Source organism: Oenanthe melanoleuca, chromosome 1 (assembly GCF_029582105.1).
Source record: "Oenanthe melanoleuca isolate GR-GAL-2019-014 chromosome 1, OMel1.0, whole genome shotgun sequence".
Lineage (NCBI taxonomy): Eukaryota > Metazoa > Chordata > Aves > Passeriformes > Muscicapidae > Oenanthe > Oenanthe melanoleuca.
The window spans coordinates 69,121,350-69,193,438 of record NC_079333.1 but is presented as its reverse complement, the minus strand read 5'-3'; the positions used below and the strand labels follow the sequence as shown (position 1 = coordinate 69,193,438).

At 34.8% G+C, this 72,089-nt stretch overlaps 1 protein-coding gene across 1 annotated transcript; it reads left to right on the top strand.

Annotated features, from left to right (window-relative positions):
• Positions 1–48,355: 48,355 nt before the first annotated feature.
• SLITRK6 (SLIT and NTRK like family member 6) lies at positions 48,356–57,042 on the top strand. Its single transcript, XM_056488708.1, has 2 exons — positions 48,356–48,844; positions 52,249–57,042. The coding sequence occupies exon 2, from the start codon at positions 52,264–52,266 to the stop codon at positions 54,781–54,783; it is 2,520 nt and encodes an 839-aa protein (XP_056344683.1). The 5' UTR covers positions 48,356–48,844; positions 52,249–52,263; the 3' UTR covers positions 54,784–57,042.
• The last annotated feature ends 15,047 nt before the right edge of the window (positions 57,043–72,089 follow it).

Sequence of the window (72,089 nt, the reverse complement as noted above, 5' to 3'; positions counted from 1 at the left end):
ATAAATTCAAAGGTAGATCTAATTAGAAAGGGAAGAAAAAATCAAACAGTTGACAACACTCACAAGTAAAATGTTGACAGCATCAATTGTAACAAAACCATTTTGCATATAGATTATGAATTCCACAGAAAAAGGAAATAAGCCATAAACAAAGAGTAAATCTCATTCACTTTTGAAATGTGGTCAGGATAGTAGCTGTACAGAAACATTTTTTCATTTACTGCAGAATCAGATTTCAGCTGAAAACTGCATTGCTGTTTTTGCTGTAGAAAAACCTTCCACAGAGCAGTAATCCACAAATATACATCAGAGCTGGGACTTAAAGCCTAATGTGACTAATCAGTTTAAGATTTGAATATAGAACTTGGGAGGCAATATCTGACTGCAAATACAACTCACTACATCATAAAGGCTATAGCAGAGGGCTATATTAATCTTAGGGATGGATGAACCTTGAGAATTCTGCCTGCAAAGCAAACTCACCAGCCTATCTGATGTGCTCTCAAAGGCTGCAAGCACAGCAGGGTGATGTATTTGATTTGTGAACGTTTTTCTTTCAGCGAGAGAGAGCATGAGAAATAGTCTTTATTTCCAACCAGCTCATGGCTTCATGTTTTGTTTACAAAAGTACATCTCCAGTTCCATTTTTTGTAATACAATTTAGAAGACTGCTATTCCATTTTAAATACCAAAACAATGGAATCCTGATCTCAGTCACCTGAAGGTTTGAGTCTTCTTCATTACACCATTATTTTCCTGGCTTTTATCTTTCTACCTTAGCTTTGGGGTAGAAATTATTGATCTTTCCTAAAACTGTAATTGTTTAAGGAGAGCAGCCCATGGAGATTTTAATTCTTGACTTTGTGAAAACAAGAAAGTTAACACTATGAACAAAATAAACATCTTTCCTGATGTATTCCTGTGATCCTAGTACTGATACTGCACTGTAGAGCATTAAACTTCCCTCTGACATTTCTGTTGCCACAAAAAATAATTGTATTAATAAGGATATAACATATTTCTTGTTTATAAGCCAGATTATGCTTTCAGTAAATATACTTAGAATTCCATAATTGTCTTCTGCTGACAATTTTTTCATAGTAGAGACAACAACAAGCCTTCCTATAATCTTGTCAGCTAATAAAATGGTATTTTTTCCATTTTCTTCTTTCCAAGTCCTCTGGAAGAACTTGTGCTTTTTGGATGGAGAAAAAAAATCCAGTCTAGATGTTGAATCCCAGGGAAGCTACACCTCGGAATAGATAAGAATTTTTATTCCTATGAAAAAAAAAAAAAAGGTGGAATATGGACATAAAAGAAATTTTATAATCACTCAAAGGTCTCTTAATTTTCTCTTGCTAAAAAAGTTCAAATTACTGTTCAAATTACACAGAATTAACGAAACTAGCATATATTTTAATGTAAGAACACGTTTATTTATTTCTTTATGTTATTTTTGAGGGCGAGAAAAGTCATAGTACATTTCAAAGGAAATTTGCTATCTAGTTTCATTTTTCAAGAGATAATACCTGTCATGAGTGATAAATATTATAAAGCTGAGTGTAAATGCCCTTTATTGGCTCCTGTTAAGTTCAAATATTTCTCATGCATTTTCATCCAAATTTTTCTTTTCAATATTATAGTATTATTAGTTCTTCCTGGGTTTTTCCTCACTTTCAGTCCTCCCATTCTCTTCCCTTTACAGTTATCTTAATTTTTAGCAGATGCCTTCACTGTATTACCCCGATCCTTGGCAGAGAAAAAATTTGGAAAGATTAAATAGAGATGCTGCTCTTGCTTATTTTCATCATTCTTATTTCATTGCAAATTTACTAAAATCAGCCTGTTCTAGTTCTCATGGTTTGTTTTTCTTCCCCTCCTCTCTTATTACCATGCAATGCAGTGTCAATATACTTAGATTAGTCAGAAATGCAGTTTACTCTTTAATTCTGTGGAGATCTATTCTTGTAATCACTAACAGAAAAAATTATATTCGTACAAATTAGTCATGTAACATTCTTATATGGATCTTGACATAAATTCAGATTCTGTTGGCAAAAGATTTGAGAGACTCAAAAACTTGAGAAATCATTTTAATATCCTTGCTAGCAAAAATATGCAGCCTTTGCTTGTGTTATCAGGCATAAGACTGATCCAGTTTGTCAATGATGAGTAGAAATCTATTTTCTTACAATTTTTTTTTTTTTTTCTGCTCAATTTGTTTTCTGCTGATTTTGTGATGTGAATTAGTCAAATTAATGTCCAGGAAATACTGTAAAGACCTCAACAGGATTGGTAAAATTAAGAAAGAGTGCCTTTCAGTGAGCTGTCAGCTCAACAGTGTAACACTACCTGCCATATCTTCAGATGAAGGGCTTCTAAAGTGCATTACTTACTATTCAATATACTAGAAATAAAGAAAGTTCAATATAGTGGGAAACGTTTTAGATCAATGTTACCAGAATGGGGCAACTCTGATTTCTGTTTTAGAAAAACAGCAGTTCCACTGATCTGATGTTTAAAGTTGTATGAACTGAATTATTTCCCTAATAACAATTATGATTTATAATAATTATGATTATGATTTATAATAATTATGAATTATTATATGTCCCTTCTGCATTTGGCTAGATAAATAAATCAGTTTGAAGCATGTGATCAGTATGCCAGTGAATAAACCTGCAACCTACCATAACCGTAGAGTTTGGGAAAAGATAATCAACTCAATTATTCATTTCATAATATTAGAGACAAAAAATAAACTATTATATATATAAAATCTGCACCTTAATTAAGCTCTCATCTGATTGATGAGAACTCTGATCTAGAACTTGTTTTGACTTAAAGAATATATTAAAAATTGGCTAGTAATAAATTAATTTGGTTTTCTTTTGTCATTATGACAAGTTACTTTACAAAAATTTTCCTTGTTATTATTCTATCACAGTTACTTGTGATATTATAAAATCTGCCTCCTTGTGTTTTAAACGAAGAGACAAGTAATATTTTTAATTTTGTGATTTCCAAGTGTTTATTTATAGTAGTGTTGCATTACCATATCGTTAGGTTTTTTTGGGGGGAGGTGGATTTTGTTTTGGTTGGGGTTTTTTTAGTTTTTTGTTTGTTTGTTTGTTTGTTTTCTTTTAATAATACAACACTTCAGATTAATATTAATTTAATGGAGCTTTCTTTTATGTCTCCGACACACTTCTCATTTCTATTTAACTGTTTTGCATTACTTCAAAGTGCTGTTGATTTATGAGTTGTAAATATGCAAAAGACTAATTTGCCTTGTCTCCAGCATGCATCAACTGTCTGGTTTTGTGTTTATTGTTGTGCTTGTATTTGTTTGAACATAATTTCATTGCAAGAAAATATTCTGCAGCTAAAAGTACTTTAAACTCTTTTGACTCTAAGAACACTCTGTCTTCATCTTAGAATCATTGCTGACTTGGTCTTGTTCATTAATAAGGTTTCTGTTATTTTTCCAGCTTTTTTGCACTCATTCCCATGGTGGCAAAGCCATAATAATATTACTCATATTAACATTTAAATAACATGTATTATTTAATTTTCTTTGGGTTTGCTTTATGTTCAAAGAATAATTTCTTAATTAGTAATATGCTATGGTTATTAAAAAGAAAAAAATTTCTGCATATTCTAAGCATCATTATGCTTGTGGTGGCTGTAGTGAAAACTCTTAAAAGCACAGTAACTACAGTTCTCAGCCAGTCCTTACAATATAAAAGAAATTAGGGCAACATAATTAAGACACCAAAATTCATTTAGAAGTGTGGAGTAAGAATTAAGAGGCCAGCTTGTGATGAAAACTTCAAAAGCTTTTACCTTTTACCTACCACATAGGGATCACTTAGATACAGGAAGCAGTGTAGCACTTTAGATATTGTAGGTTAATGCAGAAATGTAAGCATATGTCTGTGTGCCATTCAGTACTGCCTGCACAATTTGCAGGGGTGAAGTGGATTTACTGGTTCTGCCCTCCCAGCTAGGCCACTGCTGGATGTAAGAAAAGTGTGTGGTAAACAGATATTTGCATGACATTGCTTTGGATGTAAAGCCTAAATGCCTTCAGCAGGGTGTTGGAGGTAAAGTCCCTCATCTTTTGCAGTTTCAGCTTCAATGAAAATTTCTTCAGTAATTCTTGGAGAGGGATATTTAAATATGTGTCTTCTTAAGCATTTTCATTGAAGGAACTTTGTTCCAATTTGGTTAATATGTTCAATATAAAAGATTAAAAACACAGCAAATGTCTCTCTAGCTGTCTCTTTCAAAAGTGAGTTGAATGTGATGGCAGAAAGTAAACTTGATAACTTTGAAAGTCTAAAACTGAAATTCTGTCATTTTTTTGTCAAGTCATAGAGGCAAGGATGCTCCTTTACTACACAGGCACCATGGTTTCATTCTGGCAGCATGCAGGAATAATAGTCTTGTGTATTTCTGTGTTGGATACGGGACTGTGACTACAATTAAATTGTGAAGTTCATAGAAGAATAGAACATCTGAATTTTCATTCAGTAATAGAACCCATCCCTCTCCAATATAGAGAGAAGGATGTTGTTGAGGACTGTATCAAAGGCACTCCAGAAGTCTAGCTAGGATGGATGAACTGTTTGATGGATAAGGAATTGAATGGGTAGTGGTCAGTGACTCCATGTCCAGATGGACACTGGTGACTAGTGATGTCCCTCAAGGGTCTGTATTTAATATCTTCATTAATGACACAGACAGTAGGATCAAGTGCATCCTCCATTGTTTATATAGGATTAGATAGATATCTTGAAGCACTAATTCCTTTTTCTTGCCATTCAGGAATTCAGCAAACTCAATTTGGAAGATCATCAGACAGGTTTATGGTATTTTTTTCCCCCAGTACTCCATTGACATCACAGTTAATAATGATTATTTTAATATCCAGTGGCCTTTCTTCAATTAAACATTAACTTTATCAGCAGGTTGCATGCTGTACAATCCATCTGTCCTTAGGCAACAGATAAAGAAATCATGAAAGTCTAGACAGTTCCTGACTTCAATCTCTAACTTTTATCTGAGAAAGTTTTTCTATATCCAAGACTGTAAAATGAAAGATAAAATACAGGGATTAAAGTTCAGAGGTGGCAGTGATGGTTTAAGATGAAACAGGATAAGAGACAGTAAAATAATAATAAAAAAATCCTCTTTAAAAAATTCTAAAAATTCCTAAGTAGAGTATCTTGCTGCATTAACTATTATTGCTGATTAAGAATTGGAAATGCAGATTCTGCTCCACGAGGTGAGAACATTAATGACTTAAATACCATTGATTCTGGTTGCAATGTTCAGCACAGTTTTGAGGAAAACACCATGAAATAAAAAACACAACTTGAAAGAGTGTTTTTTAGCTGGATGGCACAGAGAAAATTTTTATATATATATGTCTCTTTTTATTGGTCCAGGTAACCTCATAATGAGCCACATATATAATTGAATACAATGATTAGTTTCATACAAGCACTTGAAGAGAAGCACAGCCATGCTTGCATCCTCCATACTTGTGACAAACTTCTGTGATAAACTGGGTTTGTTTCAGTTTTATAGACATAGCAATGCAAATGCAAGGAGATTGTAATATTTAGACACCTATTTTTAACAGATATTGGAATCCACTGATTTATGAAGAAAATTGAGTCTATCTATAGGTTCTATCTTTCTCTCTCTTCTCTCCTCTTCATACACTGATCTTTGATTTTTAGCTTTTCCCTTCTCCCTCCCTGATTAATAGAAGGCTATGACACTGTGAACCTCTATCTTAAGAGTACATTCTTTTTTAGCACTTGTCTTATATTTAACCTTCCTTAAATCTCTTTTGATATTATTTGTGGGCTCATTGTTCATCTGAATGGTAGTAAAATTGCAATAAAACAACTCTCTTATACACTCTCCAAAAAATGGAAACTTTCTGCACGTGTTAAACCATGCTAAAATCCTGTCAAAATCCCTTGGTCAAGAGTTCAAATGTTTGATATGGTACCAAATCCCTGGTTAATTTTCAGGTCACAGAAATTAATGAAGTGACCCTAATTAATGTCAACCTCCATTCAGTTACCAACACTTCCTCCACCAAATAATGGCTGTGTTTACGTGGCTTTTTTTTCTATAAATATAATTCAACATGAGAATACAGACTGCTGCTTACATTGTTGTTAGATTCTTCTATGTGTTGACCCAGAATCCCAAGGCCAAAATGGAACTGACCTTATTGAGCTGTAGATCCAAGGCTTTATCATTGCCTAAGTATAATCTTAAAATTTTAACAAACACACACAATTGCTTAGTAGAGCTGCAATATTATTAATATATTCCAAATGACTACAGAAAACTTTGTTTGGAATAATTCTGAAATGTTTCAACAAACAAATGTTAATATTCATGTTTAACAAGCACAATAAGAATAAGAAGTTCAATTATTTGTCTTTTCCACTATCTCAAATTTTTGTGATGTTAGATGTTGCTGCCTAATTAGAACAACTACAGAGATAAGACTTTCCACTTGCTACTCATTTACACATTTTAGTAAAGTTAATTCATGTCAATGGATAAATTCTTTTTATCCAAACTCAATACCATGTGTTTGTGAAGATTCATTATCAGTGGTTTAATATGCTTAATCAATTCCAAAAAAACTCAAATGTCAAAGAAATTTTTAAGAAACCACAAATATGCAGATAAACTGCAAAGGGTCTTTTATCCTTATTTATCATTACAAACAGCTGTCTGATTATTATCTGAAGATAGTTCATTCACTGTGGGATAAATAGGGTTTATGTGATGATGAAGTATGACTTTCAAACTGGGAAATTTCCATAAATCATAAGTTTTCTTCATGGATTGTGTTTTTACTCACAGTACAAATGAACTTTAAATCTACTTTTTTTTTTTGTATTAAGGAATGCTTAAAATCATCTAAGGGAGTGGCAAAATCCTCAAAAAACTATGAAAGATTTTGTCTAAAATTTTTAGAGTCTTTCTTTCTGTTTACTAGATTAAAAACTGTGGTTGTATAAAGTTTAATTGTCTTGACCAAAAGTTTCAGGTTTCCCCCAATTCAAGGACTGGACATACCACCAGGCACCATTTACACACAGACAGACAGACAGACAGACACACACACACACACACATACACACACACATTAAAATAAAAAAAGAAAAAAACAACCAGAACATAGACTGATGAGATCAAGGGGATAGGCACATTCAGTTGCTGACTATGCTCAATTATTGAATAATAGTATTCTGTTTAATTTTGTCCTCACAAACATAATGGCCTCCTAATACTGTTTAAAAATAACATTGCAATATTTCTGAGAGGCTTTGAGATAAAGTGGTTTTCAGAATTTATTCCTTTCTAAGCTGAAGTCCTGTGTGTTTTTGAAAGAACTGTGAATGTCACTAACTGGCATTTTTCTACATATTTTTGTTCTAGTTATGACACTGTCATCTTTAATTCAGGATTTGGAAATATCAGTGATCTCAGAATATATGTGTATATTTTTCCACTGCAGACTAAAGAGATCTATGATTTTGATAAATCTAAACAGATCTACCATCTGTTCTTTTTGGCAGTACAGTGGAGAATACATTAAACAGAAAAGTGCCATCAGGTAGTTATAGGACACTATTTCATAAAATCTCTAAAAATCCTCATCCTATTTTATAAAGCTGGTGGTAAAACCAAGTAAAATAATATATTAAAGAATATGTTTGGTTGTAGGAGTCTTTGAAATATTGTAAGGTAAACTTATCATTTATTTATGTATTGTAGGAAAAGTTTATAATTTATTTGTGTAATGTAAATGTAATGTGTAAATGTAAATTACCAGATAGTGACATATTCCCTCCAGTTTTGTATATCACAACAGGGAAAAATAAAATATTCTGGAAATTAAAGACTGAACAGGAAGATATACTTGATTCTTCCTCCTGCATTTTTCCAAAGTTCAGGGTTTTCAAAACTGTGCAGATGTCTGCCTTTCACTGGAGATGTCAGTTATTTTTATTACTGTTATTTCTATCCACTCTTTCTGTGTGTATCCTCCACCCACACAAACACTTATGTTTGTAAACACACACACACACACAGATAATTAAACATTGGGAGGCACACTCATTGTAACTAAATTATTATAGTTCCAATTACCATAGTTCCAAAGAAGTGAACTGGGCTGATGCTGATTACACCAATTAGTTTGGATAGTGACAACTAAATATAAAGTTGCACAAGAACTTCTAATCTAAATATGCTGTAATTTAGGACAAATAAAATGATGTTTAGAATTTTAGCATCCTCTGGACCATTGTGCAGATTAACCTGTGAGTTCATGATACTTTTCCCAAAGTTGAAGCTGTAATGAAAGTTGTTTATTTTTCCTGTCAAACAGGCAGTGGTGAATCACCTTAAATATATTTTTCTGTTGGTAAGGAATTCTCTTAAATCATTCTGTATTTTTTAAACCCTGTCAAAATAGAGCATTTTTATCTGTTCACAGAAAGAAATTTAATACGAATGTTGACAGTATCTGTCATTTTAGGAGAAAAACTGGACAAAATGCTAAGTGATTAAACTCAGTGAATAAAATATTTTTTTTTTAACTAAAATAGATTTTAGGACATATTTCTATGTTGCAGCCTTACTATACATACCTTTATTTTTAATACCTCTGAATTAAGTGGAAACCATAATTATATTTTTCATGCATTATAGTCCAATCATTGGCAGAATATAACCATTGAATGGCAATAGAGTAATCAGTAAAACAATTATTTTTTTTCAGGTACAGCTTAGGAAGAACTCAGAGATATTTCCTTGTTTTTATTTTTCAGTAAGACAAAATTCATTTTTAACCTCATTGAAATCCCCAACCATAAGAAATTTTATTAGAAAAAGTAAGGAATAAGGTCATTCTGTCCTCTCCATAAAGAAGATTAAATAGCTACTATATAAAAGCATTAGAAATGAGATTACCTTGAGATTCACTAAGGAACTTCAGACATCCCATAACAAATTGGTTCCAAAACTATGTAGATAATAAACAAACAAACAGGACTGATCAGCTCTTCTGAATAAAAGAACAGCAAGATGTATCACTGAATCCAAACTTAATTCACAAGGACATTTTCTTTTACAAATACTGTTGAAGTTGAGCATGCAATTTAAAAAGCCTCATACTAGTAATGAAAAGTGAGCTGCTTATTCACAATAACTATGACAACTAAAAGATAATTTTGGTAATACTGAAATAATTCTGTACACAAATATATTTTCAAACTGGTTAATATGTAAAACACATTAAAGCAATAAAAAAAAAAAGGGATATTTTTATTTTAACTGCTGGGGATAAATGAAGAAAGCTTCAAGTACCTATATAGCATTCTGCTGCTGGGAATCTAATACAATGTTCATGATTAATGCTCACCATCTCTTAGATTTCATCCTGTTTTTGCAGGTAAACTGCCAATTTATTGGATCATCACTGACAAAACCATAAATTCAGAGCATTATTTATATGTTTGGTAGCTACACTGAGTTCCAGTTAATATGTGGATGAACAGCAGAGTGGTTTTTTGAAAACTTTAATTGCTCCATAAATATATTATGAATAACTACAGTAGTTTGATTTTGCAGGTGAGGAAAGTAAAATGCAAATATATTTTTGCACACACTTGGCTGTTTGGGCCAAAATGCCTGTGTTAGGAGAGAGGTTTCTCTGTTTCACTGAGGCAGTGCAATGCACTGCCCTGAGAAGCAGCAATGTGTAGTGCCTCAGTATATCCAGAAAATCAGGGTCCCAGTTGCCTTTCCTAGTCCTTAAGCAAGTGCCCTGCCATCACAGAGGGAAGTACAAATTACATCTCCTCTCTATGTGAAGGCAGCACAGGTGAAACCAGAGCCCGCATTTTAAACACAGACACATAGGCATGATTTGGATCTGTTTGAAACTATCCCTCCTCTCCTGGCTGTTCTTTCTCTTTGCATTCACTTCAAGAGACAGAGGAGTTAAAGTCAGCTCTAATTTAGACACAGCACTTAGGTGCCTGGGCTACATGAGAACAGTCCTGTCAGAAGTGACTTGTGAAGGATACACACTGAATTACGTTTGTGCTGCTGGCTTCAGGAGAGATCTTGGGCTCTCACAGATGCTGAAACTGCTTATGACTCAGCTCTGGGTCAGAGCCAAGCACTCATCCACAATGCTCCAGTTTCCAGGGAAATGAAAGATGAACTCAGAGGCTAACTCTCTGAATTTATGAAGACACATCATCTAAAATAAAACCAAAGACAGCTCTAGTGAATCACTGTAGAGCTATATATCCTGACTTCTGTCTGTTTTCTTTTCCCTTGAAAAAACTGTAGCTATTAAAATAGTATTAAAAAAGGAAAAATGTAAACAGTTCTTAAAGAGAAAGAAGGCTACCAGTTCTTGAAAATATTTTTAATAGAGGCTATATAAATTAACATATTTAATGTGTATTTTTAAGTAGTTCAATATTTGAAGCCCCTTTTAAAAAAAAAAAATATATTCTTAGGTCATAGGTCATGTTCCTGATGAATACATAGAATTTTTTGTTTCATGAGATACTTTTTCCATATTTCAGCCTCTGAGTTTATGCAAAATAATTATTAATTATTAAAAAAGGAATTCAGGAAAATAATGTAGCTTAAACCTGACATATCATTATCCAAATCAAAATCCAGACAGTGCTGAGGCTGTGCTTGTAGGCAAAATGCAGGGATAATATAAAGCTGGGTAAGACCTCCCTTATAAGAACAGCCTCAGGAAAGAATTGCAACTGCAGGGTTCTCAGTCCTATACCTACTATTTTTCAAAAGTTACAGTCAAAGGTAGATATAAAACTTCAGTATAGCCTAGTTTGAGGATGGATCACTAGAGTATTTTTACCTTTTTTGTAACTCTAGGTCCTTGAGTAAACTAATATTTATTAATCAAGTGTTGCACTTTTATTTCTTCTTCAGAGGGCACACACTCTCCCTGGACCAGATTATTTTATAAAAGCAAAATAAACCTCATGAAACAGATATTTTTAACATTTTATCCTTCATTAGTTATGGTATCTTCTCATATACATCTTATTCTAGGTGTGCATTTTATTTGGTTGGTTTGTTTTTGTCAATAGCTCATCATAATTGCACTGCTTAATCCTCCAATCCATATATTTTTATGTCAGCATGTCTTTACAGAATGTAATATATATGATAATGGTGCAAAGCGTGACTAGTAAGCTCCTTCTTGTCATCAAATTCGAGATACTACCAAGCCATCCACCACTGTTTTGTTGCAGAAAGATTATCCAAATGCTAGAAGGACTACTATTTAATGCATCCCAGTCACAGAAAAAACATCTTACTGTTTCCTTACTGTTTCCTTCAGGTGATTGAAACTACATTTGCCAAATATGTTTTTCCATGCATCTTACCTTTCTTATCTCAGAGGCCCAGAGTATAACTCAGCATAACATTTTAAAAGTGATTTATGTGCCTAGGAGCCTGAATCTCAGAGGAAAATAATGGTCCTAGGATCATAAATTATTTGGCCTTTTGAAAATCTAAATTCTTGCCTCCTCTGTGTAGAGAGAGTAAGGACATAGACTTTGTTTTGTGTAACTAGAGAATTCTTATAGAAAAGGAGATATTTTCATAATTGGTCCTACTATAACTGTGAAGCAAGCAACCAGCAAAATAATGGAAACCTATTTTTGCCCCTATGTCATGTTAGCCAAGGGGAGCTGAGTCATCACCACAGGAGACAAAACTTATCATAGTTTTTCATATTGGCTCAACTACACAGAGCACTTACTAATTAGCATAATTAACATAAAAAAATGGACAACCACCTTGCTAGATGAGCTAAATACTCTTTCATATCACCTGAGAATTGACATGATGTTTTTCAAAGGTAAATCTTATCACTTTGAAGAATGGACAGCCTAGAATCAGCAGCTCACACTGAATTTCCCAGCCTCATATTTTTTAAAGTTCATATGAACTACTATCATCATTGAAACAAGCCTCTTCATTCTTCTTGTTATTGACACTTTGAGATTCAGAGTAGTGATTATCTACTTCTAATTCACAAAAGCCCTGTATTTTGTAATCTTTAAACAATCTTCCCTATGAGCTTAGTCTTGTGCAGATCAAAAGAGAAAAATGAAAAAAAATGAACATTTAAAACATCTACAATGAACTTCTCAGAAGCATAAATGCACCTGTTGCTTCCTGTTGGCTGCAAAACAGCTTTAATTTTTCTCTTGCTTTACACTTAAAATTTTTTTCACATCTAATAGTTGAAAAACAACATTCACACCATAGCCTTACCTCTGACTTACAGCTGAAGTCTCTTGACCATATCCAGCTCTGAATGAAGACATTTACTAATAAGTGACACTTTGGCTTCAAAAAATGGAATGGAAATAAGAAATAAAAAATACTCTTTGCTCTTCATCTGAAGGGAGTTATTCAGGTATTGATCATCTGTCAGATGCACAATAATCAACAGAGCATGGGCACAGGCCTGAGCCTCTTTATTTCAGTAGTCTACTGAAATTGGAATTGTCCTCTAAGACTGAATTCTCCTCTAAGATGACCTGAGTAGAAGCATTTTTGCTTTTTAATCTGAAAACAATATTCCACCTCATTAGATATTCCGATATCTGTTTTGCATTATCTCCAATTACCAATGTCACTCTAACCAATATATATACCCTATATAAATATAAATATAAATATAAATATAAATATAAATATAAATATAAATATAAATATAAATATAAATATAAATATAAACAATATATTTATATATTCATATATTCATATATTTATATATAATTTATACATATATATATTTAGAAATATATTTTATATAATTATATATATTTTATATATATATATATACACACACATATATATTACTGTTGTAGTAAAAAAGTTTTAATGACAAGGCATATTTTTATAAATAATTACTTGTAACTTTCCTCATTTAACTTCATGCTGATGCAGTAATGCTCTTAAGAAAGATATTTAATTAAGATAGGAGCCAATGAAAACCAGATATCACATTGCAGTGAATGTTTTGCTGAATAATTGTGCTTGATATCTTTTAAATAGTAGTTTTATTTATGGTTAGAAATTTGCTAAAGAAGTTTTTTTATGCTGAAATATTTATGATTTAAATCCATAAAAGTACTCCCTTGCTCTTTCTGCGGCTTCACAGGATTTAAACTAAAATAAAGTCATTATTTAGGCATCAGCAGTATTGGAAACATGAGAAAGCTAACTTTCTAAAGAATGAGAATTCTCCTTTTAAGGAGAAATTTTGGATGTTATAGATCAAAATGTTTTCCCTTGGTAGCATCATGCTGGAAAAGAAACAAAGTTGGTGTAAAGAAATACAAAATATTGCAGAGATTCATGGGTCTGCAGAGAAATTTGACTTGCTTAAAGTTCGTATAGATAGATTGAGATCATCCAGTATGTGTTGTGTGTATATTCTCTGGCCTATATCAACATAAAGAATTTACAATTAAAAATATTGAAGGGGTTCAAACCATCTTATTTCAGATGAAAACCTCCCAAGGACAACAGGATCTCAGTGGTCTCAGTGGTTTACCAGTACAGGGGAAAAAAAAAAATCAAGATAAATAAGGTTTTTTGAGCACTGTTTAAAATCTGTTTAGTTGTTCAGATCTTTTTCCGTCTATGGAAAATTTGAATAAAAGTTTAAAGTGTAAACAAACCATAGGTAAACCATAGGTAAGTACCAGTAGATACAACTAGGAACCAAAATACTGCTCTGTATGGAGGCTTTTTTCAACATGTGTCACAGAGAAGTTATTTAAGTTTTAAATATTAAACATTATGTTAAATATTTTAATTACTTCCAGGTTTTAATTTTAGTATTAGAAAATGCATGTTAGTTTGCAAGGAACTCTGACTCACAGATAAATCTGATAGTTGAACACAATGCCTTCTGAATGAACGCGTTCTGAACAAGTACAAAGAAAGAACAAAGCATATTTTACCATGGATAATTTAACTTATTAACTTATTAACACTTGACTTCAAGAAAGCAATGAACTCCAGCACACTCCCTGTATTTCATGCTCATCACTCCATTCTCAATTAGCCCTCAGTACTCTGAATCAGAGTGCACAGGTCTCCAAATACATCAATCACACCATGCTCCTTATTCAGGATTTGTCAAAAATCCTAAGCCTTGTCTGTAGTGTCACTTAGACAAATAATTTTATCTTGGGTTTATGCATATTGATTTCTAAGCCATTCTGGTTTCCTCTAAGAAACACATATTCAAGGAAAAAAAAAAAAAAAAAAAAAAAAAAGCCCTGAGAGCGAATGACATTATTTAAATAAAATATTAACCAAACTTCACACTAGCTTCTGAAAAGAAGTGGAATGTCTTGCAGCATCCTCAAACACATAGATGCTAAAAGTCTGTTCCAAAAGAGACATAGCCTGGGCTCCCAGTCAGCTCCATCTCTCTGTGACTATTCTGGGTTGGTGTTTGTGATCCCACACACACCTACACAGCTGCACTGGCTCCAATAGCTGGCAGCACGGGCACATGAATCTCTGTGAGGGTCCCACCCTAGCTGTTGGCACATTATTCCTTTCTACTGCCTCCAATTCCTGGCACTCTGGCTCCATGGCCTGCTGATGTGTGGGCTGACTGTAGGGCTGACATTCAGACTCTGTCCTTCATTCTCCTCTCAATACTGAACAAGAATCCATCCACTGCAAAAGGAATTAGAATAGCATTTATAAGCCAGGGCAGACTGTGCTGGCAACATGCCAAGCATTGCCAGACAAACAGCCATGGGTTTACATGGAATCAAACCCATTACCACCCTATTGCTCCACGTTCCTTTTTTTAGTCTTATACAAAGCAACAACTTCCCTCCCTTTCCTAACCCTCTCTAAGCATCCCACAGTATATCTTGCACTATCCAAAATTCTCTGCCCCGCATCCCATAATGTGTCCTGTACCTCTAGGCAGTGACCTCTGCACAGTCCCAAAGGAGCTCTGAAGAGCTGTTCCCTGATTCTTCCTGATGTGTGTCACACCTGGGCCATAGCCTGGGAGTCTGTATGTGAATTTGTACACACGGACATGCAAATTTCTCAGCTCCACCCAGTGTCTTCCAGCCAATAGTTACAGACAGATGGAGCTTTAGAAAGAAGCACTTACAAGAGAGACTGAACTCATCCTGATACAGATCTATTGTCCTTGCTTCTTTGTGATTTTAACTAAAGAAAAAGCACATGTAGAGTGCTGCATGAAGCAGCTAGAAATCAATTTTTAAACTGAAATCTGATGACCAATAATACTTTCCACACCTGAGAAGCTGAAGGCTGAGGGGCAAAGTTTTCCCTCTGGATAACCAGAGCATCCATGTTATCAGTATGATCCACCACAATCTTCCTTTTGGTTAATGCAATGTATTCTTTATGTATTCGGAATATGTGTTTTGTGGCTACAATATAGCCTAATCCTTGCTCTACAGACCCGTGGGTAAAGAGCAATGGGATTCCATACTTCTGAGACTCATTATACAAACTGCTTCCCCAGATCCACATTCTGGTACATCTGAAAATCATTCCAATATCCAAATGTTCGTTTTCATAGTGTTTAATTTTTTTCTCCAGACAGCCTACAACACAATGGTCTGTACAACAGTGTGTCACATTGATATAATCAGGGGAATAATATATGTGACCCAAAGGCTTTTTGTTCCCTGCAGCAGTTCTCCTGGTAATATCCCTGCAGTAATTATGAAGAATATGCAATGATGTGCAGAGATACTCTTTCCTATGACACCCTGGGGAATTCTGCAGGGACATGTCCTTGGACTTTTAACTAGATTGATGTCCTACAGCTCTTTTTTTAGCATAGTGTATCTGGATAATTTTTTATTCTGATGTCTGTGGAGCTCTTCAGAAGTGATGCCCTTGAACCCCTGCCAAAGGGATTCCCTGAAGGCCTTGTGTTAGACAAGCATAGTTTGTCCCAGATCTTTCAGAGAAATGAGTTTATCAGTCTTGGAGGTTTTTGAGAGGGTGATGACTCCTGAATTGTATATTTGCCTGGGATTTTAGAATGACAAAGCCTCTGAGAATATTCCATATTGTTGTTTTGTCACTTCTATTAGTTGCATTAATAAAGGTTTTCCCCTTGTCATTCTCCAGCACTTACTATTATTTTCATTTAGAAAAGCTCTAGTGTATTCCATGTCTGATGTCACAATGATATCCAAGACTACTTTATATTAGCTGAGTATAGGCAGCATAGCAATCATGTTGCAAATGTATCTGACAATATGTAACTGTGAAAATACACCAATGCTGGTGTAATGGAAGTCTCTGAGAGCAGCTTATAAATCAGAATCAAATGAAATCAGGGGAAATCTGTGGCTTGGGCTAAACAAGCTCACCACTTTATAGCTGGGTGCAGAATCATACTGGAAAAAGTGAGAAGAGCCTTGTGTTCTTCCCATACTATGAAGAATAAAACTTAAAAAAAATATATATTAAAAATTGTGAGGAGTTAAGGTGATTAGAGATTGTGTCTTTGTGTCTCCATTTTTCTTTTCAAAATGCTTCCTGTGGTAACACTCAGAAGAAATTCTGCAAGTACTCTGTCAGAAAGCTGGAGGAAAAAATGCACAGTGAGCCTTCTAGGATAAAACAACATGGATCATAAATGCTTTGCCTGAATTACTATTTGTCCTTTGACTTCTGCCTCTTGCAATCTTACTAAAATAAAATATTCTTGTATGCATTGCATGCAGATATACACATATTTTTTTTTAAATTAATGACTTTCTAGTTTTCCTTAAAATAAGTAAAATCTCAACCTCTCTGCTTTTCACCTAAAGCCACAAGAATCACTACCATGTTCACAAAATTACTATCAGTGTCTGACATAACTTTCCATATCCTTTCTCTACTACAGAATGCAACTTGATTGCAATCAGTCTGTAGGGACTTCTGTTCTTATCTACCTGCAGAATTTTCATTAAAGATAGAGGTAATTAGGCTGTCTAATGCAAAAGAAATTATACAGAGTTCTGATCTCATGCCTGTCCAGGGCATATGTGTTCTAGTCTTTACTCCAGGCATTCTACTCATTCTTCCTCTGGTTAGCCTATTTATGTGTGTACTGCGTAAATCCAAAGGCTTGTAAGACTGGTGAAGATTTATGACAAGGTAGAAATTATCTCACATGTTCACAGACTCTCATAGAAATATGATCATGTGGAAATTTTATTTCAGAACCACAAAGAAATGACCTAGTTTAAAAATCATATGAAACACATGTAGCATTAGTTAGATCAGAGCATTCTAATTACCTGAGATAAAACATTTAGAAAAGTGTTACATTTTGACATTTAGCAAGGAGTGTTTTAGTGGAGACAATCTTCCAGGACTGGCAGAATAGCAATGTGGTAAGTTATTAATAATAATCTTTGTGCTTCAAAAACTCTTAATAAATTTCATTTGAAGACATTCACTCTTTTAACTGTAAAAAAACCCCTACATTAAATTGTGGGTAAATATAAGCAGACATGAATACAAAATTGTAATGTCTTAACAATAGTTTGATTCCACACCTTCTAAATGGCTTTAGAAAATGCTGTTTTCTTTTTTGCTCCTAGCTCAGAGGTTATTTCTGCAGATGTAATATTTTTTAGAGCTTCTGAAATGGAAAATCAACACTGTAAGGTTGTGAAGAGTTCCCTGTTGCCCTGGTGATTTACCATTGCATGCAATTCAACCTTTATTTTTATATAGTGCTATATTAATACTTCTGCATGAGCCATAGTGGGAGAAAATATTATTTGCAATGTGACTGGAACAAGTAGTGTATAACAAAGTGCCACATGGGGTGCTGAAGGTGTAATGATTGATGTTCATTCACATAACTTGCTAACATTAAAGCTTATAATATTCTTTGAGATGTAAAGTGTCTGTATAAGTCAATTGAACAGTCTGCCTTCCTTCTCTTGAATTATAAAATGGGGGAAAGAAATCCTGTTCAGTTTTCCTTTATCCTGACTATTTTCAAAATTAGGATCTACAAATAGCCTTGATAGCTATGCAGGTGCTTTATCAACTCATGTGACCCAACATGCCATTACATGTTTCCACAATGCAATGCAGCCAGTAAAACCACACTAAGAAATAGACATATTTAAAGACATAGATTTTTATAGGTCATTATGTAGCCATGTCAAGTCTCACACAGTGGACACAAACCTTGTGTGTCCCTGCTGGGAAGCCTTCCCACCATGGCTCAATTGCTGCTCTCTCTGCACATGATGTAGAGGATGATCTGCAAGCAGGAAAGCCTTTGAGATTCCTTGGGCTAGAGGAGTGGGATTCTTATGACACTTGGAAGGTTCTTTCCTTGTTGCCATGTCAGTTTGTGTACTTTTCACAAAGCAGTCGCAAGATAAAATTTACATGAAAATCCATGAGACTTGGGACCAGAAGCCACATATGCATTTTTAGAGAAAGGTCTGCTGATACTCCAGAGCATGGTCTCTTTCAAATTATGTTTCAAACAAAACCCCATATTTGTTTGGTAGTCACATCCATAGCTATATCAGGGTCTTGACCTGACCTGAACTTTGACCCTGATGCTTTGAACTGAAGCCTCTGACTTTCCCCACTTAGCAAGAACTGTCTACCTGCCATCAGCTGTATTCTGCTGCTCTGGTATTTCAGCCTCAGGCAAAATGTTCCTTCTAAACATTGTCACCAGGTTTAAATTGTTATTTCTAATTCTTTCCACACACTGCTTAGGGAACAAAGCTATCTCTACTATGAACCTTTTATTTTCTGAATACAGGCTAAGAACTCCACAATTGTTTTTAGTCATTAAGTAAGCAGATAACTAAGGCATATATGAATGTGATTAGAATAAAAATACTAATTTTTTTCTTGCTAATCTCAAGAAATTTATTAAAGGTCAAGACAAAATATTTTTAATTGTTTTTGCTTGAGCCACATTTTAGAAGAAAAACATAATAAAAAAAACATTATAAATCTGTAACAATGCTTCCATGTAATATTTTTTCTTTATTATAACTACCTCATGACTTGAAGATATGAAGAATTATATTGCATTTTATAAATAATTTTATAAATCTCAGAATTTTTCTGGTATGCGGAAACTACCAATATTTCTTGAATAATTTTTTTAAACCTTTTGTATTTATTTAGTTATTAAGTTGATGAAGTCCAGCATTTATGAACTTGAAAAGGAAATTTGATTTTCATAGGTTGGGCTGACTTTGAAATTTAAAGCACAGCAGCATGACAAAAGAAGACAATACCCAAACAGTACAAAGATAAATAATGATGATTATCCTTATACTCACACCTTGCATATTGTGAATGACTGCCATTATGCATAAATTATGAAAATGCTTGCATAAATTTGATAAATTGTTAAAGTAGCTTAATTACTCATTATTTAAAAAAGTGCTCTGGTAGTTACCAGAGTTGAGAAACTGACACTACAAATATCAATGAAAACAATGTACTACTGCTCACGATCAAATAATAATTACACAAGCAGAAAAACATTTGGGTTTTTGTGCATCTGCACATTCCAAATGAAAATTCAGTTCACAAGGATGAAGCTTATGAAAATGTGGAATAATATTGAGGCTGGGAGCATTGCTGTCTTTTCTTCTTTATTATTTCTTCTTTTCTTTTCTTTTTTTGAATCTTTTCCTCTGTTGAGGGATATCCTTGCAATAGAGCCCTACTACATTGGCAAGGTGTCCTGACAAGGTTTGCTATTGCTGTCATAAAGATTTAGCATGGCATGAAGTAGAGGAAAGACTCCCTGGGTTTCCCCAGAATACACTCCAGTGTGACTTCTTTCTGCTTCAGAAGAGTAATAACACTTCTTTCCAAAATTTTTAGTAAGTAGTTTTATATAATGATGTCAATATGAATATCCAAGTTGCTCGGTTACTTCCACAAAGTAAGAAGGGAACTAGGTGCCAGTTGCCAGAAATTTCTGTGTCAAGGGATTTACTTTATTCGATTTATTTATTTATTAAATAGTGCATTGCTTTCTTTCACGTACAGGAATTTACACAATCTTTAAAAGTATAGCAGATTATGTCCTGCAATAGTGGAAGTTATAAAGACAAAGTTATTTTATAAAGTCAAATTATTTTATGCCTGAAAATATTTCCAAGGTGCATTTTTTTAAGATAATGAGGTTGTTATAGCATAGTGAAATATTAAAAGAAACATCTGTAGTCAACCAAACAAAGGTATAGTGGAGCTCAAAAAAAATCATACAGAGACAGAAAAAGAAAGAAAGCTCCAAGATAGGTGCTTTGTTATATGTTACAGTAAGAGTGATAATCTGCTAGAAATCTTGTAAAAGACTTCATAAAATCTTTTAATTTATTTTTCTTTTTAAAAAAAGAAAAGGAACATAACTAGAATACTTGCATGTAAAACTGGTTTAGTCTAAGATATGCAAGAAAAAATCTCCAACAAGATGCACAGATTGTACTTGTCTAGCATGATCCAGGTTTGTATCTTGGTATTGAAAGCTTTTTTCTTTTCTCATTGGTTTTACATGAATCATTCTAGAACAGGAAATTTGTATTTATCAATGTTACTAGTATTGCTTGCTTTAAAGTCAAATAATACAAAGCAGTGTCTGCAGAGGAAAGTCATTGAGATATATGCATGGAACATCAGTGCAAAGGGGACAAGGAAGAGCAACTTTTCCTACATTTCAAAAGCTCACTGGCAAAAGCTATCAGATACTGTAGGACAAGCTAGAAATGACAGATTTTAGGATGAGGTGATTGACAGGTTTATACTGTTTCTTGAGAGACCATAATAGCTGGAGAGAGAGCACACTGCTCCCCAAAGCAAACAGTATGGTTGTCCTTTTAAAATAACTTGGCAGTTACACTCTTCATTAAATCCATTATTGCTGACCCTAAAGTACTTCCAAAGCAGTTAATGATTGCTAGAAAATGAAGTCAGCCTGGAAAGTAGAGGGTGGAAGCTGTCACCTTCAGTACAGAGCAGTGCAGCAGGTACAATGTAAGGGGTGAGGTCAGAGTAAAATGCCAACCCTTTCACTGTGTGACTGTTAAGACCTGGAGTATAGTACTTTGAAATGGGTTTAGCAGTTATACTAATGTAAGCAAAACTTATAGCCCTGAAAAAAACATTAGATTACAGCCATAAAGATTTCAGGAGGCCTATGATTTCAAAGTATGCATTTGATTTTAACTTCCATGCCCTCTATACCAATTATTTTTCTTTATGATTAACCAGTGATCCTCATTTATAAAAAAAAATCATTCACTCATCTCAGATCCATAGACAAGGCAAGAAAAACAGAAAACTTTCAAAGCATAGAAAACCTCTCTTGTAGAGATCAATCTCACCTGCAATTCTTTCTGTCATCAAAGACCTTTTGTCAGGACTGCACTTTTGGTTTAATGCAGGAAAGCTGATGAAAAAATCAGACACTTGAAAGAATAAAGGGAATAAAGAACAGCAGAAAGTATTGAAAATCATTTTGAATGCTCACTTGGTAAACAAAGCTACAAATGTTCCTTTCTAGTCAATGACTTTGGGGGCTTCTAGCACAAGGAGGAACAAATTCAGCTGACTTGTTATGCTTGTAGAACAGTGGCAAAATCCCAGTATAGGTTGGTAGAAGAGAGAGATTGATTGACCTGTAGAGCAGCAAGACACAGGGAAAAACAAATGTTCTGTATTTGCTGTCCTTGAAGTGTTCCAAATCCCCAGTGGTCTGGTCAAGTGCATTATTGCTAAGATGAGAATGCAACAAATCCTGACAATTCATACTATTGCTAAAACTGTTCATATCTCAGTAAGTGACAGAAAATCAGGCTGTTATGATTAGTGAAAAAGTTTAGGGCACGAGATACAACTTTGAAGACTGTCTTCACACATCTATATGTAAATATGCACACACATATATATCATGCTAATTGATAATGTCTTATGCCACTGTACACTGCTCCTCATTTATGACCATCAGAAAACATTATTTCATTATGCAAAGATATTTTAAAATATTGTAAAAAAGGAAAAGGAAAAGAAAGCTCCCTGCAAACTTTCTTTGAAAAAGTGGTAGTAAGAGAGAGTGCTTGGACAAAGAAGAAAAAAAAAAAATGCTGCAACCACTGTTACTTAGAGACTCCTGCCTTTTGAGGTAAAAAGGATCAAGAATTCCTCTGTGGTATCCCAAGAAAATTTTTTTTCTTGTGCTTGCTTTTGGAGAAACAAGGTCAGTCTTTCCATATCACTTTCTAAATGAAAGAGATATTTTGCTCACCTACCCAACTCTATGGAGCTCCTGAGACCACTGCTTTATTGATGAGGATGTTGCAGACCTGCATCACAGCTTTGCCCTATTCCTCAGAATGATTTCAAGGCAATCTGTACTTTCAGTTTAACTGTGCTTTCAGTTCAACCACTTCTTTCTATAAAACCTCAGAAATCTCAAGAATGCTTTCTATTACATAGGAAGGGATAAAAAAAAAAAATCAACCAACTAAAAAAACCCCAAACAACAAATAAACCAAAATCTTACACAGTGAGAGATAAATGAATGTCTTCTCCAAAAACATGATCAAGCTCTCAATAAATGAAGTCTTTTTAAGTCTCTGAAAAATAAAAAAACTAAAGTTTCTCATAGCTCAGTTTTTTTCTCTTTAGCATCAAGTTTTTTAGGCACAGTTGATTATTTTTTTGCATGTGTAACCAGCAGTCATGTGCAAAAAGACAAGATTTACACAGCAGTTTTCTCAGATACAGACCTATGGGTCATGAATTGACTTTCAAAGCAATGACCACTCATCTTCATCACTTTCCAGGACTGTTTTAAAACTTTCAAGGCTTCCATTTATTTTTAACATCAAATCAACATGCATTGCAAGTTGCCTGGCAGAAAGAGATAATATTTCTAATCAAAATATCTCTGTGGCAAAGTGATAAAATCCCTGTAAACATCTATAGTAAACAAATGAATGGAAAAAAAATCAAATTAAGATATTTTCATGCAAATGATTCCTTATTTCAGAAACAAGTTTTTCTCCAAAGAGATTTTGTATCTATTTTCACTGAATATCAGCAGTCAATATGTTCTAGCAAGGCTAAATGTCTGTATTCTGGTGGATGTTTTAAGGGCTCCAAGCAGGAAAAACGATACCAATTTTTGGGAAGCCATTCATTGGCATTTTTGGGTGGTTGCATATCTGAATAAAATATGTGATTAGAAATGACCTTGTATTTTTTTTCCATCATTACTATCTCTCTGCTCTGACAAGATGGATATTTTTTTTATTTTAGTCTTTATAATCCCTTAGTCTTTCTTCTAATTTTAATGTATTCCTGCTTCTGCAGAGATCACAGAATATTAGGTTGCAAGAAAAGTAACCAAATCACTTATTTTTTACAAAAGAACTGAAAAATGAAGGAAATTATGGCAGTACTTATGATGTGCTAGCATAACGAAATGAATATACAAACAAAAAACTCCCACACACTAGTATGATGATGACTCGAATCATGCAGAGGAGAGTTTGCATGTTAAAATAAGCTATTTTAATTAAAATAATATATTTTATCTATTAATCTGAAATTATGAACTTACAAGCCCCTGTCTATACACAAAGCACCAAATAAAGTTGTGTTCCCATTTGAGACAGTGAATGAAATGAGAGCTAGGAAAGCAGGAAATCTGTTCTTAATGCATTTGCTAACTTGTTCAACTCACCTTTCATATGCAGAGATGGTTTGAATTCTTATCTGGGTGCTGTTGCCTGTGCTTTCCTGAGTGTCTTCTCAGACAGCAACTTACTAACAGTTATGATAAACACCCTAGGAAGATTGACAGAAAATGTACAAACTACCATTAAGAAAAAAATTATTTTCATACATCTTCTACAACTCCCTATTCTCTACCTCCATCTACTGGAGAATTCTCAACAACTAAGAGACTCTGAAGGTTTTTCTAACTCTTCCTCAGTGCATCTGCTATTTTCAAGGAAAACTTAACCCCAGTTAAGGGAAAAAAAAGAGTTCAGGCTATGTCTCTCAAAAATACCATATTAAGCATAATCATTAGCTCAATAAATTCTGTTTGGATATAACCATTCTTAGAAACATCTAATGTTGTGAAAAATATAGTGACCTAAGTTAGCTAGTAATAATTATTTTCAAAAAAGACAGAAATTAAAAGCAAACAAACAATCAAACAAAACCCAACATCAATACCTCTTAGGCAATAGAGATTCCCTAGATATCTTCAGCAGAATTGGCGAACTTCCCTGAATTCCAAGAATTCCATAAATGTGAGGGTCTATCTATATTAGTAGTAAATTTAATTCAATGAAGATTACAGCAAAACAAATAGTGATAAGGACCCTGGCATCCACATTGCCAGCATTTTCCACTGTTTTACCCCAATGTAGTCATAGGCTGATTCTGTGTACTGAAAACCCTTCAGCAGATGAAATGACAGATTTTTCTGGCAGAGTATCATTGGAAAATGCCCTTTGTGTACATTCTGAGAACCCTGCATGGACAGCACTTCAACACAGAGTACAAATGAGTAATTCACTCAAAAATGGACAAAAAAGGGGAAAGATGACCCCTCTAGTCTGAACTGTAATGTATAATGCAGCCATGCTGAGAGAAACCACTACACAAGCAAAGCTAAGCCGCTCACAACCTACTTTTTGTGTCGTGTCATTTGAAATTCAGGCTTTGTTTCCCAAAACAAGTCACCATGTCTGCAAACAGCTCCCTTACCAAAGCCCAGCAGCATCACTTTCAGCATAAAACAGCATTCTCTGTCACCTTGATTTAGTGCTACACTTGGAAAAGTTGAAACTATACCACCGGTTTGGACAGAGCGGGAGACCTGTATTACACATCTTCCTAAAGTTCAGACTACAAGTCCACACCCTCTGTTTTTTCCAAGCAGGGCCTCCTAGATGACCAGGACACAAGTACTTTGGGTGAAGAAGGAGTGATATGCTGATTTCCCCAATAGTTATTATGCCAAATATGATTATCTCCTGTTGAAATTGAATCACTTTTGCAGAAAGGAAATCCAGGCTCAGAGAATTAGAAAGAAATAGGGGGATAAAAATGGAAAAGAAAAAAATTGAGAGTCTCTATAAAAAACGAGTAAGGGTTTTGCTTTTAAGACCAATAAAATAAGAGACTTCTATTGTATGAGGCATATGAAAGCAATAAAAAAAATTGTCGGTTTTTTTTTGAAGAAAAGACAATATCAGTAATTCAACCGAGTTTATTTCATTATATAATATAGTAAGTACATCTTTAATTGCAAAAACCTAAGGAAAAACCACTGTATAGTTATTAATACAGCTCATGGTTTGCATTTTTTCTTACAAAAAAAAAACATTTAAAAGAAATATAAGCATATGAAATTATGTAGGAAATACAAACATATTATCCAGGTCACATTCCAATCACTCAGAGGCTACTTAATTCACAGAACCTTATGGAACTGTCAACATGTAGAAAACTTTTGTTCTAATTAAAGATTTGATGGAAAAATCTAGGAAAAATTGTGAAGTATCTAGTTAGGATTTTTTTTTCTGTTCAGGTAGCTTATTAACTGTGGGTTACTCCACTGCATATCCTAGAGACTTGAACCTTCAAATTTCCAGGCAAAGTACTTAATCTTAGCACTGGGAACCACTGACTGACCTAATTTCCAAAATCCAGTTTGTAAAGGAAGGTGAGAAGATGGTGTGCTCTGAAACTTCTCTCAGATGCTGATTTAGGATGTTGCCAGAATATCCCCTCGGGGCTTAGCAGTCACTCAAGCTTGGAAGTGAAGCTATAATTTACCACTGCTTCCATTAGAAAATTTGGTTTTAGTCACTGTTGTTTTGGTTAGTCACATTACAGAAGCACTTAAGGATGTGGAGTATGCCCTAGTATTTATCACCCACTTTTTGTTCCCTATTCTCTGTAAAAAAGCAAGTTTTCAAAAGGCCTGTTTGAGTACAGGAACATCAGTCCTCCAAAGGGAGTGTCAGAGAAGTCAAATGCACCTGCAACAGGCAGTAACAACCACAATTTACTCCTATCCTTTTGCTCCAGATGCTGTTTTCTTATATTAGCAAGTACTGCAATTCCTTCACAAATCACTGGGGTCATGTATTGACTCACACTCCTCTAAATCTACAGACACTGCCAGCAATGTAGGCAGAGACAGAGTGAAGAAAGCATCATCAAAGTATAAAAAAAGCAAGAACAGAGGCCATCCTGTTCCCTGACTCTCCCTCCAAACCCTCAGCTTTGATTTGAATCTCAAAGCTATTTAGGAGAAAACATTTTTCCTCCTTGACAGTCTAGAAAATATTTTGTGTGATTCATGACTTTTTAGGTGATGAGACACTTTTGAGAAGAGCTGATTAATATAATTGGAGATTACCCTCTTGGTATAAATGGCTGAGGAAGTTTAAACCAGATTTATGTTGCTTCTTGAAGGTAGTGTGCTAGCTTACTTCCCCTCTCTTTCTTCTTTATTGGTCTACTTAAATGGAAATGCTGAGAAAGCAAGACCATAATTCAGCAATTCACAAGTCATGACATGCAAATATACTCTGTTCTGTCTTACCAAGTATATTGAGGACTTAGGAGCTCAATAGGAGGAATCCAATATCATCAACCTTATCGAGCATTTACATGAGTCTGAAAATGTATTTGGTTCTTACATCAGATGTCATTGTGCATTTATGTTATCAAATGAAAAAAAAATCAACCAAACAAAAAGCCTCAACCAACTAATCAATTAACCAAAAAACCCCAAAAATAATTCCCCACACCAATCAACGTGAGACTTTTGTTCATCTGCAGAAAAGGTGAGAGCTAAAAGGCAATTATTAATTATGCTGTTTAAAGAATAATGTGTAGATTATATTATTATTATATATATTATTAAGTTATATGTAAATATTCCTGTATTGCTATTTAGGGATATGAGATCATTAGAGATCAGAAAGAAATATTTTTCCTAACACACAAGGATTAAGAATCTATAATTTAAACTAAAATGCTTTTCCAGGAGCCTAGCTTGTATACTGTAGTAAAGTTATTTAATTATTTGTTTTACCAATTCAGAAGAATAATAATGAGACTTGTTTTTCTTACTGTCCCTCATTCCTTTTTTTAATTGTCACCATAACTTAACAAGAAGTTATGCTGTCAGAATTTAATTAAGCCTCTCAATAATGCCATCTGGTGGAGCTAAAAGTAAATTATTTAGATCTCATACCTTTGCATCTTAGCTCGTACCTTACACTGGACAGGAATGCAGGCAGTATGGGGAGCAAACAGGAGAAACTGGAGATCTGTGTGCAGTCACAGGGCTTTGATCTCATTGTGATTTTGGAGATGTGGTAGGATAGGCAGGAATGATTTAGATGTCTGTGGTTGAAGACATAGTTGCAGTCTCAATCTGTCATGTGTGGGGCAAGGCCATGAAACACAAAGTTCCATGGGTTCAGATATATTTGGGTTCATATACACCGAGTTTCAGACAGGAGCACCCAGGTTCCTCCCCTGACAGGGAGAGTTTAACACTGTGGATCATATGCATATGAAAAGGAGTTTGAGATAAAATTTATAGGAACTGAAGTATTGTAAAAAAGAACATATTAAAACCCCTTTTCTACTATCCCTGTATCAAACTCCTCAGAGGGACTTTAGGTCTTTTAGTCAGCTAAAGAACAGAGAGGGAAGGGAGTAAGTGATATTATTTGGAGTGCATACAAAAGCAAATGCATTCACTACATTCCTGTATTGGTAATAAAAATGTGAAAAATTAAAAATAGTTAAAGATCACATATATAAATCAACAGTAAGTAAATGCTGACAGTTTTCCAGAAGTGCTGCAGTAGTCTTTGGGCACGTCACTACTCTGCCTTAATTAGCTTTGTGAGAGAAGATGGTTTCCTAGTGCTAGCTTGCAGGGAATACTGGACTCCACCATGGGACTGGGCTGAGAGGATTTAAATCACCTTCTCTGTACTAGTGACAGAACAAGGAATGGTGGTTAGCAATTGGAAGGAGAAAACACACTAGTGACAACATATGCATGAGCTAAATGTGAAAAGGTGTGCCAAGCTGCAAACCTAAGAACCATACCAGGAATGAAGATCAGCCAGCCATAAGAAAAACAGCCTGAAAGTAATCTGACACTGTCTAAAAAAACCACTATGTTGTTAGAGGGCAGAAATTAAACTACTAAAAAAGCAGAGCAGGCCATCAAAAATTCTTTCTCTCAAATATTAAGGAGATGCTAAATCTTATGTCTAAAATGAATGGAGACACCACATGGGAATGACTCGATTTCCTCAGGGAAGGTCTCCTAAAAATGTAGATATGACAGGAACTGATTGAGAAGTACAGATGAAACTAACTTCTGCTCTTAAAACTAATAAAAAATGCTAGAGAATTATGGTATAAAACCTAATTTGGCAGCACATTTAATAGATATCTATCAAAAAAATGTTTTGTCATTATTTTGGTAAGCAACATCAAAAAAGAAAAAATACAGTGATTTTTTTTTTTTTAATTGCATTTTAGTATATGATAGGACATGTAACTTTAAAAAATGAACTCAGAGGAAGCAAGAATAAAGCCAAAAGGATTTGTGTCTGTGCAGACTGGTCCCTTTTTTTTAAGCTTAATTTCAGCCTGGAAATTCAATTCCTTTTTCCTCTGTTTGTTTTTAGTAATCCCTTCTGGTTCCTAGGTATTCCTTCTTTATCACACTTTGATCTTTATTTTTAACAGTATTTTTGTAGACTTTGCTGTGCTGCACACCTGGGAGTTTTCTTGTCTGCTGTCTTTCTAGAGTAATATAATATACATGGGGTCATACAAATAAAACACCACAGGTTGCATGAAGTTGAAGTGACTGTTGATTTTGTCCTTTCACCTTCCTCAGCTGCATCATACTGAGAAAGACAAACAGGGCTGGGAAAAAGGAGCTGTGCAGTTTGGACAATGACTATTCAGAGAGATAGACTTCCCTGACTAAGGACCTACACCATCAAGTTCTTTCTGCTTGGGGAACTATTATAAAACCATGGAGAATTTGTTTAATTTTTTACTAGTTATGACAGCAACCAATGGGCAGCAAAAAGGAGATTTGACAGTCATCTTGTGAGGGTAGCAGTCCTGAAGGCTGACTGAGATTGCCAAATTTGGTACAACCATAGCAATAATGCACCACAAGACACAGTCCTGTCTAGCTTTGAGCAGTGGACTTCAAGGGTAGATCAGAAGGCTTTACCCTGCTGAGTCCTGTAAGAGGACAGTTTCCCAGTGCTAGGTTACAGGGAATGATGGATGCCTTCCCAGGACTGAGCTGGGCTAGTTATGCACCCAGATCCTCATGCAGGAAACCTCCATCAGCACTGAGTCACTTGCTGAAAGTGCTGCAGTAAGGGATGGATATTCTTCAAAACAACAGAGCAGGACTCAGCAGCAAGAAGATTGGTGAGTTTTCCGTAGAGGCCCTGGAAGTCCAACAGCCTCAGCCATACTCTGTTAGGAGAGGAGATCTAAGACTGTGCTTGAATCAGTAAAGCTTGGAGACTACAAGGCTGGGGCAGGCTGAAAGACTGGCTTTTCAGGCAACAGGAAAAAAAGCTTCTCTCCTCTTGCAGATGTGCTGATACAAAAGAGGAACTAAGACCTGGTAACAGATAAGCAGGAACAACTTCCACAAGGAAAGGCATATCAGGAAACCAAGTATGATATGCTACAAAGACAGGGCAGTCTGTGGTGCTGCTCAGAAACTTCTTGCAGCAGGGTGACGATGGGATAGTACTGAAGGCACCATTTGCTCACTGAGCTATCTGAGAGGTTTTGTTGTTTGTCAGGGTATTGTGTCCAGGATGTGTGGAGAAATTAGTGAGGCCTTGCACAAGTGCTTCTTGCTGCTAATCCATGTGTGTATTAATGACACCATCAAAGTGAATTCTGAGCATACCAAGAATGAGCATAAGGTTCTGAGTGTAAGGAACAGTGATACAGTTTTTCATATGGGGACGTCCTTGTCTCTGTCAGGCAGTGGAAAAGAAGCAAGAAGGTGCAGCTGAAGTCTGCCAGTAACAGAATCACAGAGAACCACAGAATCATCAGGGTTAGAAGAGGTCTTCAAGGTCATCCCATCCAACCATCAACCTATCATCACTGAGTCATATAGCCAAATGCCACTTTCAGATGCTTATGAACACTAACAGAGACCATGATCCCACTACCTCCTTTGGCAAATTATTCCAATGCCTAATAAACTTTAAATGAACTTTTTTTTCCCCCTAATCTCTAATGTGAATCCCCCTGGGTGCAACTTGAGGCCATTTCCTCTTGTCCTTTCACTTGAGACATGGCAGAAGAGACTGACCCCACCTCACTATAATCTCCTTTCAGCTAATTGTACAGAGAGTTCCACCTGGGCCTCCTCTTCCCCAGACTTCTCTCAGTCACTCCCCATAAGATGTATTCTTTGACAGTTCATCACTTTTGTTGCCCTTCTCTGGACACACTCCAGCATCTCAATGTCCTTTTTTAAGTGAGTGCCCCAGAACTGGACACAGCACTTGAAATGCAGCCTCACCAGTGCCAGGTACAGGGGAGCAGTCACTGCCCTGGTGCTGCTGGCCACACTGACCTTGCTACAGCCCAGGATGCCATTTGCATTCTTTGTCACTGGGCACACATTGCTCATGTTCAGCTGTGATCAACCAGCACCCTCAAGTCCCTTCCTGCTGAGCAGCTCTCAAGCCACCTTCCTCAATGCCACAGCACTGCATGGGGTTGTTGTGACCCAACTGAAAGACCCAACATTTTGCCTTATTGAACCTCATGCAGTTGTCCTTGGCCCATCAATCCAGTCTGTCAGGATCCCTCTGCAGAGCCTTCCTACCCTCAAGCAAATCAACACTCCCATCTTACCTGGCACCATCTGTGAACTGGCCAAGGGTGCACTCAATCCCCTCATCCAAATTGTCATTAAGGATGTTAAATAGGACAAGCACCAATACTGAGCCCTGGGGAACACCAACAGTGACAAGCCACTAACAGATTGAGGATCTGGTATCATGTGTCAGTCTTTTTGTTCCCAGGATTCCTCCTGAGTATCAAATGATAGGACAAGAAGGAAAAGCAAAAAGTCTTTTCAATGAGAGTGATCAAACACTGGAAAAGACTGCAGAGAGTCTGTTCCAGTGGCTGTGAATTCTTCCTCCCCGAAGAATTTGAAAGGCTGAAAGGACAAATCCCCATTTGACACCATTCAGATTTGAAATATGTCCTCCTTTTACTGATCTAGGACTGATGTCTCTAGGGCTCTCTTTGAACTAGAATTATAATTTTGTGCTCCTCCAAAGAGCAAGGGAAAGTCAGGTGAAACTTTCCAAATGGAGGAGGCTGCCCCTGTCTATTGAGAGCAGCTGAACTTTGAGAAAAGGCTCAAGAAGGGTCAGCTGTCTGGAGCAGGCAGAATTAACAGACATGAAGCAGATGAGGCTTCCACCTGCACCTCAGATGAGATGTTGAGAAGATTAACAAACTGTCAGACAGGTCTCAGTGGTGTGGAAAAAGAAAACTTTCTAGGGGCAAAAGGAGATTTTTAGACCTGGCTGTTAGCCAGGAAATGACTTTTTCCCTGAATTCAAGCCTAGAAGCAAAAGTTTATCTCTGCAGGTAGGGAAGAATCTCAGCGATTGTATTTTGCACAATTGGAATTGTTTTCTTGTAGAGAACAAATTATATTGCCTTACCTTTAAAGCACAGTTATTAGATTATTAAAATAAAATAATTACTCTAGCACAATATTTTGAGCTGAATTTTTTAAAATTCCTTTTTTTTTTTTTTTTTTTTTTTTCTTTTTTCCTTTCTTGTCCTGAATGAGTCTAGGTTTGATATCTCATGATGCTTCAAATAAGAAAATTTCTTAAATGGATTTAGTGAAACTGCAGGGCAGAATAATTTAAAAGCTACTTTATATACTGTACAGTACATGGAAAAATCACCTTATTTGATTGTTTACAAAGTATTTGGTTTTTTATTTTGAAAGCACGGAAGCATGAATCTAAAGGATTTGCAGAAAACAATTTTTTACAAAAAAAGGTTGACTGGATTTAGTAAATTAGGATTAAATAAGCTAAAATCGATAAGGATTTTATTTCTCAGTTGTGTTGAGGTCTTTTTCTCCTAGGATATGACTGAGAAACGACATGACCACTAGAGGGCAGAGAAAGATAACTTTTTAAATACATTAACCATAATTCCTCCTAAAAGTGCTGTTTTTGTGACAAGTTAGTAATTTTGGACTGCAAATGAATTCCTGAGCTAGCTACTGACTAGAAAGGAATGAAAGATTCAAATTCAAACATTCATTTGAATACCATTAATTAAGGTATGTGAGTCAAAATAATTTAAAAAAAATTACTAGGGACATAATTTAAGATAATTGCTAAATTACTGATGAGACATGCAGTCAGTAATGGAACAAGATGATGGGAAGAAAATATATGAGCATGATAAAGCAATTGTGAAAAGGAAAAAGTAGTGCTAATTGGGGAAAAGAGGAAATAGTATTTCCTTATATCCTGGGGGAAGTGGGGAAAAATGATACAAATCGCTATGTTTAATGAAATAAAACACAGAATTAAAAATTTATATATGGCTTATTTCATACCTTGTCAGCAGCACATGTTGATACTAACTACTTTTATATTGCATATATTTCCAAATAACCCATATCCATACAAATATATAAATAAATTTGTAAATGCCTAACATTGTTTCTTGTCGACTTCATAACATTTTTTCACATGCTACAGTGGAAAGAACATAACCTATTAATCACATTTAAACATGCACTTAATTATCTTATTTTAAAAATGTCTATAAAAACTAATATGACAATGTTAAAATGCGTTTTGTAATTGTAGAAGTAAATAGTAAAAGTGTGAATTTTCTGTATTGCCATAATAGCTAAGCAGTCTTTTTCTGGCTGAAATTTGGCTTAGGGTTTAAAACATTAAAATGTATTTTCTTGACCCATGTCAATATTCAATGGAGAGCTGGGATTCAACTAAGTTCTTGAACATAAACTGTTAATGTTTTATGAGACAGCTTAGCCTGTTGGAATAATTCAGAAGGGTTTTACAGCTGTGATGGTTAAATTGTAGGAGAGTTGCAACTTTTGGAAAGCATCTGGAGCCCACAAATGATTTACTAGGTAGGTAAACATGTGAATTTATGAAAGCAACAGGACAGCTCTGGTGTTGCACTCAAAATCTGGTTTATAGAGAAAGAGGAAGCATAATTTTCAGATAAGTACTGTCAAGAATTTATAGTTAATATAAATAAGATTTTAAGAGTCTAATCAGTTTTAATCTGCATCTAATTGTTGTGGAAGAATAAGAAATAATAATACAGTTAAACTGTTGTGCACACACTTCTTTTATACCCCTCTTCCTTGCTCTCATGCTCACCCTTCCTGGGCTCCTTAGAGACCTAAGGCTGGCGGCTTAATTTAGGTTGCATTTGGGAGGGCATTGCCATTTTCAGTCTCTGGAGTTCTTTGTCAAGAAAATGTGACCTTCATGTTGATGGTTCTTTAATCCTTTCAATTAGGATTATTCTTTCACACTTGAAAATGCGCTTGTGTACCTGTGTTGTTTTCTCACTTCTTTGCCCTTCTGTATTGCACCCAAAGATACCATGGACAGTGCCTTTCACTTATCTTTGATATTGTTGCTTTGTTCTCTTTGTTAGTCTCAAATCTGGTTTGTCCCAGCTGCTGTATGACCTGATGACCTCTGGGAGCAGAAGGAGCATGGAGCCAAGATAACCCCAGCACAACCCCTGCCCTTACTGAGGGGTTCAGCCCCACAGCAGAAAACAGGGTGACAAATGCAGGGCTGGTGTCAGCCCTACAGTCCAAAGATCCTTAGACAAACACAAATTCACAGCTGAAGTCAACCCAAGACCTCCATCAGCAAGTCAGAAACATCAAGGGGCAGAGCTGGTCAGAGGCAGCAGATGTCCTAAGCTGAAATGGAGCTTTGGGTCCATTGTCAGGGTTTTCTAGGTAAGGCTGGCCCAACCCACTGAAGCTTAATGAAGCCCTCAAAGCCCTGATACTATAATGAAATCTGTAAATCTATGTGAGAAGATAAATTATGATATCTGCAAGATTTCTAGAGCAGACATAAGATAAATTTATAGTTGCTGATTTGAAGGATTCTGCTTCTAGTTATCATTTCCCTGAAAAGTGTTTTTTTTTTCCTTTTCACATATTGAGCAAATGATTATCAAGATTGCAAAAAGTAACAACAAAGTAAGAATGAAAGATATAATGTAGTCCTCAAGATCATCAGCTGGTAGTTATAATCTAGGATGGGCAAACTGAGATCTCTGTTGTGCTTGTTATTATTCTGAATGCTTTTCCCAGAAGTAGAAGCACAGAAATAGAAAAATACGTGTTCTTAATGAAGATACAGCATGGACAGGATCATGTTATATTGTTAAGATTAAAAAAGACATTCTTGGGGATTCAAAGTTCTGAATCCCTAAGGAGAAAAAAAGGTAGAGTCATAAGGAAAACAAATGTTTTAGGATAGACACCATCTGATTATATTCTGTGTGTTTTAGTCTAAGAACATCCAGCTCATCTAAATACTCACTAAAAAAACAAGAAATATTTTCTGTTCACTCACATCATAAATTGGATGAGTTCATTAATGGAAATAAAATAATCCTGTCTCATATATGATGTTATCTCTTGATGTAAGGTTTCAGATTTGAAGTACATTAATAAGTCCATGGATTATTACAACAAATTAAAGTATCTAATGTGCTTGATTAGTTTCTAGAAAATATAAGAAAATATACACAGCAATCAGCTAAAAACAGGCAAAGGGACAGAATATTCTTGTTGGATTGCCCTGAACTCAAATTATTCAGTAGCTTGTATAGCATATGAGCATATGAGGATATTAAAATAAAGAAGTAACATTCAAACTATAATTTACAGATGGTAGTCTACAGCTGTATTTACCCAGTACTGTTATTTATCATAGTATAGAGAAGATCTAGCAGGTCATCAAAGGCTAATAACTTGATAATGTTTTAAAGCATTTAAAATATAATGAAATGAGAACAGTTTGAAAAACATCAAATAATGAAAACCATAACACAGGTTTGTATTTCACAATGTTTTTCCTACTGAAGTGTAAAAACAACGTAATTGATAGATTATAACTCTTGACTTTATATTTAAACAGCCAAGTTATATTTAATCATTTATTCTGTTGCAATATTACAGCATGTCATTTACCAGCTTTTTACATTTCAATTATTTTAAACTTCCTAGCTATTTTGAAGGAGATAATGATAGTTTATCTTTCAAGGCCATGTTGGATGGGATATTAAAAAACTTGTTTTACTAAAAAGTGTCCCTGCTTATGGCAGGGGGTGGAACTAGATGATCTTTAATGACTCTTCCAACCCAAACCATTCTATGATTCTATGAGACTTTCCCATAACCAGAGGTTTACCATGTTTCATAGGCCATTGTTATATTGGAAGCATGAAATACATTAATTTGTGGGATATTGTGGTTTAGGATGGAGCAGGGTTTAAAGACATAAATTTCCCACTTTTTGTGAGGTTGAGTTTGTAAATCAATCATTTGGTAGCTGTGAAAAAGATGGTGACCCCTGAAAACAAATTAATTGCTAATAATTAAGATGTTAACAGGAATTGATTCCAGATAACCTTTACAACACCTTTTCTCTTGGGTTTTGCATGACAGGATACTCTACTACTTTTACAGTGGCAGTGCACTTCAGATAGCTGTTGGAATTTGGCCAATAGACCCAGTCAGGATTTGACACTGATTGTGATAGGAAACATATAGATGGAAAAGAAGCTGTTCCAAAGAGCCTACAGGTAAATAGAGGGAAGGAAAAACTGCTATTCCTTAGTAATATATAAACCAAATAGGTTATCTAAATCAGTTACTTCATTACTTATTGATCTTCCCTGTATTTCAAGTGCTTTTTTCTTCAGTTTTTCGTATTGTATTTGAACTGTAATAAATTTATGATTTTTTTCTTTGATGATACTTTTCCCCTAACCATTTGAAAACTGGATTAATCAATAGAGGGAATAAATAATTGTTTTCTAAGTGGTTAAATTATAACAGAGTTAACTACACATGGGCTGTGAACAGTCAGAAGGCTGGGAAAGTTTGTACATACTTTTAAACTTATCTAAAATATAATACTTTAGATTAATGGGGCTAAAACTAGAAAACTAGTAAAACCTGAAGACTTTAGTTTAGCAAATTACAGTTCTCAACAGGAAGAAAAATGTTTCTTCTCCAGTAAGTTAAAAGTACTGTCTGAGTTTGTAAAAATTATCTCAATATTTTGAAATCAGTACAAAAAGACTCCTAAAATTTTCAGAGCTGTCCGCTGATGGCATTTTATTTGAGATGCACTACCAGGAGAGGGTGGTGTTGAGCTATAAATCTAAGGCAGTCTTGCCTGCCCTCACTGAAAGTTCAGTTTTCACTTGAGTATAGGTATATTATTTTGCCTAAGAAAGACTCTGAAACTTTCAATTTTGACAAATACTTAGCTCAAACACCAGGACATTTTAGGGCTTTCAAATATACACTATGTAAATTTTCAGAATGAATAGAGAACGGAAATATTTCTCTGTTGAATTTCCATCCTTCCAACCCCAAAGACAAACATTTGAAAATGAGTCATAGTAATATTATTGCATATTATTGATGTGTATGCATATTAAGAAAAAGAAATTAAATGAGCACCATGGTTTTAAAAAATCATCTAAATTCTTCCTATAATTTTTTTTTTCTTTTCCTGTTGAATCATTTTCTTTTCACTTAAGTCCTTATTCAGTTACAAAGAATTTACAAATTATGAGTGACAAATGCTATTTGCTGTGGTGGTGTGTAAAATAAGATTATAATAATTTTATGTAATTATAAAAAATTTCTCATATAAACTAGAAAATATGGAAGCATTATTATTGCTGTAGCTCCTATCAGCTCCCCATTCTTTGCTTGATAAAACAGTCTGTATCATGGAATCATGTTTACAACCAGGTGACTCCTTTGCTTTGTGCCACCACCTGGCTCTCAAGTCAACCATGCTGACACTTAGATACAGCAGCTTTGTGCTGAGGATCTGTCATCATGCCATCAGACTTCTGCAGCTTGATCAGTGTCCTTTACTAATGAACAGATTTTTGCAGAATTTACAATTGTAAATGTAAACCATCACTGATCTCTACTTAGAAACTGATCCTCCAAGTGTTATCTCTATGATGCAGGGTAATAACTAGAAATGGATGAAGAAAACAAGTTTTACAAACTATGAGTATCTCTTGATATTTAGAAGATTTGGTATCAATGTTTTGCTATTTTGTTTTTTTTTTCTTCCTTTGTAAGTCAAGTGTCAGAAAATAAAAGATGAAAAAGAAATTAAAATTGCAAGCTAGTACTGGGAAAGGTGTGAGCATGTTCAATGATAATATATTACTTAATACTCTTTGGTCAATAGCTTGTTGGTTAACAATTTTCTATTGAAAAATCCCAATATATGGATTTATTTCCAATAACTCTGTAAGGTCAACAAAGTTTTGGTAGAAATCAAGAGGTGTTTTTCCTGTTTACTTCAGCATTAGTCTTAATGAGGTTTTAGCAGTTGAATCTCAATCAATGTCACCTGGGTAAGAGTGACACAACTGGACAGCAACAAGACAACACATATTTAATACACTCTTTATCTTTGCAACCATGTGGGCATATCTATGTAGACAATACTCTCTCTCTATATAAATATATAATTTTAATTTCTCACGTTGCAATATTTTGATCTGCATTCAAAAGTTCCAATTCAGGCATTCATTGTTATTTATTATAATTTATTTGTTATCTGTATAAATAATAAATGAGTACATTAATGTTCAAGCTCTTGAACAGTTGATACTTCCATAATTAAAAAAAAGACACATTTAAAAGCTTGCAGCTATGAAATGCAATTTGTATTTTTAGGAAATTAAAGAATTAGCATAATGCTGACATTGTCAAAAGAACAAAAAAAGTTAGCTGAGACATAAACAGAGCTAATGTTAAAAGTCTGACAACAAAATGTGGCAACATTGCTAGAATGGGAAATACACTGTATTTTTTCCTACTTGAATCCACTAAGCCAATAGAGTTTCATTGATTCTAATTATGTTGCTTTAATAGACTAGTGTAGTGTATTTTAATTAAAGTATATTTGCTTGAGCTTCAGCGATCTGTTTGAGCTTTAGTGATTATTCAAGGAATATATGTGTTTATGCTGACTGGTTGTAAAAGATGATGGATACTTTGATGACCAATGTACTGGCATCAGTCCTTTGAATTTCAGTGCTTGCTTATGTTGAGGTTTAGACAACACAATTACTTGAGTATGTCAGAATGAGAACTGAATTTTAGCCAAAAGACATGTGATCTTCAAATAAAGTTCTAAAAATGTTACTTTTTGGTCCGTGTTGTAGCTGGAAGCTCACTGAAAGTGTCCAGTGCTTTGAAAGTTACATCCTTTGGTAACTGAAATACTTTCATGAAGATAGCCTTAATAATAAGGAGCATTTCCAAAATTATATGCACAATGTCACAGAAGTGCAGGCAGTTTTTTAAAGAGCATATACTGATGTCTCAGTGGTTTTGATTATCTGTTTTGCACACATTTTTACTTGTTTTAACTAGAATGGAGATAATTTTCTTCACAGTAGCTAGAACAGGTTTGGATGTGTGTGGGAAAGAGTGCTGATAACACAGGGATGTTTCCATTAGTGCAGAGCAGTACTTACACAGAGCCAAGGTCTTTTCTGCTTCTCACATCACAACAGCAAGAACTCTGGAGGTGCACGAGAAGCACAGCTAGGAAAGCTGATCCAAAATGTCCAGACATATCCCATACCTTATACTGCCCAGCTGGAAATACAGCCAAGGGCAAAGTTGGCCAGGGGGCCACTGCTCAGGGACCAGCTGGGCATCAGCTGATTGGTGCTGAGCAGTTTTTTTCATTAGCATCATCTTCCTTGAGGTTTGTTTCCCTTTTTTAGTTTCATTTTCATTAAACTACACTATTGTTATCATTAATATCATCATTATCATTATTATTGTTTTCTTCTTACTATTAATAACTATAAATTGTCTTTAATAATTAAACTTTCCTCTCACCCCACAACTTTTCCCACTTTCATCTTTTCAATTTTCTTCCCCCTGCTCTGTTGGGACAAGGAATAAGCAAGAGTCTGTGTGGTGCTTAGTTGCTGGCTGGAGTTAAGCCACAACAGATTGGAATAGAAAATATCAAGTATAACAGAATTAATGGCTCATATTATGGTCCTAAAAAGGTATCTTTCAAAACTGGATTAGGTCAATAATTTAAATTGTGATGGAATCACTGTCTGTTTTGCTCCAGACAATGGATAAATATTACAAATTATTCAGATTGGTCTAGAGGCCTGTAAGATTGAATAATAATACTTTTTAAAAGAACAGGTAGGTGTAATAGTTGTCACTAAATAAGCTTCTTAATATATTTGGATATCTCTAAGCTAACATCACATGACTTGTTTAGTGTGAACTGTGTTACTTCAACATGGTATTGAAGAGATTTTGCACTATGTTTTAAGATAATAAAAGTATTATTTAGATTTCTCTCCATGGTTAAAAAAACCATACAATGGTACATGACTTTGAATAAGACCAATTACACACTAATTAAGTTTTGAGACCTAGTAATCCAGTTCTGAGAATCGTTTAAAAGTGACATGCCTTAAAATTCTGTGCCCAACGTAATTTGGATTCCCAAAGCATTTCAGAGAATCACAGAACCACTGAAGCTGGAAGAGATCTTAGACAATGCAGCCACCCTCTGTGGCTCTGGCAGGGTCAGCTACAGTCTGACCAGGAGCAGGTCCAGTCAGGATTTTTGTATCAACAACCTCTCTCTACAAGCTGCTTTATGATTTGAAGTCATTGCAAAATCAAGATGTCAATTTTGTGCATAGTAGGCCTCTGAAAGATGTAAAATGTCAATGAAAAATACATGTTCAGCTTTGGCAAAAATATGGTTATCATTTACACAGAAAAAGCTGCAAAAAGGAAAAATATCTTCAGTACTAGAGATAGATATTTATTTTTCTAACTAAGACAGGTTATTTCCAATAAAGAGCAGTGCTCTCTCAATTGAAAGATATGGTTCACTCTGAAACCCTTTTTCTTATTGTTTCGAAACAAATCCAACTGCAACCTGAAAACAGAGGGAGGGGAAATAATTAATATTTATTCAGTCAGGTTGCACTGCACATTGTATTAATTCACTATTCACATTCTTAGTTATTAACTGGACTGAGATAGTGACTACCATGCTGTAAGTGGTGGTTGTGAAAAAAATATATCCCTGATGTAATGCAGAATACCAGTCCCAGCTACTGACTCAGTAGCTGTCCTACAGAGAAGCTCACTCCTGCTGATGGTCTGTGACTCAGTGAAATCCATATGGCTTTTTACAGGTGCCAGTAGATGGTCAGTTTCTCTTTCAGTCAGATAAAGATGTATGGAAAACTCAGAAAATTTATTCAGAGATTGTCCTTACTATGGGTCCTGGACAAAGCTGCTTTGTCTATAAAATTCCACATAAAAATGAGACCAATTTGTTGCAAAAATTAAGTGTTCAGAAAATACTATATTAATAGGAAAGCTACATAGCAGGTACAGTATAGGGCAATAGATTTTTGAAAGCAGAAATTACACATATACTCCTGCCTTTCTATCTGTTGCTGTCATTGAGAAAAAGTAAAAGGGTGCAACAACATGGTCACAGCTGGTGAAATGAACTCTCTCAATGCAGTTACTACTTCACCCTATTCTCATTTTCTTAACAGAAGAAAGAACAGAAAGTTCACTCTTCCTGACCTACTTTCAGCATCTTTTTTCAGTGGAAATATCCCTGCTCCTGTCCTTATCCCTCACCCTTGAGGAGAATAAATTGAATTTTTCTTTCTTCAGCCTAAAGAGGATTTTCTTCCCTTTTACAGAAGAAAAAATGTTTGATTCTGCCTGCACTAATGTTCTTCCTGGTGCATGTAAGAAATCCCAATATCTCAACCACAAACAGCAGTCCAAAGTAAGATGCAGTCTTACATGAATAAAAATTCCTATTCCTACCTCAAAAGTGAAAACAAAGGTTCATTTGGTCTTCATTATCTGACTGCATAAAAGCAAAGTAGGAGTCCACATCTGCCTAATAAAAAGTAATGCTAAATAAAGTTGTATAAGCCCATTCCTCTTTTGGAAAGAGAACCATATGAGTCTGAAGTCATGCCATCAAAATTACAAGGCAAGCTATTGATATAACATGCTGAAATGATTAAAAAACACCTCTCAGTGCATTTCAGCATTTTAAAATGCACCTCAGGTATACATTTTTTAAAGAGAAATTTGACCTATCTTCTGAAAAAATGAGATTAGATATAATTATATACTTTCTTGAGTAAAGGGAAATTTCCTGTAAACTCCTATTTTTTTTTAATTTAGGAAATGGTATACTCCTTGCTCTGTTGATTGTAATTTTTTTCTACATGTGTTTATTTTTAGAGTGACTAACATGAACCTTACATTTTTAAAGTTGCTTTCTAAAAAAAGTACATTTGAAAATAGAAGCCAAAAATGAGATCATTGACAGATGTGGGTTTGTGTCTTCCCACTTTGACAGAAAGGCTGAAGTGAGTTCTGTATCTATTAGATTGAATTTGTTTAATGTGTTCTATTTGCTCTGTGATAATAGTGTGACTGGGACAAGGAGTATGGCTACATGGCAGAATACTAAGCTAAGAAAATATACTCAAGGAGGTAACTGCATGTAACAACACACATCTGTCACACCTTTCCTGAGTTTTATCTGTGGTCAGGTGTATTCAGATTTTTTACAGCTTGTGTACTTCCAATTAGAGCCCAATATTCTTGCAGGTTTTACTCATCCATACAGCAACTGCAGAAAGGAACTCTGAATTTACCTACAGACTTTTGGAAGTACAGCCAAAAGAAAGAGTTTGGGGATCTTTTTCCAGCTGCACCACTCCCTGAGAACTCTGACTACATGAATATGGTGCAAAAGAAGAAATGACCACTATGGATTTAGAGACAGGGAGCTTTATTGTACCTCTGTGTTGGGGGTTAGCCACCTTGGCAGTAAAGCACCACACAGTCTCTTCCTCACTTTCAATCCCCAGTGGGATGGGGAAGAGAATAGAAAAAGCAAAAGAGAAAAAAGAGAGACACAGTTCAACTAAGGAAGGAAAGAGAGGGGGGAAAGTATGTAAAAGTATCACTCATCACCTCACATGAGTAGGCTAGTGCTCGTTTTCTCCCTCAGCAACAGGTACTTTCCCAAAAATGGCCCTTCCCTCACATTTTCCTGCTGAGCATCACATTCCATGGTACAGTGCATCCTTTTGGTCAGTTTGGGTCAGCTGTCCTGGTTGTGTCCCTCCTCAATTTCTTGCCAACTCCCAACCTACCCATGGCAGGGCAGAGTGGGAAGAACAGGAAGTCTTTATATGGTACAAGTACTTCTCAGAAGCAGTAAAAACACTGTCATGTTATCAACACTGGTTTAGTCACAAATCTACCATATAACACTGTACACAGTGCTGTGAACATCAGTCTCACCCCAGACAGTTCCAGCTTGCTCTGATACCTGCCAGCTTGGGAGAGTTTAGTTCTAGAATAACAAAGAATTACAGTGACTTCCAGAGTAGTGCATTCCAAAGATTCCTAACTTAAGGTAGACAAGACAAATTAACCCAAATATGCCCATACATTAAAAATAGGACAATAGATCAACAAACTTGGACTTAATGAACTTTTAGATTCAAAATTAGCTCACATCAATCCTGTATTGGGAAATCAGAGTGGTGAGAAGTGTGTTGCCAGCCATCAAGACCTACTACTCTGTTGAACACTACCTATGACTTTACAGATCCAGAGTGTTCTTTGACATGTGTGTTCACTTCCTGCAGTTCCTGTATAATGTAGACAAAGCTGGAATTCAGAATGCAGTGCCTTTGTAAAGGGCATACATTCTCAGAAAAAAAAAGATAAAATATTTTTCAAAGCAGAGCTTAAGTACTAATTCACTACTTCATTAATCTGGTGCTGGGTCTGTGAACCTTACTGTGTATATAGTACACTCAAGAGTAACTTGATTGGCTACTGCAGACTTTACTCTTCAGATCTTTTTCCAAATTGCCTGATAAAATCTATTTTAGCTGGATTTGGTGGAATAGCAGTAGCATGTAATGTGCAATTAGGTTAGGTACAGGAACACATCATCATGAATAGGCTTAGACATAGTCAGCATGTAGAAATTTAACAGGATACTAATGCTAAATATCAATGCATTATTCATAGACAAAAGGAAAGAAAATCGTTTTACACAGTAGTTTCAATATTTCATGTTTTCTTATTCATGTTTATTGAAAAAGAATAAAAATGGGAATTTTGTAACACCAAAAAAATAAAAGTAAACATATGCAAATCATATAATATCGTCTCTTCTGACTGTAGATTACTGCACACCCAGTGTTTATTTCTACTTCTCTTGCAGTAGAGAAGAAGAAAATATTCCATTACTAATTTCAAAAAATTTACACAGTTCTTATAACTTTGGTCTTCCTCAGCTATTGGTACTGAAGTGGTGTTTTCTATAGTTTTATGAGGGCTAGGCAGTCAGCTGGTCTCAGGCATAGAAGTCAGGATATCTGACTAGATTTCAATTGGAATATTCTTAACTATAAATTGAAGCTGACTACTCGGAGGTGCAGTTGGTAATTAATTGGCTGACTGCAACACATTAGAAAAAAAAAGTAAGTAAAACATAACTAACATAACTTACAAGTATTTTTTTTTAAATGGATACTTACTGGAAGCCCAAAGTAATCAGAAAAGAATTAAAAATCCATAGAAGTCCAGGCAAATTCTATAGGTTTTACACTAGATTTTCTCTTCTATATGGACAAAAGGTACTTTATCCCATTCAGCTTCAAATAAAGTTTTGAATGGCTATGTGGTAGTGGAGAGGATTACTTCAGTCTAGCCTACAGTAATTAAGGTCAATGGATGGCGATTTTTGAAAATTCTGGGGTTTAGAAAATTAATAAGAAAAGGGAGTACAAGTCGATTAGTAGGGATCTTTTGTGCTATTAACACACTACACAATTCCAAACCATGACTCAATTATTTTTGTGTGTGTTCCTGGGTCATTGGCAAGCAAAATACATTTTGAAAAATATGCCACTGATTCATCATAACTGAAGATTGCAAGTACTCAGGTTACTTTTGTTCTCTACAGACCAGTCATCCCTAAGTATTTTTTTAAAATTACATTCAAATATTGCCAAGTTCAGGAGGACAGGCAAGGAGAATCTGTCTGTTCCAAGAAGTTGATTCAGATCAAGAAATATTTCCCACTCCAATACCAAAATTTATTCACAAGATGAACAATCTCTGAATAAGATAGGTGATTTTAATTTTGATATTAAAGTCATATTATGTAGAACTGGAAGTTTTTTCTGTCAAGGTGTTAAACAAACAAAAAACCCCAAACAAAAAACAAAAAAAGAACATTCAAGACCTGTTTCAAAGATACTGATGAAGGAAACCACAAATTTCAGAAATGTTGACACATTTTCAGTGATCTGACTTATACAACAAAACAGGATCACTTAAGTATGTAAGGGAAAATACTTTGGTTTCATCTGTTTCTATTGCAACATGTTTTATTAAATGACTAAAAATCCAATATTTTTTAAAGAATAATATTCTTAAGTATAGCAGTATAAAATGCATTTTCACTCAAGCAGAACATTTAAAATACCACATGACTTTTTAAATTGTAAAATGAAATATAAAGAATATTAACTTCAATATTCCTCTCTTTGGAATATGTTTTTTCAGGGAATGTGATTTTTGCATGGTGGTAAATACCAATGCAGACAATGTCACATATGCAGGTGCAGCCTAGAAAGCCAACCATACCTTGGCTGCATAAGATGTGTGGCCAGCAGGATGAGGGAGCAGGTTCTCCAGGTGATATTTAAGGTTCCTTCCAGCATAAACCATTCTATGATTCTGTGATTTTACTATTTGTGTATTTATATATTAGGTATACAAATATGAGTCTAAATTAATTTAGTTGGAAAATGAATAAGGGTGATATAAATTTGTTCCTTTAGCCTGTCTTCTTACAAATTAAAGAGCTTCTTCAGCAGATTTTTCAGAGAATTGTGTCTTAATAACAGTCATATAAAAATGAAACTAAATGGTTAGAAAACAGCAGCTAGGTTTGTGTATCATTACAGGGGAATCCTGACCCTTATTTACACAATTGCAATGTGTTCATGACTGCAAAAAGCCACACAGAGTGTGTTCAGAGCAGCAGGTTTTGAGTGGGACCTATCCCAACACATAGAAAGGGACATTAGCTCTGTGAGGGAAATAGGTGTTCTGTGTCTGAATTAAATAATGTAGTAGGCACTGGTAGCTTCCATAATTATAGCACATTACATTATGGGGGGGTTTTGTTTTCTTCTGTGTATGTGTATGTGCATATGCCATGCTCTTAGTTAAGTCTTAACCTTGGTGACAGTTCTCCCATCTAAAATTTTAATTTATAATATATGTATGAGTTTTGAGCTCCTCAGCAGGCTCTCTCACATGTGAGTAAGTCCAATGCTACTTAGTGGCTCCAGGAAAATGCTTTCTTAAAATATAGTATACTAAGCTGTCAGACCTGTACTCATACAGAGTTCAAAGATTCATGCTGCAAGAAATATAGTTAAAGAGTTGTTGATACAGACTTGAAGCTTCTTGCAACAGGGAAGGATATATTATTTACCTCCTACAACTTTTGTGTTATCCATGGCTCCTTGTGAGGAGCCTGAGAAGTGACAATGAGTTGTGAATGAAGGAGAAAAAATACTTTCTATCTACTGAAATAGCAAATGCAGATATTATTCCTCCTGTTATGTTTAAACAATGAAGTATAAATTAACAAGTCACCATGAAAATTAACATTTTGAAGACTAATCTGTAAATCATATGCCTGCTGTAAACATAAGCCTGACAGGTTTAGATTTTTATATATCCAAGGTTTACAAAATTTAAAATTGTCAGAGCAATTGATGATGAAGATTTGAAGTACAGGGTACAAACCCTGTGTCAGTTCAACTGACATGCAGAGGCACTTGCAGAATCACATTCTTTATAATAATATGCTTAAGGATTCATAAAATTATGACAAAAACAATCATTAGCCATTTTTATAAACCTGGTAAAGCTGCAGTTTTTGAATGAAAAATACTATTGATAAACATTCTCAGTGGTTTTTAATCCTGTATGCTTCAGTTAGGAAACTGTTCTATTATTAGCAACTGATTTCTGGAAATATTTTGTTATCATGTTTTATTCTTGTGGATGTCAATTCAAAAGCAAAGAATGATGCTGTTTTCACTTTTAATGTGAATATCTATATTTAGAGTTATTGTCTATCTCAAACAGCCAACCACAAACATTAACACTTGAAAAATGTTCAGTAAAAAATAGAAATAATGTTACTAAAAATTCATAAATTCAAAACTAATAAAGAAAATAATTATTTATTTGGCTGGTCACAGATAGCTGAGAGCCTTTGAGCCTTAACAGTAAGAACAGCCTGCAAATTGAGATTGAGTGACAAGGTTAAAAGTAACAAACTGAAAAAAAAAGTGTTGTGCTTAAAAGAATGGAATTCAAATTGCTATTATTCCTCAAGAATATCTTATCATTTTTATTATTATTTTTCTAATATATGTATATATATATAAAATGTATGTATAAAATTTTACATATAAGTGTGGTAGTATAAATATAGGACAAGATCTTGATAGCATTTATCACATGGAACAAGACGTTGCAATAGCCCTTTTAAGGTCAACGAGGCCACCTAGAGATCTATCAGTGCAAAAGAAGTTACTGCAATCTGACTGGTTGGAGGATGCAGTAAACAGTCTGTATAGCAATCCAAGGCACAATAAGAACAAAACAGAAATGTTCTGCTCTAGAAGGCAAATATTCGGGAGCAGCACATCTATCGTTGCTCACCAAAAGGTTTTGTGACTCTGTGGCAGTGGGATGAACAAGGAAGTGGCATTTGCTGCTTATAAAACCATCTCATGCAGGAGGGATAAGGAAAATGCTCCTTGCATGGAATAAACATTTTCCTGTAGCTGTACTGTATCCCTAATTACTTGTTTATGAGCACAAATTAAACAGTGCCTTAAGCCTGATACGTGCCTTTTAAAACTGCCCTCTCCCAAACCAGACTTTTTTTGTCAAAGCAGCGTTTCACGGAAACACAATGCAATCTCACATGAACAGATACCAACACAGTGCTAGCATCTGTAAAACAGACAATTACAGCCAACCCAGCCTTCTTCCTACACAACAAGATGGGCAGTTTTAAAAAGGGAAGACGGCAGTCATTGTGCAAGCATAAGCACTAATATTTCATAATTTTATTTTTTCCAAAATAAAGCATGTGCCAGTGTGTTACTGACTCCTACCCCAGTCACAGAGTGGACTGGATTGAGAGCTTTACAGTCCCATTTATATATTTGAATAATTCTGCCCTCCAACATGATAGACATAATTTCCAGAGGACAAAGTTTCCCTTGTGGTGTGTTTTGTGGAGTCTATTTGGTATGGAATGCTTTCAGGTTTCTAAAGCAAGCTTTGCAGACACAAACTAAATGCAAGGTCTGCCGAAGAGAGCAAACTGCAAGAGCTGCAGTGGATGTTTACTGTTTTGCAAAATCGGGCATTAACAGTCCTTAAGCAATCTAGAAGATATTTAGCTGAATTTTACTTTCTGAGGCTCACTTAGATAAGGGGAAAAGGATGTGCTAGAAATTGCAGGAGGAGGAGCTGATCTGTCTCAAGGTGGAGCTGTATCTTGTATTAAATGACATTGGCAGATTAAAGCTCTCTAGTGGGGAAGGGCTTAAAGGCTGAGTCAAAAGCCAAGAAGTCTCTTTATTTACGCCTACCTCCCAGCCCCTGGCAATCTGACTAATAACAAACTGAGCTAACAAGAAAGACTAGAAAGAACAGAGAGAACACAGGAGCAGCTTGCATCTAAAAATCTGACAAACCAAGTGATCAAGTCAAGCTCTGCTGAGCATCTTGTTTGTTTACTGCATCCAAATGCTTGCAAACAGTTAACTATATGCAGAAAAGTCAGCCTAGCTGTGAAGTATGCTGTGAATTTTAATTGAGGAAAAAGGACAACTGCTTACAGGATGGTCTGACGTGCACGGCTGCCTGGAAGATTTTTTCAATCGAACGCTTTGTACTTTGTCTTCTGAGCAAGGATTTTAACTTTATGGAGCTGTAGCATTACCGGAGCTCGCAGCAAAGGGAAACTCAGAAGAAAGTGTGTGTGTTTCAGAGGGGAAAATTACATTCCATGGAAACAGCTGCTCCGACTGTGCATTACTGAGTGCATCAGGGAGTGCTGCTGCTGTACAGGTAAGAAAGACTGCAATTAGTGAATTAGCTAAACACACGAGAATTTCATTTCTCAGTACAAGTTGCATTTATTTTTCTGCATGACTTTGTATAACTTTTATGTTAAATTATTGCAGTTGATACCGTATTTTAAACAGTTTGCAGGCACGTTTATTGCTGGTTACTGTGTAGATTATGTGTATTAAAGGAACGCTGCTTTTGAATCCCTTGGGGGACAGGAATGGGTGTTTGGTTTTATTTCCTCAAGTGCAGAAGTGGTATTAAATGCATCATCTGACTGTGATTCCCTTAAGAATTTAACAAAAAACCCCAAAGGCATTTAAAGGCTTTTAGAAATTGCTAATTCTTAGCTTGGGATTTTGAAAATTGTCAACATATATATATATATATTTTTTTTTAAGTAGATGAATTAAAACAACCAAATAAATAAACCCCCAAGAATAATGAAACAAGCTATTTCAGTGTTTTAAAACCACATAAATTGTTACTTAACAAGCATGAGATGTCTTTGCTGAAAGGTGACTACTTCTGGAAGTATTCAACTTTGCATCATAGAAAGAACTGTGACATTTTTTAGTCTTTTAGAATTCCTATACAGTTTAGTTACAGTATGAAGTCAAGCAGATAAAGTGAAAAAACCCCTTAAGTTACCCCTTAAGTTAAGTGGAATTTGCTGAAAACCTCATCCCATGTAAAGCTCAGTTTTTCAAGTCTTTCAAATTACATTTTGTTTTATTGTGTATTCTTTCAGATAAATGTTAATCATCTGTTACGTGAGTGCAGTTTTTATTTTACAATAGCAGCACACTGAGAACTTCATTACATGTTTCTGAGTGTTTAGAAAAAGAAAAAACAAAAACATGACTGGAGAAAGGAAAAAATAATACAAAAAAAGCTCCTATTAATTTTTAGTGTCTGGATATATTTATGTGTGAGAGAGAGTTCTGGCTGTGCTGCTTACAGAAGTATGATGATTATTAAAATGTGAATGGTTGGTTACAAATGGTTACAAATGTTGTTACTTTCATCTCTGAGGGGAGGGCTTTCTTTTTTATAACCTAATTTCTCAATATGCAATAAAATTCAGCATGCCTTATGGATTTTTCTTTCAATTTAATTTTGCTCAGGGACTTTATAAGTGTTGTTTGAATTTGATGCAGATTGACACTGGAATTTCTAATGAGAAAGAGTGTGCAGAAATAAAGTTGAATTAGTCATAGTGTAGGTTTGAAGCTGGCATCTGTGTCAAGAGCTTGTATTTTTTACCTTGGGTCACTGGAAAGGATAGTAATGCATGTAAAGCAAGAATAAGTCTCTAGCATAATATGATCCAAGAATTATTCTGCATACTTCAAAATAACATCTTGACATGATGTGTCTTATCTAATACTTCTTGGGAAAACAGACTTAAAGGCATTTAAATTAAACATAGGCAGCTGGAGTTCAAGGAAGGTTATATGAGACAACAAAATTATATTGCAACTATTAAAGAAAAGATAAAAACTCATATATATAAGGACCCTTTTTCTCACACTGTGAATTACACTTACTATTTTTAAATTCATAATTCTAATTTAATTTATCAGAAGCTACTAATGGAGAAAAACAAAATTCATTGCACACATTTGCTGTTGTTCTTTGGGTGGGTGTGTGTGTGTGTGTGTGTGTGTGCGTGTGTGTGTATAAAACTCATGCCACAGCATTTAAGTGCCTGCATGTGTAAAGCTTTGCAATCTGTTCTAAGGGAAGCCTTGAGAAATAGTGTTTCTAGTAACCAAGGTGCATGGTACTTAAAATATGCATTGATGAGATGCCAAATCATATGGCCACACTATAAAAATGTTCATGCATGTAGTTGAATTGATCCTTCTAAAATGTTTTAATCTTTTAGAAACTGACACGGCTGCTTGTGTAGTGACATTCTGTACTTCATGTTTCAATAGCATTATTTGAAAGATTCTGATCTTTATTAGATGGATTACCTAAGAATCTTGCTTAGTTCAGCCCTCAAATAAATAGCACACCCCATAAACATTACTTTTTTAAAAATCATCCATTGCATTTTAGGTTTTTTTTTTATTATTTACTTTTTTGGGAATGTGGAAATACTTAACTAAAGATTATAAACAGTGATTTCAATCCACCTTATGTATCAAGAGTTACCATTGGCCTTGCTAATTAGGCAGCCTTGACAGCAAGAAACAGAGAATCTTCTCATAGACTGTAGGACAAATTAATTCAAACCAATAATTTATGACTGATTTAAAAATCTAAATATTGCTTGAAACTCCATAGCTGTATTGTAATGATGCATTTATCAAGTGTTTCAAAGTTTAAGATCATATTGAAATGTGATAATTATATTACATAACATATGGATGATGCTGGTGATAATTTTTAATTTGTAAAGCACAGTCAGTTCCATATACATTTCGCTGTGGAAATTGATGATTATAATCATTGGGAAGAGTCTAATATTAATATCGAAAAAAGTTTGCCCTTGCTTGCTTGTTTCTTCTGTCATTTACTGCATTGTCAGCTCTCTCTTTTTAATGTTGTGTATGCATATTTTTGTATGTATATTGTTTGCAAACATTACACTACTGTGTGCTGTGGCCCCACTTTCACCCACAAGCTACAATGCATGTATTAAAATGTAAGCAAAGAGAGATGATTACTTTGTCTACTTCCTTTTCAGTTTGTGGATACAAGGATTTTAGAGAAAACACCCTTAGATTTCTATACTTAATGCAGAACTGTAGAGAGCTTCCCTGTATCCTGACAGCATGGGCTTTTGCTCACAACACATTACTGATACAAACCAAATCTTATTTTTTCTCTTCAGCAGCTGGGTAATATTAAGTTAATCTTAGCAAGGTACTCTTAAAATGGGCAGTGCTATGTAGTGACATAAAGCAATGATTCAAAATATTATATTAGCTTTGATATAAGTTGCTTGGGACAGTAGATTATTAATGCTGTCCACTGGCAATCTATACAGTATATAAATAAAACCAACACACTCCTGGTTGCATCCTACTTTAAATTTCAGCATGAAAGTAGTGCAGATTTCCCCCTATGACTCTGTTTATTCATTCAGTACACTAAAATAAATACATATTCTCTAATTAGAAAATAATTCAAGTGTTTTGCACAATACGATATTATTTAAAAGGTGAAGTAGCTCAATGACAAGTATTGAGAATGTTTTTTTTGCTATTGCACCAGGGAAAACAAAAAAAACAAAACAAAACAAAACAAACCCTAACCTCAAACTCTTTGAAATCATAACTCTATCATTTTTCCTTTTTTTTTTTTTTTTTTTTTTTTTTTTTTTTTTTTTTTTTTTTTTTTTTTTTTTTTAAATTTTTTTTTATCCTTTCTTTTTCTTTTTTTTCATATAGAATCTGCTGGACAAGATGAAGCTTTGGATTTTTGTTCTATGTTCAATTGTGGTTGCATCTGATCCTTTCCAGTCAGAGCCTTCTTTTTCTTCAGTCAGAGGATCTTGTCAGAGTCTGTGTTCCTGTGAAGAAAAGGATGACACCATGATTATCAACTGTGACAAAAGAGACATCAAGATGATATCAGAAATAAATGTCCCACCATCACGGCCTTTCCATCTTAATCTGTTAAACAATGGTCTCAGTATGTTACACGTGAATGATTTTGCTGGCCTTGTTAATGCTATTTCTCTGCATCTTGGTTTTAACAATATAGCAGATATTGAGCCTGGGGCTTTCAATGGTCTCAGCCTTCTTAAGCAACTGCATATCAATCACAATTCTTTGGAAACACTTAAAGAAGACACTTTTAATGGATTGGAAAATTTGGAGTTTCTTCAAGCAGACAACAATTTCATCACAGTGATTGAAGCAAGTGCCTTTAGCAAGCTCAACAGGCTTAAAGTGCTTATTTTGAATGATAATGCTATTGAGTATCTTCCTCCAAACATATTCCGTTTTGTGCCATTGACCCATTTAGATCTGCGTGGAAACCAGTTACAGACACTGCCCTATGTTGGCTTTTTGGAACACATTGGAAGAATACTAGACCTTCAGCTGGAAGACAATAAATGGGCCTGTAACTGTGATTTGTTGCAGCTGAAGACATGGCTAGAAAACATGCCTCCTCAGTCCATAATAGGTGATGTTGTGTGCAACAGTCCTTCAGTTATCAAAGGCAGCATATTAAGCCGGCTGAAAAAAGAATCACTTTGTCCCACCCATCCTGTTAATGAACTTGAAGACCCGTCAGGATCACTGCCCCTGGTTGTAACCACCTCTGTCAGTGATAATCATCTATCTACTAAGGTGATTCCTCTCCTGAAAGCTCCTACTAAAGAACCAAGTTTAGTGCTTCATACTTCCAAGCCTACTACATTTCCAGGAATCTCTTGTCCTGTCCCTTGTCACTGCACCAGCCATATGCTCTCAGGAGTTCTTATGCACTGCCAGGAGCGAAATATTGAAAGCTTGTCTGATTTAGGACCCCCTCCTCCAAATCCTAAAAAGCTTATCCTAGCTGGAAACATCATTCAGATGCTATTGAAATCAGATCTAGTGGACTATGCCAGCCTGGAAATGCTTCACCTGGGGAACAATCGCATTGAGACCCTTGAGGAAGGCTCCTTTATGAATCTGACTAGATTACAGAAGCTATATCTCAATGGCAATCATCTTACAAAGCTAAGTCAGAATCTCTTCCTTGGCCTTCAGCACCTTGAGTACTTGTACCTTGAATATAATGCCATCAAAGAAGTTTTGCCAGGGACATTTAATGTAATGCCAAAACTGAAAGTTCTCTACCTAAATAACAATCTTCTGCAGGCTTTGCCACCCCATATCTTTTCAGGTGTTCCCCTCACCAGATTAAATCTGAAAACAAATCAATTTGCTCATTTGCCTGTGAGCAATGTCTTGGATGAGCTGGATATGCTGGTACAAATTGAACTCGAAGACAACCCTTGGGACTGTACTTGTGATTCAGTTGGACTGCAAAAATGGATACAAAAACTGAGTAAGAATACCATGATGGGTGATATTTTTTGTAAATCTCCTGGGCACTTAGCAAAAAAAGAATTGAAATCCATAAACAGTGAAGTCTTGTGTCCAGATTTAATAAACAGCCCTGCCCTACCAACTCATGCCAGTTTTGTGGTTGTGACAACTTCTTCTCCTACTGCCAACACTGCAGACACCATCCTGCGGTCCCTTACAGATGCTGTCCCACTTTCTGTTCTAATATTAGGGCTGCTCATTGTGTTTATTACCATTGTATTTTGTGCAGCAGGAATAGTCGTTCTTGTTCTGCACCGGCGCCGAAGAAGCAAAAAGAAACAGGCGGACGAGCAAGTGAGGGACAGCAGCCCTGTCCACCTTCAGTACAGCATGTACGGGCACAAGACAACGCACCACACCTCGGAGCGCCCCGCTGCCACTCTCTACGAGCAGAGAATTGTTACCCCCATGGTGCAGGTGTACCACAGCCCCTCCTTCAGCCCCAAGCACACCCTGCAGCAGGAGGAGGGAAGTGAGAAGGAAGCTAATGATTCCAAATATCTTCGCCGGAGTCTCCTGGAAAGAGAGAACAGCTCACCACTTACGGGTCCAAATGTCAAATACAAGGCTACAGATCAATCTGCTGAATTTCTGTCTTTTCAGGATGCTAGCTGCTTGTATAGAAACATTCTTGAAAAAGAGAGAGAACTGCAGCAGCTAGGGATCACAGAGTACCTAAGGAAAAATATTGTCCAGCTACAGCCTGACATGGAAGTTCGTTATCCTGGAACACACGAAGAGTTGAAGCTAATGGAGACACTCATGTACTCCAGGCCCAGAAAGGTTTTCCTAGAACAAACTAAAAATGAGTATTTTGAACTCAAGGCTAATTTACATGCTGAGCCTGACTATCTGGAAGTCCTGGAGCAGCAAACGTGAAGTGATAATACATTGGGCTGGGGCCGAATTTCTGTGATTTTACTTTAAGGTGGAATCATTGTAAATAAAAGTGCCTTATAATAACATGTCAACAGTCAGAACTTAAGCACAGCAGTAATCCTAGTAAAGAAAAACTCAGGGATCACTGTGGGAAGCCATGGGGTTGTGTGCAGGTGATATGTCACACCCCAAGTTAAACAAGAATTTTGTGTGATTGAACTGGGAGGAAGATTGCTTATTGCAGTATTCCTCATTTTGAAAAGATGTGTATGCCACTGTCCATTCTATTCTCTCTTTCCCAACCCATGGAAAAAAACAATGACCATTTCCTTTACCACTTCTTTTTTCCCTCCATTTAATTAGATTCCTTTAAAGAAACAAAAAGACCAAAAAAAGAAAACCCCAACACTTGTGTTTGTATTTAGAACCTTAGAGTGTATATGTTAGGTTAGTACATGCACTGCATACATGGCCACTGTCTACAACTACACCTAACATATCTTTATAATAAATATGAAAGGAATTGAAAAGTTGTCATACTAAATGTCAGTTAAAAAGGAAAAAAGAGAAAATATTTTTGTGTATTCACCCAGAGCCTGCAAATATTTAAGTATTTTACACAGAACTTCATGTGCATTCTATGTCAGTATGTGGAAGGAAAAATATGTAACTATGTTTACCCAACATCTTCAACAAAGAAAACTGCAAGCCTTTTGCTACTTTCCCTGTCTGATAGCTTTACTTAAGTTTGGACAATCTTTTCTTGAGCTGCTATAAAATATTGTGCATCACTGGTGTTTCAACTCATAATCCTGGGCAATTTGAAAAGCTACTGAGAATCAGCTGTAAATATGTTACTGTGTTCAATAAGTTTGATTTTTTTTTTTAATAGATATACATATGTATATAAATAACTTCTGTGCTGGCTTTAATTATTTTTGAAGGAAATGAGTTTGCTGTGGCTAGGAATTTCCAAGTGCATATACAGGTTCTTTTCCACCCTAACCAAAATAAATGCTCAGACAGAACATCTGCAACAATACACACACGAGGAAGAATAATAGTATTTAGCTATTTGTACAAATATATATTTTCTGAAATTAGATGAAAACAAAGCGTTGTGGGAAATATAGATTACAAACACGTAGAACACTGCAGGTTTATTTTTGCAATGAATTCTTGCTGGATTTATATTTACTATTTATTCTGTATAATTTTGTATTTTTTTCTTTCCAACTCACAAGAAAAGAAAAAGCTTATTCCTGGCTGATTTTCAAGCTAATCAATGAACTGCTCTCTATTAATGAAAAAGAAATAAAGAGTTTTTTAAATGTCTTTTTCTTAAAGGTCACTTTTTAAAGAAGGCAGCAACTTCTGCATGCACAAGTTCAAAACTACTCGGGAATTAAAAACAATGATTCTCACTCTTGTCATGTGGACAAAAGCATCTTAAGTGCAGTAAGGCCATTCAATTTATGTGCATGACTGATATGGTGCCAAAACACAATTTCTGACCTGCATTTATCTTCCTCCAAGCAAATCTTTCGTAAACTGACTATGCATGAGGTTTTCTTCTCTAATTCCTCTTTGTAAAGTGAAAAATCAACTCAGTTACTACATGTCTACATATGTATGCTAAATTTAGCATTGAAGTCTTGATAAATTCAAAGTAAAAAGATATATTCTTTAGTTCAAAATACTGTCCATGTCTTACCTATTTGTATATACAAATGAGAGTTTGTCATATTCTTCTACATACATTTCTTACAGAAAAAAATGCTATATTACATATGAAAGTCAGATTCTCAGTTCTTTCAAATTTGCATAGACATAACAACTTTTATGGTGCTATACTAACATATGTAGTTTGAGGATCTGACCACATTTTGTCTCTGTTAACAAACCTACTTCCTTATTAATATTTTTGAGGTGCCACCAGTTTGTTATGGAAGTAAAACTTGTTCGCTTACAAAAATCAAAATTTCAGTTATTAGAGAATAAGTATTATTTCTTCTTTCTATATCTGAGAATAATTTATTGAAAATACCTGTCTATTTTGCAAGTATATGAAAAGTAAATGTGGTGACAACATATTTGTTTCGTTGCTATCTTTATTCCAGACAATGAAAGACAATGTTGAGTATTGCTTGTGCAGGTAAGGCTGAGAAAAAACAGAAAATGTAGGTACAATAGCTTTGCATTAAATTATTTGTATTATGTTATTTTAGATGTACTTGCATATTCAAACACATGTAAAATGTGCTTCATGGACATGCCATAGAATCTAAGGAAACCCACGCTTGGATCTGGAGGAGCAACTGGGGAGCCAGTGGGATGGTTTAGAGCATCAAAATGACACTAGATGTCTTCATTTAAAGAATTTAGTTTCTCATAGGAAAAAATTTCAAATAAATCTGTTATATGGAATAATTAAACACAGTTAAAAACTGAATTTATTTAATGGAAATAGTACTAGAAAGCTCTGAATACTGAATCAGACCCATTAAATTGTTCTTTTTCAAATTCTCAGAGATCTCAAATTAGTGTAGAGAAAAAAATCAGAATAAAAATATAAATGATACTTGATAACAGAGTTTATTATTTCAGTGTCTTTGATTTCAGTAGTAATTTCCAGATAAAAAATGTGTGTAAAAATAACACCCTGCAGTTGGCAAGACATAGGCAAATGGTGAATCAAGCCCTCAGGCTTAGATTTAAGAGAAATAGCTTCAGACTAAAGACAATTGCCACATGCACAGATGTCACTTTGCTTAGCTGCTAACAGTTACTTGGCAGAATGTTGAGGACAACTGTGTGGCAAACATTTTATTCCCTTGCAGTCCCGAAGCATCAGAAAGAAGAGTGAGCTAAATTGGTGTCAAAGCAAGTCAGTTACACAGCTGTACCAGAGCCTCGCTCAGCAGGATTGAGGAGACCTTTACCATTTAGCTTTCCTTCAGAAGGGAGAGCCATGCCTTTCACTTGCTAAGGACAACGGTGCTCTGTGGCAGTCTGCAACACTGCAAGTGGTTTGGCAGTACCCAGGAATCTCTAGGATGTGGCTTGCTGTCCACTTTCCTGTCATCATGTTGCCTACTGGGCTGCCATGTAGTAGTTTATAATGTAAAGTAGTTTATAATGAAAAGAGAGGGGCTTGCCTATTGCCTTACATTCAGATAGTGGTTTTCCAACTATGAGGAAAATTTATGCTGCCGTAACCAAAAAAGACAAATATTTGACCTTATATGATCATTCTCCAGCTAAAGAAAATCATTGCCTGCTTATAAAAATAACATCATGACAAAAGAAAGGCATCACATAAGGAAAAAGGATGTGATATCTATTTCTAAAAGTTCCTTGGAATATTATAACACCTGGAAATGTGTCATTAATGCTATTGATGTTAGCAGAAAGCTGGGAAGGGTATTCATGAATTTTCTTGTTAAAACCTTATTGTCATATATATTTTTTTTTTTTTTCAGTGACAGGCACAGTTAAGTGGTTTGATACACTTTTACCTAGCTAGAATAATGGAGGTTGGAAGGCAAAGCATGTTTGACGGTGTGCAACAAAGTGGATCCATTTTTCTCCTGTCAGCATGATAGTTTAATTGAGTGGGAGAACAGTGCTTTGTCAAGCACACTGGTGTAAGTGGCAGCTATGTTATTGTTGCTAGGGTACCTCAAGGTAACCAACATCACTGTTTTTCACCTCACATTTGAGTGCAGAAAATACATTAAATAATACCACATACCTGTTCCCTAAATAAACATGTTAAAACAATTAATTACACATTTTTTATTTTAAACTGTTCTTATCTTTTCAATTTCATAGAAGACAAATGTATTTCTCTTTCTTTTTCTTCCTGCTAGAGGTAATTTTCCCACAGATTTTAGTACTGGTACTTGATTATATTGCTACAGTGATGATTCTCCAAATTTTTAAAAAGAAATAAAACCCAGGCCCACACTTAAAAAACCCTATCCAACAGACTACATATATACATATCAAGTAAGGTATTTGCTTATTCAGAAATAGCCTAATATTTTTATACATTATTTTCCATTTGAATGACAGATCAACCTTTCTGTCATCTATTTTTGACTGAAAACTAGTTTGCACTTATTTTCAGTGAAGTGTCAACCTATCAGATTTGAATATAATCCTTTTGACATGCAGTCATTGTTTCTCTGATTGGAATCTGAGGATCACTTTTCAATCCCTGTGTGACTCCAAATGGAAGATGTTTGCCATGTACCACTTACTTACCTACAAAGAGATTGCTAAGTGTATAGTATGCTTAAACTGAAGAAATAAGTTTGACCAGGATGGGAAACCACACCACCTAGAAAGATCCATTTCTTGTGTGTTGATAAAAAAATGATATTTACCACAAAGAATACATTGTTTCACAGGATAAAGTAATAGTGGCAAGAGGAAAGTGGAGACTGAATCTCAAAGTCATCACTGGGAGGAATTCTGGATTATCATTCTGAGGATGACAGTGTCTGCAACAATACACTTTATCAGTCACACCAAAACAGTCTGCAAGTTTTGTGTAGATGTACTGAAATCATCCTGAGATTAAAGACCAGTCAAACACTTAATTCAAAATATCAGAAACTTTTTTAAGGTTGTCACATTTGTGTTCTGTTGTACTCCTTAACACAGAATATCTACATTTCCATTAATGAATTTCATGCTCAGCCATAGACTGCCCTCTGGCATTACAATCTGTTGCAACTGAAATCTACTTGGAGAGTTTTTTCAATGTAAACATTGCCTTCAGTGGAGAGTTCCTCTGGGACCTGATGATTGTGCACCTCTGTGGATTTGAGACAGGGAAGATAATTTTGTGTTATAAGTAAAAATTGTCTTCTTTTTCAATTTTCCAAAGTTTATGATATTCTTGATGTTCTTTGAGGAGCCAAATCCTTTTTTTTCCTTAAAACAGAACTGAACTGTGGCTGGATTCAATATGTTGAAGTTAATTTCCATACTGAAAAGATAAAGCATGGTGTTTTCTTTCCTGAGCATCTCCTAACAGTCAGCCTTGGCTTTTTGACACAACAGAACAAATTCTAAAGAGCCACAGTCTAATGGAAAGCAGCTAACCTCCAGGAAGAGCATAAAAGGCCAGATGCTGTTCAGCTCTATGAAAGCAAGATGCGATGAAGAATTTTTATTTTAGTTATTTAACTTCACCAAGATGCAAAAGTGCAAGTACTTGCGCACAGCACATTTCATAAAACATTTACCAAAGTTTCATGTTCTAAGATGTTAACTTCAAAGCATCCACAGTTTGTGAATATTAGTACTCGAAGGACTACTTCTACTTCATTTTTACTTATAGTTTATGAAATTAAATGTTGGAATACAAAAAAGAAGGAACAATATGGTTTCGTGTTTTAACAGGAAATGTTATTTATTGTAACTTCAGGTGCTTGTTTTTGTTGAAAAATTCATCCAGATTATTTCATTTTCTGATTTTTTTTTACAATTTGAGAATTTTAAAAATTCTTCTAGTTGTGATTGTTTACCAAATAAACTACAGAAGAGTAGATAATTAGTTTATCAAATAGAAAGAAATCTGAAATCTTTTATATATGAAGAAATCCTACTGCATGCTAGCACAAACTTTCTTTTTAAAAGAAACTATGAAATGTGTTTTGCCAGCTCATAAAAGTTAATATTATTTTTAGTTTTAAATTAAGAGACAGCTCATCATTTTTCCATTTTTCAAAGCCAACATAACGCTTAGATAATGACACATATTTCCATTGAATGCATATTAAATGGTTCCATTCTAAGACATATTAACAAAAAAAAGTGGTATCATATATAATCTACTCGTTTCCCTCATTTTCCCTACTGAAATGGCGTAGTGTACTGAGCAAAAAAGAAAAAAAAAACTTTTCTGGACCAGACCAGACCAATTATTTTCTATCTTTGTTATATATCCTTTTTGCAGAGCAGAATATAATGGATTCCCATCCCTGCAGCACAGTATGTTTACACAATTCATACAGCATGCAAAACAGAAGGATTTTTCCTAACTGGTAGTCTATGCAAACATTCTCTTTTCCAAGTGGTTGCCACTGCACTTTTAAAAATCTTGTATGTCAAATACCATTAGCTATACCAGTTAGATCAGACCCATAGATAGCAGATATTTATGACACTTGATATAAGAAGTTTCAAACTTAATACAAACAAGATGCCAAGCTGACAATTCTGGGCTAGTTTATTGGAATCCTGACACCCTGGACTTTTGGGTACTTGGAGGATTTTTACAGAGGAAAGGTTCTTGAGCAACAGTTAAATACTTAGATTGCTTTTCCTGAGCTCATCTTGCTCATCTTGAGGTGTTCAATATTACACAATGCTGTATCACATTACTTGAGGATGAACATAAAACATCACTAAATCAGAAATGTAGCATTTAGATGCCATTGTTCACAAAATGTAAAAGTTTCCATGAAATAATAATGAAATTAGGCTTCATATTTGGAGATTTCAATTGCCTCATGTGTTGCACAAGTGTCTTTAAGTAATATATCACTTCAGAAGAGATGGGGAGGAGGTGGCATTGCAGTCTATTAATCACTCACACATTCAGATTTCCTGAAGGAAGATGTTGTGCAGAGGATAGCTGTCTTCAAGCTGCCATACATGATAGTATGAAGGCTGAATCATATTTTATAGATCGTAAAGTAATTGTTTATTATAGCCTGTGAGGACTGAAATGTCATCTGAAGTCGAATTTCTTGCAGTCTCACATTCCATGATTATTTTTATTCATAAAAGTACTACAGAATATACAGAGGCTTTATTATTTTCCCATATAAAAGCAATCATATAAAAAAAATTCTCCTTTGAATTTTTGATTAATGCCCTGATCCAAGGGCCATTAAAACTAAAGAATTATGTTTTTTGGACAGAGAGTGATGCAGAAGCATCTTAGAATTCTAGGGTTTTGTCTGCACAGATTCATACAGAAAAAAAGTACATACAGAATCATTGGGGTGTTGCTGCACCCAATTGTTTTCCAAACATCATAACTTGGAACTAGAAAAGACCAGTGTCTGTTCCTAACTATAAGACCTGACCATATGCTAAAAAATACCTCATAAAATATATTCTCAAGACTCCCGTGACACAGTCTCCTGAAAAGCTAAATGGTATGTGTCTGTTTCTCCCCCTCATTTTTCTTAATAGCTAAGTATGCTAAGAAGTTGAGAGTGTGGGTTATAAAGTTAAATGTGAATAGTGAACAAAGACATTGGAATAATAAGAGAACCTTCTTCACTACTGCAGCACTGAGATGCAGTACCCAAAGTACCCATGGAACCTCAGCCCCTTGAAGCAGGAGGCTGGACTAGGCAGCCTCCAGAGGTTCCTTCCAGGGACAGTGTCTGTAATCCTAACATGAGTCCCCAAATGATGTTTTTAGGGCAAAATAGTCTGCAGTCTTTCTTTTCTATGCACAGGCTTCCTGAATATGAAGTTAAGAAAAAAGGCAATATTCACCAAACTCTCTCATGAAATAAAAGCTTTTCACATAACTCTTGTATGATACAGAGAGGCAGCAATATGAATGCTGCATCAAATAAACAGTACTTCTCCAATAGTGAGAATTGTGTATTGGTGATCTCGTACTGTGGCTACCTAAGTTTATTATTAAAGCACTTTCTTCCAGAATAGATGACTTCAGATTTCTAAATAAAATACTGAAAATATTTTAAACACTTAAAGAGTGATCCATTTCTATATTTGTTGAATAAATGCTCATTGTTTTCTTGACATATTGCTGGTGTAATTCTTCACTCATTTCAAAGGTAACAATCTTAGTTTTTCAAAGGTTCTTCCAGGTTTTAAAAGAATTTAATATATTCATTTTGTCAAATGGACAAATTATTAAGCAGTGTATGAGTAATGTATGTTTTAAATTTAAAATATTTTCACATAAAAATTCTATTTTAAATCTTTCAAATTATGAAGCAGTACTTGGAACAAGATTCTTTTGTCCATGTGCAGTGCTTCATGCTAATTAATAATCAGCCTTTTCAAAATTCTTTTGTGGTATGTTATCTGTCATCTGAAACCCAATACGTCCATGCAGATTTTGGGCAAATATTTATGCAATTATATTTCCATGTTTCTTATAGTCTTTAGGTATATAAGCAAGCTATTTTTGAAGATTTTTGAAAACACTAAATGGATCTTTGATTTGTCCTAGGATGGCTGTTAGTAAATTCATTATACGTACATGTATCCATATAACATACTTATATATTTTTGTGGAAACCAAATTTCTCAGGCATACCTAGACCTATCTGGAAGCAGTTTCCCAGCTTTGATAGTAGACTCTTTTCAAATAAAAATGCCTGTAATTAGTATGTTTTTGATAGGTCTGTTATATATTAATTTTGTAAATTAAATCTCTGAAAGATAGTACAAACAAGGATATGTTCTTACCAGACCAATTATTTAGCCACATGTAGAGGAAGCAATGGGTTGAAATAATAATGGATAGTCATCCATAAAAATTCAATGTAAAAAATATTAGCATGAGATTAAACATGAACATAAAAGTTCAAAAGTTTTTTCAGAAATAGACAAAAAATACTTGTTATTCCTAAAATTTAAAAAAAGAAAATTAGACAGAAATAATGTAATTCTTTGACAATGAACATCAATAAAAAATGCAGTTGTTTTTCACCTAAATATGTAAATACACTGCCAAGAAGTTTTCAAATCTTTATTCCTACGAAAAATGTTTTTTGGGACAAATACTCCGAAAGGCTGTTGAGTATAGCTGATTTAATACACAATTGTATTTTCTTGGTACTGCAGTGAATTGTCGGTCTCACTTCCAAAAGGTAGATCCAAGAGAGGACTGAAAAACATTGTATTTTAATTAAAAACAACAGAAAAAAAAACAAACCCAAACAACAAAAAAACAAACAAACAAAAAACCCCTGTAAAAATACCCACAATAAAATACAGAAATAAAATGCACTTAATTTTTAAAAGGGTAAAGAAAAATCATTAAAATATTTCAAGTATATATCCATTGCTCTCCGCATAACCTATCACCTATCACATATTTGTCTTTATCATTTTTCTCTTTGGTTTCTCTTTATTATTTATTTTTTTTTAACTTTCTTTTTTTTTCCATGTGTGTTAAATTTTGTAGCCTGGATAACGTTAAGTTGTAGGGTTTTAAGTAACAACTGTCTAAGTGTTTGTTGTTCACCACTGGCCAATGATCTCTACAGTTGGCTTTTAAAACAACATAGATACTTAAGGTCCTAATAAACTTACTAGTGTATAACTCATTATTTTTGTTTCTTTTTCTTTTGGGGTAAAAAGATCACAATGCAAACAAGCAAATAAATATTTATATGAGGAGGGGAAGAAAAAGAGTTACATCTTAAGTTGACTTGGACCTTTCCATCAAAGTACAGCTTCATGGAAAAATATGCAACCACAACCCTCAGTATTTCCCATAAGATGACTTTTTTCCAAAACTAACATTTTTTTTTCAGTTGAACACAGTTGCCAATAATTAAATATTTCAGTTTGTCAGAATATTGTGTTTTGATATTACTGACTTCTAATCTTTCTTAGAACCCTGTAGAAATTTTACTAGGTAAGCCTATAATTTTTTCTTCCCCTTGAAAATTTTATTCAGCACCTTCCATTATATCTTTAAAATTTTCCATCTAGTTTGATTGCTGGAAGGCCTGGTTGCATAGAAGTTAAAAGAGAATGGGAAATGCAGATTGCAAGATAGCAGATTACTATGGAAGTTCTGACACCAGTTTCAGTATCTGTTACAGAATAAATTTGGTCAGGCAAAATTAAGTGGAATGTTTTGCTATAAGAATTATATGCTTTTCTAATCCTTAAAATTGAATGGATTTATGAACAACTTTTAATACATATTTTGCTATTTTACTCCCCATTTTCTTACAATCCTCAGCAAAGTTCTAACTTTTTTATTTGACTTGATACGTGCAAAATACAACAGCTGATTTGTGTAGCATAACAAGGTTATCAGTTCTCATTATCCTAGTATAAGAATACAAATTGCTAGGTTTGTGTGCCAGACTTTTAAAATGCATTCCTGGATATGATCTCTCATACCTACTGACTACCAGCCCTGCAAGCCTCTACAGGAACTGCTTTGGGATTAGTTGCTGATAGTTATTCCAACCTTCCAAAGGAGATTGTGAAGGAGATAAATTTCACCATGTATTTAGTGTTCACATGGTAGATGAAAGAGCTAAGGAACACATTACCACAGCCTGGAACAGCATGCAATGGTGGATCAAAATCTTTTACTGCAATTGCCTTCTAACTAGTTTAGAGACATAAGATGATAACTGCTGAAAAATGTCTTTTTTTTTAATAGATATATTTAGGAAAATAGAAAGTCATCCTCTGTGTAAGATCTTGTCCTATTTCCTCAGGTTTCGATGGGTTTGATTTTTTGTTCCTTAATTTTTAATTTTCTTCTTTTTTTCTTAAGTATCTAAGTCATTAAAAACTACCTAATTTTCTTTGATATGCAAGAATAGGTATAATTTTTTTAAGACTAGTTTCTGTGGAATAGGAGGAAGTTGCGTAATATATTAATGTGACATAATTATTTATTTTCTATTTAAACATCATCCTCTGACTGAGTCTTCAACTTTTCCTGTGAGACTTTTCCTAAAGAGAATGTTTTTCCTGTTTCCACCAGCAAAACAGGAAGAAAAATTTGAAAGGAAAAGATACACTGTAAACATATCTGTGGCATAAGTTTGTGTGTTTTCTACCCATTTACCTACTAATCTTTGTTAAGCTGTTGGTGTAGTGATGGATCAGTTTTTCACTCCAACAGCCATTACACGTGTTTGTCAATCGTTCCTATTAAAAACATTGGAATAAACAACTTGGCTGGCCTTTTCATTAATTGTTTTATTTAGCTAAAGTGTAGATTTTCTATGGTGGCATTTCTTTGTGAATTAGAATTTAATGGTTTCCAATTTTTTTCAGGGCAAGAATATTTTCCCTATTACACATCCTGGTTTTAAAATTAACAAGTTGGAAATTAAATAGGGTACAGAACTTGAGAAAGTGAAGGATCAGAGCATATAATTTTTTATAATAAAGAAAGTATCAAAGATTTGCTATCTCTGAAGTATTCATCGAGAGTTTAAGTAGTAAATTTAATTTTTAAAAATAATTTAATATTTTAATAATTATTAATATTTTCTTCTAACACTTGTCCTATTCATATTGGCAAAGGCATTGTAGAGACTGGACAGCCCTCCAATAAAAAATTCATTAAAGATTGACTTAATGTAAAATAGACTTTTAAAAACATATGAAATAAAAAAGTCCCTGAAATGATAGGATAAGCCCTTTGTTTACCTTAATCTCTGTACAGTGGTTGTGTCCACATGAACATGTTAGTGAGAAATAAAAAAATATATTTATTTTTGGTGCTTGTCCCTTTTGACTTGCAGAGCTGAATAATACAAGGAAAAAAAGCTGTAAACATTCACTGGGGTCTTCTATATTTTGCCAAGGCCCTTGATAAAACTTGCCTAAATGACCATAGCTGGAAATGCACTGTTCATTCACTTTTCTAAATGCCTCCAGAGATATTTCCTTACAGTTTACAGCAAATAACTTAACTTGTTATATTGCTGTGGAATCTAACAGCAAATGACATTTTCTCTGGTTTGTGGAAAAAATCCCATTGTAAGGTTTGAATTCAGAGTTCTAATGACAGGAATTTAACTCAGTCTCCCAGACATGTCACCTGTGCAGTTTCCATGAAAAAACTGTAGCTTCATGGTCTTCACAGTAATAATCCATTATATTTCATAAAAGTATATTTGCAGACAGAAAATTAAATTAAAGAGTTTAACACCAGGATGTGTTAATTTGTTTATCTCTGTAAAAAATCAGGAATTCCAAAACTTCACTTTCATTGCATAAAAGTTTATGATTGTATTTGGTCATATATATCTGCACATAACATATTGTGTTAACATATCCTTTTGCAGGCATGAAAGAGGTTCATTCTCTGTGATAGTCTGGGCTCTTCATCAATAAATCACAGCTCTTGCTCACCTTGGTTAAAGAGAGGTTAAGGAAGGAAAAGCAGCTGTTCAGTGCTGAACCATTTCTTTGAGTGTGATCACATGTACTCTCTAGTAACAACGAAGAAAATAATTTTGCCAGTATTAAAACAACCAAATGTTTGAAAGAAATAAAACATCACAGTCTAAAATATGCATATATACGCATATGTAAAATATCCATAGTCTAAAGCATGCATATATGAACATGCAGAAGCATGTATGCATGCACAAACCTCACATCTAAACAAAAAAAAAGCATTTTCAGGCCACTTAGTGAAATATTGGAGGTGAACTGACTGTGATTAAAGACTTTTGCAAAAAAAACCCCAGATGTGAAACAAATATTAATATTTCCTGTTTATTCAAAACCACAAAGCATTTAGCTAAGTACCTACTGTCAGATTTGTATCATACTTGAAGTAACTATTTGGAACAGCTGGAAAAAGATGAGACATCAGAATGATTATTAGTGTCTAGGAAATATGATTTCTATGAAAAGATTGAATGAACTAGAACTGGTCTTCCTAATGAAAATTATTAAAGAAGCAAGATAACAATATTTCAAATACCTAAAATTATGGTATAAGGATAAAAGGATTACAAAAATAATAATGGTGCTCAAATTTAAATAGGGGGAAATTAGATTAGATTAGATGAAACTAAAAAAAAACCTGATGAAACTTTATCAGAAATGTAGGAGAGTATTAAATACACCAAGATGTTGTTAAGCCTCTGTTACGAGTGTTTTTAAATGAAGCTGGAGAATAATCTGAAGAAAATTGTGGGTACAATTATTCCATCTTTGGAACATGAAATTTAGGCTGAAGATTCTAAGATTGATGGTGAGATTTTTTGTTTTGCATAGCTAATAATTATCATCATTGTTGCATTCTAAGATACAAAACACCAAGCAAAAGGGGTAAATCTTTTTCTCTAACACTCATTGTGACTAAATGTATGTGTACAATCAACATGAATTCTGTAGACTGGATAGAGAGACACGGTATCATGGGTCAAGTGCTATAAATCATAGAATCATAGAACATTTTGGGTTGGAAGGAACATTAAAGATGATCTACTTCCAACTCTCTGCCATGGGCATGGACATGTTAATCAGATCTCCATCCAGACTGTCCTTGAACACCATCAGGGATGGAGCAGCCAAGGCTTCTATAGGCAACCTATTTCAGTGTCTCACCACTCTCACAATAAAGAAAGCTTTTGCTAATACTTAATCTAAATCTTCTCTCTTTCAGTTTGATTCCATTCCCCCTTCTCTTTCACAACACTCTCTTACAAAAAATCCCTCTCTGTCTATCTTTCAGGCTCCTTCAGGTCCTGGAAGGCCACAGTTAGGTCACACCTAAGATGTCTCTTTTTCAGGCTGAACAAACCCAATTCTCTCAGCCTTTTCTAGCAGGAAATAAAAGAGTGTACATGTTACATTATTGTCAGTACTGCAGGAGGAAAAAAATCTTTCTTCTCTGAGCAGATTTTAACCCTCAACTCAGGACATTGTTGACTCTTTGAGTCACTTCCAAAAGCATGAGATAAAATAAATTGAGAGGTGTTTTTTATTCCATTTAACTTTGTATTTTCATGGAATTTTTAAACAATTTGTTTGTGGGAGCTGTGAGGTTTTAATAAGGTTCAAATGCTAACAAAGAGGTTGGATCCAGAACCTGTGCTGCTTATAAATGTGTACACGTACACAGAAACATGTTTGTACTATAATTACCATTTCTTCTTTTTTAACACATATCTGCTTCAGAAATTCTGTTTTTTTGTTCAACATTGCCTTTCCACTTCTACTCAGAGGAGCTCTATTCTATTCAATAATTTTTTGTCAGATTAGGCATCATGTTAATTTGTGACTCATAAAGGATTCATTGATATAATCTATCATAGAAATGGAATATCAAGGGTAAATATGAAAATATTTAAATTCATTTTAAAAAACTAACTGAAACATCTTTCCTTGAGGACTTTTTGAGTACTGGGACTTATCTTTTTGACACGTGATTTTTTTGTTTACTTCAGTCATAGTCATTCCCTGACTGTTTTGAAGATATTTCAAAAACCACAACTGTCAAATTGTGCCATATGTATTTTTGTGACACTGGGTATATAAAGTTTGGGATATTTGACTATAATCATTAGACACTTGACCCATCATATTAAGAGTTTTATTGGAAGTTTACATTTATGTAAATGGTTTGGTTTCTGTTGCATATAAATATGACAGAGTGGTTCATCATCATTAAGAATTCTTGGATTTTGTGTCATTAACATATTCTTTTAAAGGAAATATAAATAAAAGTGATGGATAATACAGGTTATGTATTCAGCTTAGAATAAATTTTGTGATAATCAGCATTATTTTATCCTGAAAATAAAATCCTTTTACAGGTCATATTTATTGGAATGGAAATACAAAGCTTTGATTTAAGTTTCTTTAGAAAGTGAAAAAGAAGCTGAACCAGACACGGTGGTTTGTACAGACTGTGTGTTTCCAAATCTTTTTGACGTGCTGTCCTAAAGAATCAACCAGACTACCAAGGGGTTTGAAAGAAGCCTTCCTAAGTGATTTTAAAAAGTAATACAGTTTCTTAATTCATCAACTGTTATTAAATTAGTGTGTTCCCTTAACTGTCACCTCGGGTTTCATCCAAACACAATTCTACAGTTATGTCTTACCAGAGGGCATGTATTCACAAAACCATTTAAAATGCATCTTTTTTTTACAGATGTTCTCTGTGTATTGTTCCACACTACAGTTTCTTTGTAATGATTGCAGAACAGCAATACTGTTAAGAAGATAAAGTTTAATAGCATGTCACATCTTCAGCGTAGAAACCCTACAGCGTAAAAAACAGATGGATGTCTTTCTCCTTCAAAGCAAGTGCTGTTGTAAAAACTTTCACTCTGAATTAAAATGAGTGAACAGCACATTTAAATGAATTGTTTGTGTGCAAAATGTGTAAAATATGAGCAAGTATTGTGTACATCTATACATTTCCACCTTCTGGTTTGTCCCTCATGCCTTTAAAAAAAACAACATAATGAGGTCCTCATCTCTGTTCTTCAGGTCTGATCTGAAAATCCATTTTACATTATGCCTCAAAAATATTTGAAAGGTTTTATTTCTGGTTTTGGTGAATAAGCAACCCATTTTTTGGGTATCTGAACATTTCAAGAGAAGTTAATCTACATACAGGCCAGTGAACAAACAAGGTTCTTTCTCTCCCTGTTTGTTTTTCACACCCTAGAAGCCACTCAGGCTGCTCCCTGTCAAGAACAGATTGATCTTCACTAGTGCTCACAGGCAGCATTGCTTTACCGAGTGCAAGTGCTGATTGACCAAACCAGCCCTTTCAAAAAGGACATGGGGATGCTGGTGAATAGAAATTGGACAGAAAGAAAGAGAACAGCAGGTTGATGGAGGTCATTATCCTCCTTTTCTCTGCTCTTTTGAGACATACCTATGCTGTGTCCAGCTCTGGGTTCTTCTGCTCAGGAAAGAGGTGGACCTGTTGGAGTTGTCCACTCCTATGAGAGAAGTCTGAGATGACTTGGGTTGATCAGCCTGCAGCAGACTCTGGGAAGATCTCATTGTGGTCTTGCAGTATATAAAGGGAGCTTATAAGAAACATGGGACAAACCTCTTAGATGGACAAGGGGTAATAAGTGTTAATTAAATAAGGGTACGTTTAGACTAGGTAGAAGGCAGAATTATTTTCAATGAGGGTAGGGAAACACCAAAAGAGTGTCCCATCCCAGGAAAGATTCAAAGTCAGGTTGGATGGGGCTGTGAGCAACATAACTAGCTGAAGATGTCCCTGCTCATTACAGGAAAGTTGGACTAAATGTTCCTTGAGGTCTCTTCTACCCTAAATTATTCTATGACCCTGTGATCTTGAGAACTTTACTTAATCTTGTCTATTTACTTTAAATTTATTTCTAGAACAACAAGAGCAGATCCAACCTCAGGACACACTTTTTTTGGGATTAAATTTCAGGTTCCTTCTGTTTATGATCCTATAATTTCTACATCTAGATATTCATATTTATCTTGTTAAAAACCAGTGCAATTCACAATGCTTCAGATTTTAAACTCATTTTTCTTCTGAAGAGAAAAGCAGGACTACATTCTTCATTTTAAAATTCTCAAAAGACAGACATGTAAAATGGGATTCATCCCAGGATCTTTTATTATTTTGTGGCTGAGAGAAAGACACATTGTCTCTTCACAATGTAGATATTTAAAGTAAATCAGATGAATCTGCTCTAAAAAAAGTTTTTCTCTTATGAATATAATGGAGGGCCAGGTGATATAGACACCTTAACACAGCTCTCTAAAGCTGTATGAGATGGAATCCTCACAGAGAGCTGTCAGGACTTTTCCAAGTTCACAGGAAATGTCTTGCAAAGGCAATTCAGTGCAGGTCCCTTCGGTCTCATTTGTAGAAATTCTTTCCTGCCTAAAAGAATTGTACTGAAGGTCTATAAATATAACATTTATGTGGTATGGAGGGAACTACTGAGGGTATATTGCTGGGAGGTAACAAGGCTTTCCATGATTTTATGGTCACTTTAATTTAATTATTTCCCTCCTGTAATTATTTTCATACCTCTGATTAGTCACCAGATCATTGGTTTCCTGATTAATTGATCAAATGAATTTCCATACTGATTATCTATAATTGCTATCTACAGTTGCTCAAATAATTTCCAATTACTCTGTTTCTAAACTATACTTATAAAACACTGAATGTGAATGTCTATGTTAAGTCTGCATTTGCCTCTTATCCTTTCAGTGCAAATAGAGGAAAATAACTTGTTTATCAAAATTCATCAAAAGTAATTATTTTTAAGTACGTACTTAAAAAGAGAAGAAAATAATTCTAAACAAATATTTAACATACAATTTGCATGACTGCCCAATGGCCGGGCAAACAAAGAATTAGGACTATGATTTTATAAGATGCCTCTTCAATTTTGTAGTTGTTTTGACTAATTCAGGCAGGATTAAGAAGGAAAACCACACACAGAAATAAAGTGAGGCTACACAGGGAAAAAAAGTGTATAGTGAATCTATTTCCCTCTCCTTGTTCAGGAGTACATTTCTCACTTTTCAGAACAGTTCCCTGGCAAAGGACAGGT

Bases quoted from the DNA above. Each gene is read 5' to 3' on its own strand.
- SLITRK6 (XM_056488708.1), top strand. From the start codon at position 52,264: ATGAAGCTTTGGATTTTTGTTCTATGTTCAATTGTGGTTGCATCTGAT.